Here is a 72,089-nt window from a genome sequence, read left to right as displayed (position 1 = left end):
ATGTCTTTCTTAGATAGTTCTAACATGTTTTGTTGGATAAGATAACCAAGACAGATGTCATGTCCTTTCATGATCCAATACATAGTTCCTAATTCTATTTGGCTTACTTCATCATGATGGTATTGTTTAGGGAGAATGATGCTAGTTAGGATATGATGAATTGCCTTAGTATTTAGTGGTAATAGATGTTCACAACTTTTAGGAACAATCACTAAATTGGAATTGGCGAAAATTGTTCCTAAGGCTTCAACATATGTTGTCCCAACAGTTTCATCATCCCATGATCCTCTAAAGTAAAGTCCTCTATTTTTTATGGGAATGTCTATCATGTCACAAATGAGTTTATCCGTAATGGAGATGTGTTGTCCTAAGAGATAGGTAGACATTCTTTCTTCTTCATCTACTTGTATATTGTTGTAAAACAATCTAACAAGTCTTGGATAGATGGGTTCATTAATTTGTAAAATAGGGAGTAGATCTAGGTTTGCAAACCATTGGATTGTCTCTAAGTCTCTTAGTTCATCTAAATCTACATGTTTTCCCTTATTGACACTTCTAAATTCGAAAGAGGAAAACTTTTCAGCATGATATTTTGAATCGAAAAGGGTAAGATCAAAGTCTTCCACTAATCTCTTCTTCCCTTTGTCCCTTGATGATCTTCTAGACCTCATAACTACTGCTGTTTAGGAGGATAGTAATGAGCAAGAGTAAATGAATCAAAAACAGAATTTAAGGGCTTCTTAGAGAATACCTTAGTGAGATCTTCAAGAGAAGGAGAGATTGTTGATCTTTTGCTTCGAAATGAGGAGTATTTGGGATGCTGTGAGGGGAGAAATGGAGGTGGAGAAGCTTTGGAAGAGTAAAGAGGGGAAGGGAGTGAGTTGGGGTCGGTTCCACCACCGGCCCTAGCTCGGGTTAAAAAGGGGGCAGGATTGCAGGCGGTTGCACCGCTGGTTGGGGCGGTGCAACCGCTTACAATATGTGATAGCCGGAGGTGCTACCTCCAGCTGGGGCGGTGCAACCGCTGCAGGTAGTGAGCATGGTTCTGACTGCTGTGTGGTCTGATTTGAATGTTTTTGACTTTGAGATGAATTTTTATTTGTGGAGCAATCAACTTTACTTACGTAATTACGTAAGAATTTTTATTTTAAGATAAGAACTTTTGCACGATCAAGATAGATCTTTTGACGTACATACTCTCAATGTCGTACACATGTTTGTGACAGATTGTTCAAGTTGGTAATCCTTGCAAGTTCATGACAAACTTAGTCAGTTCATGATATAGTTGGATTCGAAAGTTACGAACGGATGAAATCGATGGGTTCGAAAATCCACAGGATATGTGAAGGGAGAATCATGGGTTTCCAATTCTGAGGGATCAAATGGGATTGTATCTATATCGCATTTGTAATTTTAATTTTCTAATCCTCTTTTTGTTATTTAGGCTAGAGAGCATCACGTGTTCTTTTTGGATCTCGGGTCATGAATATCGAGAATCCAAATAGCAGGATATTATTTCTTGCTCCCAGCTTATGATGTTTTACGTCTTTACAAGAAAGGATGATTTTTAGGTACCCATTTGTTTTTGGGTGCCTCAAAAATAGATCTACATTGTTTATCATATTGCATAGACTTTATCATGGTTCCTTTAGGAATCCAAATTAATTTGTTCGAACTAATTTTCTTGAATGGACAATAATGCGTTTTGTGTCCAAGTTTGCAACAAAAGTCGCATTTGCTTTGGTGTCGAACATGTAAGATAGGGCCTTTTATGAAAGTGGTTGGATTTTGGTGAGGACTTCTCACAAATCCGATTCCACTTCTTTTGGGAACGTGACCCTTGTTTGCAAGTATCATGTTCAAAGACTTGCTACCAACCTCGAATTTCTTCAAGGTGTCTTTAAGTAGCAAGTTTTCCTTTTGGAGAGTTTCTAGATCATGACATTTTATGCATGAACCTAAACTATCATGATATTCAGTTTTTAACTTATCAAAATTACAAGTAAGACTATCATGCTCCTTTTTTAGCAATTTATATTTTCTACTAATAATCTTGCATTCATCAAATAAGTCATGGAAGGCATTTAATAATTCGTCAAATGATAAATCTGCATCTATTAAATTCGTTACCTCCTCCCCGATGGCTATTAAGGCGTGATGAGCAACTTGCTCGGTGTTGGACTCCTCTTCTTCGGACGCGCTCGAGTTATCCCATGTTGTTTTGAGCGCCTTCTTCTTTGATGTTCTCTTTTTGACTTGGGGACAATCACTCTTGTAGTGTCCCGGCTTTTTGCACTCATAGCAAATAACTTGGTCCTTCTTGGGTTCAAAATTATTTTTTGTTTCATTCTTAAACTTGTTTCTTTTAATGAATTTTTTAAATTTTCTTGTTAGAAGTGTCAAGTCATCGACACAGTCCTCATCACTTGAGTTTTCTCTCAAGTGGTCTTCTGAAGTTTTAAGTGCCATATCCTTCCTGTTCTTTGGAAGGATGTCTTCTTGCTTTTCATGAGCTTTGCAAGTCATCTCGTAGATCATTAATGACCCGATTAGTTCTTCAAGAGGGAAGTTGTTTAGATCTTTCGCCTCTTGAATAACAGTGACTTTAGGATCCCAACTCTTAGGAAGGGATCTTAGAATCTTATTTACGAGCTCAAAATCCAAAAAACTTTTTCCGAGTCCTTTTAGACCGTTGACGATATCCATGAAACAGGTAAACATGTCGCCAATAGTCTCACTCGGTCTCATCCGGAAAAGTTCGAAAGAATGTACCAAAAGATTGATTTTTGACTCTTTCACTCTACTTGTGCCTTCATGAGTCACTTCGAGTGTGTGCCAAATATCAAATGCAGTTTCACAAATCGAAACATGATTAAACTCGTTTTTATCAAGTGTGCAAAATAAGGCATTCATAGCCTTTGCATTGAGAGCGAAAGCCTTCTTCTACAAATCATTCCAATCGATCATTGGTAGAGAAGACTTCGAAAAACCATTTTCGACAAGATTCCAAAGTTCAACATCCATAGAGATAAGAAAGATTCTCATTCGGGTCTTCCAATAGGTGTAGTCCGTCCCATTAAACATGGGTGGACGTGTAATAGAATGGCCCTCTTGGTTTCCGGCGTAAGCCATCTCTCTTGGGTTTTAATCCGTTTGAGAGTTAACCGGGCTCTGATACCAATTTTAATCCGGGGGGGTGAATTAGTGCAGCGGAAAACTTTCTGCGATTAAAATCGAAAGCTGCGTTCGAACGATAAAAACAACTTCTGTATGAAAGTTGATACTAAGCAAGGTTAAAGTCAAACTATGCAGGCAGTTTGCAGCTATGATGAAAACCAGAATATCGGCGCAAACTGAAATCCGGCGTTCGTACGAAGAAACTGATTTACGTCTAAATGCTGATTCGTAAATCACTTGATTAGATAAGATGCAGTTTAAGCAGGAGTATCAAGGTAGTGTGCAGTTATAGTAAAGCTCAAAACGTAAACGCAATCTGCAATATGATGATCATACGAAAAAGCCGATTTACGTCTAAACGCAGATTTACGTCTAAACGCAGATTTACGTCTAAACGCAGATTTATGTCTGAACCTTGAAACTCATTTGTAAAATCGTAGAGGGCAGTAAGCTATTGAGAAGTTTGCAGTGAAGGTAAAATGCTCAAAGGAAATGCAAACCAAGATTTAGAGTGGTTCGGTCAATCTTGACCTACTCCACTTTTGGCTTCCTCCACCGACGAGGTCACCGACTTCAACTAGAGGCCTTCCTTCAATAGGCAAAGGCCAACCACCCTTTTACAGATTCACTCCTTTTGACGGGCTTAGGAGACAACCCTTACAGAAGTTTTCAATCCTCTCTTTACAACTCAAACTTTGAAGAACAGAAAGAGGAGAACTAGCAGTTTTGAGCTCTAAGAACCACAGAAAGACAACAAGATTTCGAGTGTGTGTTCTGTGCTTTCAGTGCTGAATGGGTGGGGTATTTATAGGCCCCAACCCAGTTCAAATTTGGAGCTCAAATCTGTCAATTCCCGGAATTCCGGGATCAGGCGGTTGCACCTCCTGACTGGGGCGGTTGCACCGCCTGGTAGAGCTCGAAGACTGAGCCTCTAGGCGGTGCCACCTCTGTCAGGGGCGGTTGCACCTCTGTGCCAGAGCTCGAAGAACGAGCTCAGGCGGTTGCACCGCCTGACTAGGGAGGTTGCACCGCTTGGCAGAACTCGAAACTTGAGCTCTGGCAGTGCTACCTCTTGACAGAAGAGGTTGCACCTCCCAGTCTCACTCGGAGACTGAGCCCGGGGCGGTGCCACCTCTTGGCTGGGGCAGTTGCACCGCCCAATCTCGTTGGGAGACATAGCCTGGGCGGTGCTACCTCCTGGCTTGGGCGGTTGCACCTCCCACAGCAATCAGGGTCCGAATGGGTTAATCCATTCGGCCCAATTTGATTCTTTCAGGGGCCCAATTGCCCCAAGATTAAGCTAATGGGATCACCTCCCATTTCTAACTTAATCAATGTGCTAACTACGATTATTTCCTAATACATATTCTGCAGCTTGCTCCGGTGCGTCAATCGCTTCTTCCGGCGAGTTTCCGGCGAACTTCCGTCGATCATCCGACGAACCCTCGGTGATCCTCCTGCGGACTTCCGGCAAACTCCTGAACTTGCGACGATCCACTTGGCAAGTTACGACGAGCTCCTTTGGCAAGCTTCTGGACTTCTCGGATTTGTTCCCGCAGAACCTCCGACGACTGTCCGAACTTCCATCGAGCTCTTGAACTCCTAACGTGATCATTGTCATGACTCCGACGCAACTCCTACTGCATGTCTTACTTTCATCGTAGTTAATCCTACACACTTATCTCAACACACAGATTAGACAAACAATTGACAATTGACTTCATCATCAAAATCCGAGATTCAACAATCTCCCCCTTTTTGATGATGACAATAAATTGATAATGGAGTTAACCTTAACTCCCCCTGTCTATATGTCATACTTCTTGAATTTAAAAACTTTATAAATTCAAGAGACATATTCCCATCATGATTCCTATCATGATGTATCTCTTTGAAGATGATGTCAAGGCTTGATATTCATTTTCAAATATAACTAGTTTGAATGATGGTTATTGTAGCAATTCATCATATTGTAAGATAACGACATTTAAAGCTGTGAAGCAAGATTTTGATATCATTACATGATGTACACATTTCGAATATTTTAGCAAGTGTAGCATTGCATCACATGGTAAGATATCAGCTCGTATGATGCAAATATTTGTTTGATATCTTGATACAGGGCATATAGCAATGATAGCAATCATATATTTCTTGGTGATGCAAGTATAGCCTAATCATAGCATCAGTGATAGCAACCATATCAACATCAGTGATAGCTAACATATCAGCATCAGTGATAGCAACCATATCAACATCAGTGATAGCAAACATATCAATTCATATATTTCTCCCCCTTTGTCATCAACAAAAAGCATGGTAGATGTGATTCCAGGAGAACAATATAAGCAGGTTATCAAGCACATAAAGGAAGGCATGACACGTATAATGCTTTGAATACCTCTTTTCCTTGTATGTTATAATTCTTTGTGCATGAAAGAGGAAACTCATTTTTCCAAAAAAATTTACATAAGAGTGTACAGGAAAATCCGATTTTTAGCATTCAAATTGTTAAGCAAATCCGAAAATGAAATGAACTTTTCCATGCATTCGGACATGAGTAAGCTACTGATTTTCAAGGACAAAACATAATTTCCAACATGTTATTTGATCAAGTGATACCAAGGCATGTAATACTAATCAAGTGATTTTATCATTCAATAAAGTCCGAAAAATAATTTTAACTAGTTTAAGTATTCGGACACATCAACATTCCTAATTCTCTTCTTATGAAATCAAATTGTTCTTCACTTAGAGGTTTTGTAAAGATATCAGCTAGTTGATGTTTCGTATCGATGAACTCTATGATTACATCATGATTCGTAACATGATCTCGTATAAAGTGATGTCTAATATCAATATGTTTTGTTCTTGAGTGTTGTATAGGGTTCTTTGTTAAGCATATTGCACTTGTGTTATCACATTTAATGGGAATATTTTTAAGATGAACTTTATATAATCTTCTAAGGTGTTTTTCATCCAAACAACTTGTGCACAGCATGCACTTGCTGCAATATATTCAGCTTCGGTTGTTGATAGTGCAACCGAATTTTGTTTCTTAGATGACCAGGAAACAAGGGCATGTCCTAAGAATTGACATGTTCCTGATGTGTTTTTTCTATCTAATCTACAGCCAGCGAAGTCCGCATCAGCATAAGCAATTAATTCAAGATTCTCTGATTTTGGGTACCATAATCCTAGATTTGTGGTACCATTAAGATATCTGAATATTCTTTTAACTGCTTTGAGATGAGATATCTTAGGGTTTGATTGAAATCTAGTACAAAGTCCTACACTGAACATGATGTCTGGGCTAGTTGCAGTGAGGTAAAGTAAACTTCCTATCATACCCCTATAAGTTTTTTGATCGAAGCTTTCTCCACTTTCATCTATTTCTAACTTAGTGGAGGTGCTCATAGGAGTGTTAATAGCTTTTGAGTTATTCATATTAAACTTCTTTAGTAAACTCATAGCATATTTAGTTTGACTAATAAAGATGTCATTGCTTAGTTGTTTGATTTGTAGACCTAAGAAGAATGTTAACTCTCCCATTAGACTCATTTCGAATTCAAGACTCATAGTTTTAGCAAAAGATTCACAAAGAGATTCATTCGTAGAACCAAAGATAATATCATCAACATAAATTTGAACAATGAGAAAATTATTTTCAAGGTTCTTGATAAATAATGTAGTATCAACCTTGCCTTTTATGAAATTATTTTCAATAAGAAAAGAACTAAGTCTCTCATACCAAGCCCTTGGAGCTTGTTTTAAACCATAGAGAGCTTTAGTTAATCTAAACACATGATTAGGGAGACTATTATTTTCAAATCCAGGAGGTTATTCAACATAGACTTCTTCGGAAATAAAGCCGTTAAGAAAAGCGCTTTTAACATCCATTTGAAACAACTTAAAATTATTACTACTAGCGTAGGCAAGGAGCATCCTTATGGCATCTAATCGAGCCACAGGAGCGAAGGTTTCTTCGTAATCGATACCTTCTTCTTGGTTGAAATCTTTGGCCACTAATCTAGCCTTGTTTCTAACCACGATACCATTTTCATCTTGCTTGTTTCTAAAGACCCATTTAGTATCAATAACTAAATGGTCATTTGGCCTAGGAACAAGCGTCCATACCTCATTTCTCTCAAATTGATTCAATTCATCTTGCATTGCGATAATCCATGAATCATCTTTCATGGCTTCATCAACACATTTGGGTTCAATTTGGGAGAGAAAAGCGGCGTTGGCACAAAAATTTTTAAGAGAAGATCGTGTTTGAACCCCCTTTGATGTGTCTCCTAAGATTAGCTCCTTAGGATGAGCATCTACATACTTCCAATCCTTGGGTAAGGAAATCTTGGAAGTGGATGCATCCAAGTTGCTAGTTGGAGATGGGGTTTCATTTAAATTCAAGGAATCAAAATTAACATCATCATCAAAATCATTTTTCCTAATTTCGAAAATCTCATTGAAAACAACATGAATGGATTCTTCAATAATTAAAGTTCTTTTATTGAAGATACGAAAAGCTTTAGAAACCGAAGAATAACCAAGAAAGATTCCTTCATCGGATTTAGCATCAAATTTTCCTAAGTTATCCTTTTCATTCAAGATAAAACACTTACACCCAAAGACTTTAAAATATGAAACATTGGGTTTTTTGTTATTCCATAACTCATAAGGAGTTTTGGTGAGTAAAGGTCTTATTAGAACTCTATTCAAAATATAGCATGTAGTGTTTACGGCTTAGACCCAAAAATATTTGGGTAGGCTATGTTCATTCAACATGGTTCTTGCCATTTCTTGTAGATTTCGATTTTTTCTTTCTACTACCCCATTTTGTTGAGGATTTCTTGGAGTAGAGAAATTATTGTTGTATCCATTGAGTTCACAGAATTCTTGGAAATCATGATTTTGAAATTCTCCACCATGATCACTTCTAATTGACGAAATCATAAAGTCCTTCTCATTTTGAACAAGTTTACAAAACTTGGTAAAGTATCTAAAGCATTCATTTTTCTGTTTTAAGAAGTAAGTCCATGTATATCTGCTATAGTCATGACAAAGGCGTATTTGCTACCTCCTAGACTCGATGTAGAGATTGGTCTGAACAAGTCCATATGGATCAGTTGTAAGGGCCTAGAGGTGCTTATTTGATTCTTAGTTTTGAAGCTACCCTTAATTTGTTTACCTAATTGGCAAGCATCACATACATTATCTTTAATGAACTTGATATGAGGAATTCCTCTTACAAGTTCTTTAGATGATATTTGAGTAATTAGTTTCATGCTAGCATGACCTAATCTTCTATGCCATAGCCAAGCATCCTCATTCAAAACCGAAAAACACATTTCATTACACAAATCATTGATGTTAATGGTGTATACGTTATTTTGTTTTAATGCAATCATAGACATGTTTCTATGTGGTTTTTCAATGATGCAAGCATTAGATTCAAATTTGACAGTGTATCCTTTATCACATAATTGACTAATGCTCAAGAGGTTATGTTTTAAACCATCAACCAACAAAACATCTTCAATAAAGAAGTTGGATTTGTTACCTATGGTTCCTTTGCCAATGATTTTACCCTTGTTGTTGTCTCCGAAGGTGACATAGCCTTCGTCTATGCTAGTGAGCTTAGAGAATTGAGATGGATCTCCGGTCATATGCCTTGAGCATCCACTATCAAGGTACCATCTCTTGCTCCTAGCTTGCGATGGTGTGGGTTTCTACAAGAAAGGATGATTTTTAGGTACCCATTTGCTTTTGGGTGCCTCAAAGATAGATCTACATTGTTTATCATGTTGCATAGAGTTTATCATGGTTCCTTTAGGAACCCAAGTCAGTTTGTTTGGACTTATTTTTTTGAATGGATAATAATGCGTCTTGTGTCCAAATTTGCAACAAAAGTTGCATTTGGTTTGGTGTTGAACATGTAAGATGGGGCCTTTTATGAAGGTGGTTGGATTTAGGTGAGGACTTCTCACAAATCCAATTCCACTCCTTTTTGGAACGTGACCCTTTTTTGTAAGGATCATGTTCAATGACTTGCTACCAACCTCGAATTTCTTCAAGGTGTCCTTAAGTACCAAGTTTTCTTTTTGGAGAGTTTCTAGATCATGGCATTTGATACATGAATTTAAACTATCATGATATTCAGTTTTTAACTTATCAAAATCACAAGTAAGACTATCATGCTCCTTTTTTAGCAGTTTGTATTTTCTATTGATAATCTTGCATTCATCAAATAAGTCATGGAAGGCATTTAATAATTTATCGAAAGATAAATTAGCATCTAATAAATTCGTTACCTCTTCTCCGATGGCCATTAAGGTGTAATGAGCAACTTGCTCGGTGTTGGACTCCTCTTCTTCGGATGTGCTCGAATCATCCCATGTTGATTTGAGCGCCTTCTTCTTTGTTGTTCTCTTTTTGGCTTGGGGACAATCACTCTTGTAGTGTCCCGGCTTTTTGCACTCATAGCAAATAACTTGGTCCTTCTTGGGTTCAAGTTTATTTTTAGTATCATTCTTAAACTTGTTCCTTTTAATGAATTTTTTAAATTTTCTTGTTAGAAGTGCCAAGTCATCGTCACAGTCCTCATCACTTGAGTTTTCTTTCAAGTGGTCTTCCAAAGTTCTAAGTGTCATATCCATCCTGTTCTTTGGAAGGATGTCTTCTTGCTCTTCATGAGCTTTGCAAGTCATCTCGTAGGTCATTAATGACCCAATTAGTTCTTCAAGAGGGAAGTTGTTTAGATCTTTTGCCTCTTGAATAGCAGTGACTTTAGGATCCCAACTCTTAGGAAGGGATCTTAGAATCTTATTTACGAGCTCAAAATCCGAAAAACTTTTTCCTCTTTCACTCTACTTGGTTTCATTCGGAAAAGTTCGAAAGAGTGTAACAAAAGATTGATTTTTGACTCTTTCACTCTACTTGTGCCTTCATGAGTCACTTCGAGTGTGTGCCAAATATCAAATGCAGTTTCACAAATCGAAACACGATTAAACTCGTTTTTATCAAGTGCGCAAAATAAGGCATTCATAGCCTTTGCATTGAGAGCGAAAGCCTTCTTCTCCAAATCATTCCAATCGATCATTGGTAGAGAAGACTTCGAAAAACCATTTTCGACAAGATTCCAAAGTTCAACATCCATAGAGATAAGAAAGATTCTCATTCGGGTCTTCTAATAGGTGTAGTCCGTCCCATTAAACATGGGTGGACGTGTAATAGAATGGCCCTCTTGGTTTCCGGCGTAAGCCATCTCTCTTGGGTTTTAATCCATTTGAGAGTTAACCGGGCTCTGATACCAATTGTTAGGATCGAGAGCACTAAGAGGGGGGGGGTGAATTAGTGCAGCGGAAAACTTTCTGCGATTAAAATCGAAAGCTGCGTTCGAACGATAAAAACAACTTCTGTATGAAAGTTGATACTAAGCAAGGTTAAAGTCAAACTATGCAGGCAGTTTGCAGCTATGATGAAAACCAGAATATCGGCGTAAACTGAAATCCGGCGTTCGTACGAAGAAACTGATTTACGTCTAAATGTTGATTTGTAAATCACTTGATTAGATAAGACGCAGTTTAAGCAGGAGTATAAAGGCAGTGTGCAGTTATGGTAAAGCTCAAAACGTAAATGTAATCTGCAATATGATGATCATACGAAAAAGCAGATTTACGTCTAAACGCAGATTTACGTCTAAACGCAGATTTACGTCTAAACGCATATTTACGTCTGAACCTTGAAACTCGTTCATAAAATCGCAGAGGGCAGTAAGCTATTGAGAAGTTTGCAGTGAAGGTAAAATGCTCAAAGGAAATGCAAACCGAGATTTAGAGTGGTTCGGTCAATCTTGACCTACTCCACTTTTGGCTTCCTCCACCGACGAGGTCACCGATGTCAACTAGAGGCCTTCTTTCAATAGGCGAAGGCCAACCACCCTCTTACAGATTCACTCCTTTTGACGGGCTTAGGAGACAACCCTTACAGAAGTTTTCAATCCTCTCTTTACAACTCAAACTTTGAAGAACAGAAAGAGGAGAACTAGCAGTTTTGACCTCTAAGAACCACAGAAAGACAGCAAGACTTCGAGTGTGTGTTCTGTGCTTTCAGTGCTGAATGGGTGGGGTATTTATAGGCCCCAACCCAGTTCAAATTTGGAGCTCAAATCTGTCAATTCCCGGAATTCCGGGATTAGGCGGTTGCACCTCCTGACTGGGGCGGTTGCACAGCTTGGCAGAGCTCGAAGACTGAGCCTCTAGGCGGTGCCACCTCTGTCAGGGGCGGTTGCAGCTCTCTGCCAGAGCTCGAAGACCGAGCTCAGGCGGTTGCACCGCCTGACTAGGGAGGTTGCACCGCCTGGCAGAGCTCGAAACTTGAGCTCTGGCGGTGCTACCTCTTGACAGAAGAGGTTGCACCTCCCAGTCTCGCTCGAAGACTGAGCCCGGGGCGGTGCCACCTTTGGCTGGGGCGGTTGCACCACCCAGTCTCGCTGGGAGACATAGCCTGGGCAGTGCTACCTCCTGGCTTGGGCGGTTACACCTCCCACAGCAATCAGGGTCCGAATGGGTTAATCCATTCGGCCCAATTTGATTCTTTCAGGGGCCCAATTGCCCCAAGATTAAGCTAATGGGATCACCTCCCATTTCTAACTTAATCAATGTGCTAACTATGATTATTTCCTAAGACATATTCTGCAGCTTGCTCCGGTGTGTCAATCGCTTCTTCCGGCGAGTTTCCGGCGAACTTCCGTCGATCATCCGACGAACCCTCGGTGATCCTCCTGCGGACTTCCGACAAACTCCTGGACTTGCGACGATCCACTTGGCAAGTTCCGATGAGCTCCTTTGGCAAGCTTCTGGACTTCTCGGATTTGTTCCCGCAGAACCTCCGACGACTGTCCGAACTTCCGTCGAGCTCTTGAAATCCCAACGTGATCATTGTCATGACTCCGGCACAACTCCTGCTGCATGTCTTACTTTCATCGTAGTTAATCCTGCACACTTATCTCAACACACAGATTAGACAAACAATTGACAATTGACTTCATCATCAAAATCCGAGATTCAACAGAAATTATGATGATGATCATGCATGGAATGATGTATTGAAATTTAGATTATGCATGATTTTATGATGACATGTTGCTTAGACTCATAATGATTTTATGATGACATGTTGGTTGGACTCATAATTCTATGAATTCAAAAGTTCTATCAATATGGCATATTGATAGGGGGAGTTAAGGTTAACTCCGTCATCAATTAGTTGCTATCATCAAAAAGGGGGAAATTATTGAATCTCGGATTTTGATGATGAAACCAATTGATCATGTTATGATCTAATTTGTATTTTAAGTGACATAAGACTAGCTTCGATCAGGATAGGCAAATTGATTAAAACAAGAGAAATTAGATGTTGAGCCGGAGTTGAATATATAAGGAGATTGGACGTTGGGCCGGAGGATTGGTCGACGTGCCGGCAAAAGGCTTCGCGCCATGAGTTCGGGTATTGGGCCGAAGGATCGGACATTGCACTAAGGAGATCGAAAGTTACGGGTGTCAACTTGCTGATTGGGCAATACGCCGAGGGAGAGGACGATCTGCCGAAGGATCGGATGAAGCACCGAAAGAACCAATAGCATGTCAGACAATAGATGATTCGTTCTTTGTAATAATTTATCTAGATCAAGTTAGTTTAGGTCATAATTGAGTTAGTTTCGAGTGTAACTATTCAAACTCAATTAGGAGCCCATTGGGCCTAAGTTGGGATTGTTTTGTGTCGAGTGGAAGGCTCATTTGGTCACCCAAAGTTAGGAGGAACCACCTATAAGCTGGAAAAGTCAAGAGCACACTTTTTTATATTTTCAAGCGGTGGTATCACCTAGTGTTAGTGCTACAAGCGATAGTACCGCCCAATACAAGTGGTGGTATCGCTAGGACTTGAAAAACCCGAGATGAGATATTTTTTAGCTCTAATTTTAAAGTCATTTGGAGCCTATAAAAACCTCACTCATCCCTGATTAAGACACATAAACTGAGAACAAAAACTTGAAAAAATACTATTGTAATCTTGTGAGAAATCCTTTCATCTTCTCTAAGTTTGATTTTAGTTTAAGGGAGGGCTAAGTGGGTTATAAAGGTTATCTCCTAAACCTATGAAAATAAGAAAAGGATTGTAAGCGTTAGGATCAAGAGCACTAAGAGGGGGGGGGGGTGTGAATTAGTGTAGCGGAAACTTTCGACGATTTAAAACAACATTCATATGATAAAAATGATTTCGGTAAGAAAGCCGATTCAGAAATCACTTTAACTCGTGATCAAGCGAGATGCAGTTAAAGTAAAGATATAGGGGCAGTTTGCAGTTAAGATAGAGAACATAATGTAATTGCAAACCGAAATACAACATTCGTATGATAAAAGCGATTTCGGTATGAAAGCCGATTCAGAAATTGCTTTAACTTAGATTAGGTGAAGTGCACTTAAAGTAAAGCTATGGAGGCAGTTTGTAGTTAAGATAGAGAACAGAAAGTAAATGCAAACCGAGATTTAGAGTGGTTTGGTCAATCTTGACCTACATCCACTTTTGGCTTCCTCCTCCGATGAGGTCACCGACGTCCACTAGAGGCCTTCCTTCAATAAGTGAAGGCCAACCACCCTTTTACAATTTCACTCCCTTTGATGGGCTTAGGAGACAACCCGTACAGAATTTTTCTCTCCTCTCTTGAAAGATCAAAACTTGGAAGAAAAGAGGGAGGAGAACTTCTAGCCTTTACAACACTTTTGAACTCTAAAAATCACAGAGTAAGATTAGTTTTTTAGTGTTCTTTCATGCAAGAAAGGGTGGGGTATATATAGACCCTAAACTAGTTTGAATTTAGAGCTCAAAAATGTCTTTTTCTGGATTTTCGGGGTCTTGGCGGTACAACCTCTTGACTAGGGCGGTACAACAACCTGGCAGCTCGGAGACTGAGCCTTTGGGCAGTACCATCGCTTGACAGGGGCGGTTGCACCACCTAGTCTCGCTCGGAGACTGAGCCCAGGTGGTGCCACCGCTTAACTGGGGCGGTTGCACCGCCTAGTCTCGCTCGGAGACTGAGCCCAAGCGGTGCCACTGCTTGACCTGGGCAGTTGCACCGCCCAACTTTCCTGGGAGACCATCTCCTGGGCGGTGCCACCGCCGACCCTGTTGAATCTCGTATTTTGATGATGAAACTAATTGATAATTATGTTTATGTTTAACTGCATTTTGAGTGATGCAGGTCTACTCGATCAGGATTAGACAGTTAACGTAGGAGGAATTGACGTTGTGCCGGAGGAGATCACGTCAGGGTATTGGACGGCAGAAGGCTTCGGACGTCGGGTGTCGGGCCAAGGAGAGTGGAATTGCGCCAAGGATATTGGGGTTACGGAGGTCAACCGCCGATTGGGCAACAAGCCACAAGAGAGGACGATGCACCGAAGAATCGGACGAAGCGCCAACCAATAACGTGCCGGGCAACAGAATGTCAATTCGCGTTGTAATAATTGTCTAGATCGGAGTAGAGTTTTGGCTTGTGTGTGCAGGATTAACTACGATAACGATGAAGACATAAAGCGAAACAAAGTGCCGGAGTCAAGCACGAAGGATTCGTTGGGAGTTCGAGAGTTCGACGGAAGTCCGAAGGTTCGTCGGGAATGCTGCCGGAACTAGCCGAGAATGAGTAGGGAGCTTACCAAAGGGTTTTTCGGAAGCTCGCCAAAAGGTTCGTCGGAAGTTCACGGAGCTCACCGAGAAAGATCGGAGCTTGCCAAAGAAGCTCATTGGAACTCGCCGAGATCAAATCGTGAAGTCTACGAGCTTGTCGGGAGTCCGCAGAATGGTTTCCGAGAGTTTGTCGGAAGACCGCCGGAAGTTCGCCGGAAGCTCGTCGAAAGAAGTCTTGACTTGCAGACTTTGTAATAGCTTAGAAAATGTCTTTAAATTCGTAGTTAGCACGTTACTTAGGGTTAGGATTAGGTATTAATCCTATAACCCAAGTAGGGGCCAATTGGGCCCGAGTTTGGACTGGTTTGGGCCAAGTTTGGAGCCCAAACTAGTAAGCTGTAAGGGTCTGGCGGTGGCACCGCCAGACTGGGCGGTGGCACCGCCCAGCACCCGAGAGCTGGGCGGTGGCACCGCCCAGCACCCGAGAAGTCGGGCGGTGGCACCGCTAGTGCAACGGTCGACTGGCGGTGGCACCGCCAGCCTCGGGAACTCAAGGGAATTCAAATTTTGGAGATCAAATTTGAATCCTCTTGGGGTCTCTAAATACCCTCCAATTCTCAGCAGAGAACACAACCTTTTGAGAAGCAATTATTTGAGAGAAAAGTCTTAGAAAGTATTAGCAAGTCTTGTTTTTCAATTTGCTAGAGAGTTCACCTCCTTCTTTCTTACTAAAAATTTGTAAGAGGTTAAACTGCTTGTAAAAGGTTGTAAGAGGGGTATTTGCCCTTCCATTTCAAGAGATTTGCTAGTGGAAGGTGGGAGCCTCATCGAAGAGGGGCCTCGCAAGTGGATGTAGGTCATTTGACCGAACCACTGTAAAATCGGCGTGATCTCTGGTTTGCATTTTCTTATCGCTATTTACATTACTGCAAACCTTCTTACGAGCTTTATTTCCTCATTACCTTTGCTACACACGTTTACGAACACAAGTTCAAGTTAAGCTTTTCAAGTTCCATTTTTATCGTACGAAAGATTTTCTAAAACCGAAGTTTTAATCCGCTGCACTAATTCACCCCCCCCTCTTAGTGCCGCTCCGATCCTAACAATTGGTATCAGAGCCCGGTATTTCTCATTTCGGATTTACACCCGAGAGAAATGGCTCTTCATGGCTTTCAAGAGGGCTTATCGGTTGTTCGTCCACCGTTGTTTAACGGGACGGACTATACTTATTGGAAAACTCGAATGAGAGTTTTCTTACTTTCGTTGGATTTAAATTTATGGCACATAGTCAAAAATGGATTTGAAATGTCTTCTCTTCCAATGAACCATTGGAATGATTTGGAGAAGAAGATGTTTTCTCTAAATGCAAAGGCTATGAATGCCCTATATTGTGCACTTGACAAAAATGAATTTAATCGCATTTTGATGTGTGACTCGGCTTTTGATATTTGGAGAACTCTAGAGGTCACTCATGACGGCACTAGCCAAGTGAAAGAGTCCAAAATCAATATTCTTGTGCATTCTTATGAACTTTTCGGGACGAAACCAAGTGAGTCCATCGGAGACATGTACACCCGTTTCACGGATGTCATCAATGGACTCAAAGCTCTTGGTAAAAGTTTTTCTAATTTTGAACTAGTCACTAAAATCTTAAGATCCCTTCCAAAAAGTTGGGATTCTAAAATAACCGCAATACAAGAAATAAAAGATTTAAATATTTTTCCACTTGAAGAACTAATCGGTTCGTTGATAACATATGAAATGGTGCACAATACACATGATGAACATGATGAACAAAATCACCTTCTAAAGAATAGGAAGGATTTGGAACTCCGGACAAATGAATACCACTTGAGCGATGACTCAAGTGATGAGGACAATGATGAACTTGAACTTCGAACACTAAATCTTAATAAGTTTATTAAACAAAAATCTAAAATAAACAATGAACTTGAACGGAGGAAGAGGCCAAAGAAGAGGAAGGCAACCAAGGATGAATCAAGAACTTCTAAAGGTGAAACGGCGAATTGGGCTTTGACGGGCTTCGACTACAAGGTAAGTAACTCAACTCTCTTGAATTATTTTGAAATTACATAATACTTTTCATGAGTTATTTTTTATTTAGTTTAGGATTAATTTTCTTAAAAATTACATGAAAATAAAAAAATTAGAAATCATGCTTATCATTCTAGTAATTTTGAAAATAATTATGAAAATTGTATGATTTTGATTAAAAATGCCTTATGAAATATGATATCATGCTTAATGAATTTATTTTTTGAAACTATGCATGATGATGATGAGTTTTGGGTAATTTATAGTTTATTAATTATTGATGACTTCCATAATGATCTTTTATGATTCATGGATTATCGATTTTTATCATGATGAAAGTTGTTTTTAAAACGATGATGCATGGATTTGAAAGAAAAGGACATGCATGCATGGAATCAATCAATAAGTTGAAACAAAAGGAGGCAAGATTTTTTATTGAAATTTTTCTTTTTCTCTATCTTATTGATTTATACCTAAGAGATCAATAAAATTATTTATGCCATTTTGAATCTATTGAAAGAAATGTTGAGATTTTGATGATTTAGACGATTTGAATTTGAATGAGTTTTATCTAAAATCATGATCTTGATTCCGTGATATTTACAAATTAAGATTTATTATGAATCAAGATTTTTCATTAATCGATCTTCTAAGATTTTCTTTTGATTATTTATGAGTAGGTTTTTCAAAAAGAAATCATGTCTTTTGGTATTCACATGTTCTAATCCTTCATGATAAATTTTTTATGTAATTCCTTATATTCATGAAATGTTTATCACCCAATTATTTTCTTCTTGATATTCCTTATGTGGTGATATAAAATTATGCATGAAATACTCTTGAGATTATTTTGATGCATACAAATGAAAAGTTATGATCATGCTTGGTAGGATGCAATTTGACAAATTAATACCATCATGAGTTGAAATATTTATGATTTGGAATGATATATGCAATACTTAAGCCTTTTATTTTGATGATGTATGTGATGTATTACATATGATGTGAATCATAAGATTTTATATGCATGAATTGAGATTTTGTTCTCCTATGATTCTTTTCGCTATTAACTAACAAGAAACTTGTTCTTGTAAACCATGATACACTACTTGATATCTTGATAATTTATAACTTGAGTTTTCCTTTTGAATCAAGATTGTTTCATATCATGTTTTCTATTTACAATTGAAGAAATTTGTCAAAAATGATATATGTCTTTTGACAATCAATTTTATCTTTGTTATTTACCCTTGTCATGATTTGAAGATTATAGTAAAGGGAAATGAATTACATGATTGTATTGTTCTTCCCTTCTTTTTGACAATGACAAAGGGGGAGATAGCTAGCTTGCACAAGTCAAGAAGAAGCAAAACATGCTAACGTGAACATCTAGCACACTTGTATATTTCAAGAAGCAAGGGTTGCTTTCTTGTACATCTCAAAACTACTATCTTGCATTTGCTTTCGAAATTTTTACTAGCTTGTATGTTGCAAAACTTGCTCACTTTTTCAAAAACTTTGCTAGCTTGCACTTTGTAAAGGAAGCAAAAATAGCACTTCTCTAAAGAGAAGAAAGAACTTACTATTTTGAACATCACAAAAATTTGCTACCTTGCATGATGTAAAATTTGCTAAGATCACTATCTCAAAAGAGTTGCTATCTCAAAAAAAGCAAATGTGCTATCTTGTCTATCTCAAAATACAAAGCATGCTAACTTGTTACGGAAGCAAAATTGCTAGCTCAAACATTGCAAAGGAAGCAAAAATTTGCTAGCTTGAAACTTGCTAGCATGTAGTCTAAAGAGAAGCAATTAGTTGTTATATCAAGAAATGCAAACATGCTAAACTTAAACATCTTTAATTGCTAGATTGCATGATGATAAAATTTGATACTATGTTTTTCATGCAATGTATGAAACTTTTTTTCTCTAAACACATAAGAGTAGGAACTTCTCCTTTTTGTTGATGACAAAGGGGGAGAAGTATATTGATGACTTCATGCATTAAATTGAATATTTTATATATTTGCATGATGGTTTAAATGTTTATCAGAACTAGCGATTAATGTTACTTGGATTTGGGATAATCCAAGTGTTCTATCAATGGCATATTGATAGGGGGAGTTTGGTTAAACTTCGGGGAGTTAAAGTTAACTCCGTTAGTCATCAATTAGTTGTCATCATCAAAAAGGGGGAGATTGTTGAATCTCGTATTTTGATGATGAAACTAATTGATAATTATGTTTATGTTTAACTGCATTTTAAGTGATGCAGGTCTACTCGATCAGGATTAGACAATTAACGCAGGAGGAATTGACGTTGTGCCGGAGGAGATCACGTCAGGGTATTGGACGGCAGAAGGCTTCGAACGTCGGGTGTCGGGCCAAGGAGAGTGGAATTGCGCCAAGGATATTGGGGTTGTGGAGGTCAACCGCCGATTGGGCAACAAGCCACAAGAGAGGACGATGCACCGAAGAATCGGACGAAGCGCCAACCAATGACGTACCGGGCAACAGAATGTCAATTCGCGTTGTAATAATTGTCTAGATCGGAGTAGAGTTTTGGCTTGTGTGTGCAGGATTAACTACGATAACGATGAAGACATAAAGCGAAACAAAGTGCCGGAGTCAAGCACGAAGGATTCGTTGGGAGTTCGAGAGTTCGATGGAAGTCCGAAGGTTCATCGGGAATGCTGCCGGAACTAGCCGAGAATGAGTAGGGAGCTTACCGAAGGGTTTTTCGGAAGCTCGCCAAAAGGTTCGTCGGAAGTTCACGGAGCTCACCGAGAAAGATCGGAGCTTGCCAAAGAAGCTCATTGGAACTCACCGAGATCAAATCGTGAAGTCTACGAGCTTGTCGGGAGTCCGCAGAATGGTTTCCGAGAGTTTGTCGGAAGACCGCCGGAAGTTCGCCGGAAGCTCATCGAAAGAAGTCTTGACTTACAGACTTTGTAATAGCTTAGAAAATGTCTTTAAATTCGTAGTTAGCACATTACTTAGGGTTAGGATTAGGTGTTAATCCTATAACCCAAGTAGGGGCCAATTGGGCCCGAGTTTGGACTGGTTTGGGCCAAGTTTGGAGCCCAAACTAGTAAGCTGTAAGGGTCTAGCGGTGGCACCGCCAGACTGGGCGGTGGCACCGCCCAGCACCCGAGAGCTGGGCGGTGGCACCGCTTGAATGGGCGGTGGCACCGCCCAGCACCCGAGAAGTCGGGCGGTGGCACCGCCAGTGCAACGGTCGACAGGCGGTGGCACCGCCAGCCTCGGGAACTCAAGGGAATTCAAATTTTGGAGATCAAATTTGAATCCTCTTGGAGTCTATAAATACCCCCCAATTCTCAGCAGAGAACACAACCTTTTGAGAAGCAATTATTTGAGAGAAAAGTCTTAGAAAGTATTAGCAAGTCTTGTTTTTCAATTTGCTAGAGAGTTCACCTCCTTCTTTCTTACTAAAAATTTGTAAGAGGTTGAACTGCTTGTAAAAGGTTGTAAGAGGGGTATTTGCCCTTCCATTTCAAGAGATTTGCTAGTGGAAGGTGGGAGCCTCATCGAAGAGGGGCCTCGCAAGTGGATGTAGGTCATTTGACCGAACCATTGTAAAATCGGCGTGATCTCTGGTTTGCATTTTCTTATCGCTATTTACATTACTACAAACCTTCTTACGAGCTTTATTTCCTCATTACCTTTGCTACACACGTTTACGAACACAAGTTCACGTTAAGCTTTTCAAGTTCCATTTTTATCGTACGAAAGATTTTCTAAAACCGAAGTTTTAATCCGCTGCACTAATTCACCCCCCCCTCTTAGTGTCGCTCCGATCCTAACAGACCCTGGTGGTGCCACTGCCTAGCAGGAATTCTGGTCTGAATGGGTTGATCCGTTCAGCCCAATTTGGGTCTATCAAGGGCCCAATTACCCCCAGATTAAGTTAATGGGATCACCTCCCATTCCTAACTTAATCTACATGCTAATTATGATATTTCTTAAGACATTTACTGCAACTTGCTCCAGTGCGTCAATCACTTCTTCCGGCGAGCTTCCGGCGAACATGCGACGAACCTTCGGCGATGCTTCGGCGAACTTTCGGCAAACTCCTGGACTTGTGACGATCCTCTTGGCGAGTTCCAATGAGCTTCTTTGGCAAGCTCCTGGACTTTTCGGATTTATTCCCGCAGAACCTCTGACGACCGTCCGGACTTCCGTCGAACTCTCGAACCCCTAACGTGATCATGGTCTTGACTCCGATGTAACTCCTACTGCATGTCATACTTCCATCGTAGTTAATCCTTCACACTTATCTCAACATATGGATTAGATAACAAATGACAATTGACTTCATCATCAAAATCTGAGATTCAACAATCTCCCCATTTTTTATGATGACAATCAATTGATAACGGAGTTAACCTTAACTTCCCCTATCTATATGCCATACTTGAGATAAGTCATTCTTGAATTCAAAGCCTTTGAATTCAAGAGATATATTGATAAGTTAAGATCATTTATCCTTATCAATACTCCCATCATGATTCCTATCATGATGTATTTCTCTGAAAATGATGTCAAAGCTTGACATCCATTTTCAGGTTTTACATTACAAATGTAAAAGATAGCAATCGTAGCAATTCATTATATGGTAAGATATCAACATGTAAAACTGCGATGTAAGTTCTTGATATCTTATCATAATGCAAACATGGCAATAACATAGTGTAAATATGGCAATAACATAGTGCAAATATGGCAATCATAGCAATTCTATCACCAATTTATCATATATTTCGATGCAAGCTTTTGATACCTTAACATAATTCAAATTGAAATATGGCACTCATAGCATCAATTTATATAGCATTAAATTCAAATATGACACTCATAGCATCAATTCATATATTTCTCATTCAAATATGGCACTCATAGTATCAATTCATATATGTCTCCCCCTTTGTCATCAATAAAAAGGAGAACGATATTAGCAAATTTTAACTAGGTTTATGTTATTTTTCAAGGAAAACATGACATGGAGTTGACTTTCATTACTTCTTCCTCTTTATTTGTTATTATCTTTTTGCATGAAGGAGGAAAGCCATTCGTGAGCTTACTCGAATGAAGTTAAAATTGATAAGATATTAAAGCATGTTTTATTTTTACAAGAATCAAGATATGTATGTGAATCAAATCCTTGCACATAAAATTATTTCTCAAAAGATATAAGAAGGAATCGTCAAATCCATTTCTCAAAAGATATTTTTCACATGATAAGTCTATGAGAGATGCATTTGCTAGTTGATTCTATATGTCAAAAATCAATGATGTGAATCCAAAAACTCGATATGACATATGTTTATTAAGTCCGAAAGAGAATAATGTATCAAGAAAATCCGATTGTTAGGATCAAGAAGATCTGAAAATGAAATTTAACACTTTCATGCATTCGGACGAGGTTTTGCTATAGATTTTCAAATTCAATTATGAAGATAAAACATGCTTATTTTCATGGAAATTTTTGTATTCAAAACACATAATTTCTAACATGTAATTAAGGCATGTAATTGTGTAAAATCATCTTGGAAATTAAGTGATTTGATCATTAAATAAAAAAAATCTAAAAAATAATCTTAACAAGTTTATGCATTCGGACATATTAACATTCCTAATTCTCTTCTAATGAAATCAAATTGTTCTTCACTTAGAGGTTTTGTAAAAATATCAACTAGTTGATGCTTAGTATCAATGAACTCTATGATTACATCATGATTAGTGACATGATCTCGTATAAAGTGATGTCTAATATCAATATGTTTTGTTCTTGAGTATTGAATGAGATTCTTTGTTAAACATATTGCACTTGTGTTATCACATTTAATGGGAATATTTTTAAGATGGACTTTATAATCTTCTAAGGTGTTTTTCATCCACACAACTTGTGCACAGCATGCACTAGCTACAATATACTCAGCTTCGGTTATTGATAGTGCAACCGAGTTTTATTTCTTAGATGACCAGGAAACAAGGGAATCTCCCAAAAATTATCATGATCCTGATATGCTTTTTCTATCTAATCTACACCCAGCAAAATCCACATCAGCATATGCAATTAACTCAAAATTCTCGGATTTTGGATATCATAATCCTAGATTTGTGGTACCTTTAAGATATCTAAGTATTCTTTTAACCGCTTTGAGATGAGATATCTTAGGGTTCGATTGAAACCTAGCACAAAGTCCTACACTGAACATGATATCTGGTCTAGTTGTAGTGAGGTAAAGTAAACTTTCTATCATACCCCTATAAGTTTTTTTATCGAAGCTTTCTCCACTTTCAACAACTTCTAACTTAGTGGAGCTGCTCATAGGAGTGTTAATAGCTTTTGAGCTATCCATATTAAATCTTTTTAGCAGATTTAAGGCATATTTAGTTTGACTAATAAAGATGTCATTGCTTAGTTGCTTAATTTGTAAGCCTAAGAAAAAGGTTATGTTATGACCCTTTTTCTGAGCTTTTGAATAATGTTTATTGAGTCTGTTTAGTCCAGTTATTTATTGAGTCGGTTTGGTTCAGTTAGAATCAAGTAGAGGTTTATTTAATATTTATTTATTATTAGAGTTCAAGTTTTGATAGACTTTGGGTGGAACTCTATAAATAGGGATGTAACTGTTTCTTTTCAGTAATCTATGAAAAATACTATTATGTCTTTTGACAAACCCTAGGAGGCCGATCCCCTCGAAGCGATAAGGAGGGCCGATCCCCTCGAAGCGATCAAGGAGGCCGATCCCCTCGAAGTGATCATCCTTTTTCTCATCTTTCTTCGATGATAAGACTTTAGGGTCTGATCCCCTCGAAGTGACCATCCTTTTTCTCATCTTTCTTCGATGATAAGACTTTAGGGTCTTATCAATTGGTATCAGAGCGGCGATCCTTAACGTTCTCACTGCCGTAGCTATCAAAAAAACAAAAACAAAAAAAAAGGAAAGAAAGAAGAAAGAAAGAAGAAGCAGCAGCAACCGTAGCCACGCACCCCTGCTTCTTGCTCGGCGACCACCATCGCCGCTGCTCCCCGGCTAGCGCCCACCGCTGTCGCTGTGCCACGGCCAGCAACCTTCTCACCTCGCCTCCTCGCTGCCCGCATCTCGCTCGAGCGAGAAGGGCCGCGGTCGCCGTTTCCCAGCCAGCGGACCACCCATCACCGCTTCTACCATAGGCGACGCTGCCCTAGCCACACTGCCATCGCTGCGTTCCCTTGGTTGCAGCTTCGGCCGTTCAATCTGTCGGCGTCGCTATTTCTGTGGTGCGATAGAAACAGAGCAGCCGCCGATCCCTCTGCTGCCACAAGCGTCGGTTGCCTCTACCGCCGGCGCTGTTTCTCGGCCACTTCAACACCACCCCTCTCCTTCATTGCCGAGCCACCACCACTGCCAGGCACCGTGCGATGACCACCGCATGCCTCCCAGCAGTCGATCCCCCTTGCTCTGCATCTTTTGTAATCGAAACAGGGCAATCACAGCAACTCACTTATGTTGCCCTAGTTTCCAACTGCCGCCGTCGCCTCGAGCGTCGTCGCCGTCGCCTTCCAGCCGCTGCTCCCCCATGCGACGACCGTCGCTCGCCTCCCAACCGCTGCTCCCGCTCGCTTCCCAGCCGCTGCTTCCCCTTGCTCTACATCGTTGGTGACCGAAACAGGGCAGTTACCACCATCGCAGTCGCGGGTCCCTTGCTGCCGCAGTCGCGGATCCCCTTGCTGCTGCGAACGCCGGTTGCCACCACCGTCGCCACTGTTGCCCAACCAGCGACAACGCCGCTCGCCGCCCAGCCTGCCATGACCCTCGCTGCCTCCTTCTCCACCGTCGCCTCTGCGCTCCGACCAGCAACGACCTGCTGGCCACCGCAGCTTTCACCACAACCCCCTCGAAGTGATCAAGGAGGGCCGATCCCCTCGAATCAATCAAGGAGGGCTGATCCCCTCGAAGCGATCATTATCATCCTTATTTCTCCCCTTTCTTCGACGATAAGACTTTAGGGTCTTATCAATTGGTATCAGAGCCTACGATAAGACTTTAGGGTCTTATCATTTGGTATCAGAGCCATGATAAGACTTTAGCATCTTATCAGGTTAATTCTCTCATCAAACTCATTTCAAATTCGAGACTCATGGTTTCAGCAAAAGATTCACAAAGAGATTCATTCGTAGAACCGAAAATAATATCATCAACATAAATCTGAACAATGAGAAAATTATTTTTAAAATTCTTGATAAACAATGTAGTATCGACCTTGCCTTTTGTGAAATTATTTTCAATAATAAAAGTACTAAGTCTATCATACCAAGCCCTTGGGGCTTGTTTTACTAAGTCTATCATACCAAGCCCTTGGGGCTTGTTTTAAACCATAGAGAGCTTTAGTTAATTTAAATACATGATTAGGTAGGCTATTATTTTCAAATCCGGGAGGTTATTCAACATAAACTTTTTCAAAAATAAAGCCATTAAGAAAAATGCTTTTAACATCCATTTGAAACAACTTAAAATTATTATTACTAGCATAGGTAAGGAGCATCCTTATGGCTTCTAATCTAGCCACAGGAGCGAAGGTTTCTTCGTGATCGATACTTTCTTCTTGGTTGAAACCTTTGGCCACTGATCTAGCCTTGTTTCTAACCATGATACCAGATTCATCTTGCTTATTTCTAAAGACTCATTTAGTACCAATAACTAAATGGTCATTTGGCCTAGGAATAAGTTTCCATACCTCATTTCTCTCAAATTGATTTAACTCATCGTGTATTGCGATAATCCATGAATCATCTTTCATGGCTTCGTCAATACATTTAGGTTTAATTTGGGAGAGAAAAGCGACGTTGGCACAAAAGTTTTAAGAAAAGAACGTGTTTGAACCCCCTTAGATGTGTCTCCTAGGATTAGCTCCTTAGGATGAGCATCTATATACTTCCAATCCTTGGGTAAGGATGTTTTAGAAGTGGATGCATCCAAGTTGCTAGTTGGAGAATGGATTTCAATTAAATTCAAAGAATCGAAATTAACATCATCATCAAAATTATTTTTCTTGATTTCAAAAATCTCATTGAAAACAATATGAATGGATTCTTCTATAATTAAAGTTCTTTTATTGAAGATACGAAAAGCTTTAGAAACCGAAGAATAACCAAGAAAAATTCCTTTATCGGATTTAGCATCAAATTTTCCGAAGGCATCTTTTTCATTCAAGATAAAACACTTACACCCAAAAACTTTAAAATATGAAACATTGAGTTTTTTATTATTCTACAACTCATAGGGAGTTTTGGTGAGTAAGCGTCTTACTAGAACTCTATTCAAAATATAGCATATAGTGTTTACAGCTTCGGCCCAAAAATATTTGGGTAGGCTATGTTCTTTCAACATGGTTCTTGCCATTTCTTGTAAATTTTTATTTTTTCTTTCTACTACTCCATTTTATTAAGGATTTCTTGGAGTAGAGAAGTTGTGGTTGTATCCATTAGATTCACAAAATTCTTAGAAATCACGGTTTTGAAATTCACAACCGTAATCACTTCAAATTGATGAAATCATAAAACCTTTTTCATTTTGAACAAGTTTACAAAACTTGGTGAAATATCTAAAGCATTCATTTTTGTGTTTCAAGAAATAAGTCCATGTGTATCTACTATAGTCATCTATAATGACGAAGGCATATTTGCTACCTCCTAGGCTTGATGTAGAGATTGGTCCGAACAAGTCCATATGGATCAATTGTAAAGGCCTAGATGTGCTTATTTGATTCTTAGATTTGAAACTACCCTTAATTTGTTTTCCTAATTGATAAGTGTCACACACATTATCTTTGATGAACTTTATATGAGGAATTCCTCGTACAAGTTTTTTGGATGATATTTGAGTGATTAGTTTCATGCTAGCATGACCTAATCTCCTAAGCCAAAGCCAAACATCCTAATTCAAAACCGAGAAACACATTTCATTGCAAAGATCATTGATGTCAATGGTATATACGTGATTCTGTTTTAATACAATCATAGATGTGTTTTTGTGTGGTTTTTTAATGATGCAAGCATTAGATTCGAATTTGACGATATATCCTTTATCACATAATTGACTAATACTCAAGAGGTTATGTTTTAAATCATCAACTAACAAAACATCTTCAATAAAGAAGTTGGATTTATTACCTATGGTTCCTTTGCCAATGATTTTACCCTTGTTGTTGTCTCCAAAGATGACATAGCCTTCGTTTATGCTAGTGAGCTTAGAGAATTAAGATGGATCTCCGGTTATATGTCTTGAGCATCCACTATCAAGGTACCATCTCTTGCTCCTAGCTTGTGATGGTGTATGTCTCTACAAGAAAGGATAATTTTTAGGTACCCATTTACTTTTGGGTGCCTCAAAAACTGATATACATTGTTTATTATGTTGCATAGAGTTTATCATGGTTCCTTTAGGAACCCAAATCAGTTTGTTCGGGCTAATTTTCTTGAATGGACAATGATACGTTTTATGTCCATGTTTGCAACAAAAGTTGCATTTACTTTGGTGCCGAACATGTAAGATAGGGCCTTTTATGAAGGTGGTTGGATTTTGATGAGGACTTCTCACAAATCCGATTCCATTTCTTTTAGGAACGTGACCCTTATTTGTAAGGATCATGTTCAAAGACTTGCTACCAACCTCGAATTTCTTCAAGGCATCCTTAAGTAGCAAATTATCCTTTTGGATAGTTTCTAGATTATGGCATTTTTCACATTGAGCTAAACTATCATGATATTTAGTTTTTAATTTATCAAAATTGCTAACAAGACTATCATGCTTATTTTTTAGAAATTTATATTTTCTACTAATTGTTTTACATTCATCAAATAAGTCATGGAAGGCATTTAATAATTCATCAAATGATAAATCTACATCAATTAAATTTGTTACCTCCTCTCCGATGGCCATTAAGGCGTAATGAGCAACTTGCTCGGTGTTGGACTCCTCTTCTTTGGACGCGCTCGAGTCATCCCACGTTGCTTTGAGCACCTTCTTCTTTGATGTTCTCTTCTTGGCTTGGGGACAATCACTTTTGTAGTGTTCCGGCTTTTTGCACCCGTAGCAAATAACTTAGTCCTTTTTAGGTTCAAATTTATTTTTTTTGTCATTTTCAAACTTGTTTTTCTTAATGAATTATTTGAATTTCCTTGTTAGAAGTGCCAAGTCATCGTCACAGTCCTTATCACTTGAGTTTTCTCTCAAGTGGTCATCTAAAGTTCTAAGTGCCATATCCTTCCTGTTCTTTGGAAAGATGTCTTCTTGCTCTTCATGAGCCTTGTAAGTCATTTCATATGTCATTAATGACCCGATTAGTTCTTCAAGATGGAAGTTGTTTAAATCTTTAGCCTCTTGAATAGTAGTGACTTTCGGGTCCTAACTCTTAGGAAGGGATCTTAGAATCTTATTTACGAGCTCAAAATCTGAAAAACTTTTGCCGAGTCCTTTTAGACCATTGACGACATCCGTGAAATGGGTGTATATGTTGCCAATAGTCTCGCTCGGTTTCATTCGGAAAAGTTCAAAAGAATATATCAAAAGATTGATTTTTGACTCTTTCACTCTACTTGTGCCTTCGTGAGTCACTTCGAGTGTATGCCAAATATCAAACGCGGTTTCACAAACCGAAACACGATTCAACTCATTTTTATCAAGCGCACAAAATAAGGCATTCATAGCTTTTGCATTAAGAGCGAAAGTCTTCTTCTCCAATTCATTCCAATCGATCATTGGAAGAGAAGACTTCAAAAATCCATTTTCGACAAGATTCCAAAGTTCAAAATCCATTAAAATAAGGAAGATCCTCATTCGGGTCTTTCAATAGGTGTAGTCTGTCCTATTGAACATGGGTGGACGTGTAATAAAGTGGCCCTCTTGGTTTCCAACGTATGCCATCTCTCTTGGGTTTTAATCCGTTTGAGAGTGAACCCTGCTCTGATACCAATTGTTAGGATCAAGAGCACTAAGACGAGGGTGGGGGGGGGGTGAATTAGTGCAGTGGAAAACTTTCGACGATTTAAAATGACGTTCATATGATAAAAATGATTTTGATAAGAAAGCCGATTCAAAAATCACTTTAACTTGTGATCAAATGAGATGCAGTTAAAGTAAAGATATAGAGGCAGTTTGTAGTTAAGATAGAGAACAGAATGTAATTGCAAACCGAAATACGACGTTCGTACGATAAAAGCGATTCGGTATGAAAGCCGATTCAGAAGTTGCTTTAACTTAGATTAGGCAAAGTGCAGTTAAAGTAAAGCTATGGAGGCAGTTTGCAGTTAAGATAGAGAATATAAAGTAAATGCAAACCGAGATTTAGAGTGGTTCGGTCAATCTTAACCTACATCCACGTTTGGCTTCCTCCTCCGATGAGGTCACCGACGTCCACTAGAGGCTTTCCTTCAATAGGCGAAGGCCAACCACCCTTTTATAGTTTCACTCCTTTTGACGGGATTAGGAGATAACCCTAACAGAATTTTTCTCTCCTCTCTTGAAAGATCAAAACTTGAAAGAAAAGAGGGAGGAGAATTTCTAGCCTTTACAACACTTTTGAACTCTAAAAATCACATAGTAAGATTGGTTTTTCGGTGTCCTTTCATGCAAGAAAGGGTGGGGTATATATAGGCCCCAAACTAGTTTGAATTTGGAGCTCAAAAATGTCTTTTCCCGGATTTCCAAGGTCCTAGCGGTACTACCTCCTGACTAGGGTGGTACAACCGCTTGGTAGCTCGGAGACTGAGCCTTTGGGCGGTGCCACCGCCTGACAAGGGCGGTTGCACCGCCTAGTCTCGCTCGGAGACTGAGCCCAGGTGGTGCCACCGCCTGACTAGGGCAGTTGCACCGCCTAGTCTCGCTCGGAGACTAAGCCCGGGCGGTGCCACCACTTGACCTGGGCGGTTGCACCGCTTAGCATTCCTGGGAGACCATTGCTAGTCATAGGTGCCCAGCAAGCCAATCACGTGAGTGATGGCATATGTGACTTGATACAGAATCTTTTTGCTTATTATATTTTGGCATATATCACTTTATAACTATTGCATAAATGTATATATATATTGTGATGTCTTTGGATTTGTGCAATGGGAATCGGATCGTGATGAGATCACGATAATAAAATCAATTCACCTTTAAACACATATCCTAAATAATCCCGGTCATAGGTTACTCGAGAGGGACATCGTGATAACCGGACAGACTGGTGTGCTGTATACCCGTCTATATGATAGATGCAGCTGGTCTCATAGTTGCTCGTGTAGGGACACTAGGGATACAGTACAGGTGCTTATTGGAGAATGAGTTCACTGATTGATCCGCTTACGGAATGCTGGATGGTTGATGATGCCTTATTGTCAGACAGCGATTCCGTAGTCCTAGTGGTGTATTTGGTCCTTAGACTTGAGATACCAAGGATGTCCTGTATGAGTGCTCCATTCTTTGATACCAGACTTATATGTTTGGTTATCCCAGATCTAGTACAGTTGGTCATTGGGAGTGGTAGTCGACCTTACGAGGGCTATTGAGTGTCGATAGAGGATCATCCACTCTCGGCGTCATGAGAGAAATATCCCATGTGTTCTTGCTCAGACAAATCCCTGGCTAGGGTCATTCGGGTTGAGAGAGAAAGAGTTCTCCGGGAGAATCCGATTAGAGCGAGACTCGAGTAGAAACCGTATGGGTCTGATAGCACCATGCTCGATATACGGTCTATGGGATATTAGAGGGATGAGGGACTATAGGTACACGGTAACTGAGGATAGACAGGTCCAATGGATTGGATTCCCCTGTATCGTTTGGAGACTACGGCGTAGTGGCCTAGTACGTCCGTAGTCGATGAGTCGAGTGAATTATTACAGAGATAATAATTCACTGAGTTAGAAGGAGTTCTAACAGGTATGACTCATGGCCAGCTCGATATTGGGCCTAGAGGATCATACACATATGGTAGGCATTGCGATGAGTAGATGTTCAGATATGAGATATCCGACGGAGCCCTTGTCTTATTGGATGCAGATCCAATATCCACTATAGGGGACCCATTAGGGTTTGACAGGTGACCTCTATAAATAGGAGGGATTCAGAGCCTCATAGGCTAGAGCCTTTGCTTGCCTTTCCTATTCTCCTCTCCCTTTCCACCTCAGAACAGGCCTGGAGTTTTGAGGAGCGTCGTCGCAACCCTGCTATGTGGATCACCGCTAGAGAGGAGGACGCTTGACCTCCTTCACCCTCTCCTAAGGATCTGCAAGGAAACAGGGATATACGATCTTCCTAGGTAACACAATCTACTCTATACGCAGTTTTAAGTTTCACGGATTTTGCGTACCAATCTTCGCATGACGACGAACATCTCTTTGGGAATCGGGGATTTTGTTTTCTTGTTCTTCCACTGCGCATATGATGTCGCCCCCAAGATTTCCCAACAACCATCTCCTGGGCGGTGCCACCGCCTAGCAGGAATTCTGGTCCGAATGGGTTGATCCGTTCAGCCCAATTTGGGTTTATCAAGGGCCCAATTGCCCCCAGATTAAGTTAATGGGATCACCTCCCATTCCTAATTTAATCTACATGCTAACTATGATATTTCTTAAGACATTTACTACAACTTACCCCGGTACGTCAATCGCTTCTTCCGGCGAGCTTCCGACGAATTTCCAGTGAACATCCAACGAACCTTCAGCGATGCTCCGGCGGACTTCCGGCAAACTCCTGGACTTGCGACGATCCACTTGGCAAGTTCCGATGAGCTTCTTTGGCAAGCTCCTGGACTTTTCAGATTTGTTCCCGTAGAACCTCCGACAACCGTCCGGACTTCCGTCGAACTCTCGAACCCCCAACGTGATCATGGTCTTGACTCCGGCGTAACTCCTGCTGCATGTCTTACTTCCATCGTAGTTAATCCTGCACACTTATCTCAACATATGGATTAGATAATAAATGACAATTGACTTCATCATCAAAATCCGAGATTCAATAGTAAGATGGTAGTTGGTCTTCACCCATTGAAGAAAGATCGTTAGTGAATACTGGTGGTCTCGACGAAAGAGGAATCGGGAGTAGACATAGGTTATAACGACCGAACCACTATAAAACTCGGTTTCCATTTACTTTAAGATTTTTATTTTAATTGTAAACTATTTTACTTACTTATTTACTATGCTTACGTACACTTTCAAGTTAAACTTTTTTTGGATATCGTTTTTAATCGTACTAAGATTTTAAAATCGATGTAAGGTTTACGATAGCACTAATTTACCCCCCCCCCCTCTTAGTGCCGACTTGATCCTAACTGCAACATACAACATAAAGTGAGAAAATACTAATAATAAGAAAAAAAGATTATGTAACGTGTCACATATGTCATTACTTACGTGATTAACTTGCAAGATACCTATGGCTAACACTCGTACCAATGCACATAGTACTGTCAATAACACTAAGATAGCGATGTAGTACATCAACTAGGATAGGGTAGCAACTCTCATTTGCAACTCCACTTGTGTGGATGAGTAAACCTACATCACCCGCAAGTAGGCATGGAGAACACGAAACAAATAGATTGAATAGTGCATGCATCATGTGATTTAAACATGGAACAAAAATCACCCTTTCACAAGTAAAGGTTAAATACAAAATAAATCTATATACTTTTATGATTTAAGGTATTTGATTTCAAAACAATAGGTTTTAATATCAATTATAAGCATAAAATCATAATCATATTATTATGTGAAATAAATTTAATGTTATAATTTAAGATCAAATAATAATAAATCAAGATTAGGATGTGTACCTTTCGATACCATTCAGAATACATTTATTTGATTTATAGAATACATTCCGTAGTTCAATAAGTAGAATGTAATAACATCGATTTGCAAAAAGAACTAACTCACTTTCTTCTTTCTTTTTATCCTTCACAGGATCACTATGAGAGATGGAATAAGAACTAAAGGGATATAATAATAAATGTACAATCTTGATCATGTTGTATCGTATCATATCATATCATGTGTGATAGAGAGAGTAGAGCATTTAGAATAACTGATTAGGAGAGTCCCTCTAATCAATATCATCTCTTCAGAAATCCTATCATACATGGAATTTGGGTTAATTATATATTATCCTTATAATTAGTTATCTTTAATACCTTAGTTCTTAAACTTTCAAAAGTTATATTAGGATCCATATAATTATGAAAGTGAAACATTGAGATCTATATACAAGATTAAAATGATAATTTCATAAGATTAAAAATCAAGAGAGAGAGGGATTTTGTTGGAGCAACACGGTTAAATATTTCACTTTCACAAGTGATCTCAATGTAACTTTTGAAAGCATAAGCACTAGGATACTAAAGATAGCTAATTACAGGATAATCTGTAATTAGCTATATAATTTCTTTTTATTGATTGATAATTATAATCAGAATATAATAAAAATTATAATATATCTTTTCTAATTATATAAGACTACATAATCTAAGTCACATAATCTAATTAGAATTATAATATATCTTATCTAATTATATAAGACTACATATTCTAAACCACAAAGTTTAACAAGCATTGTCTCTCAATATTATGGTAGAGAGACTTGTGTGATTCTACTAGGAGATGAAAGGGGAGTAACCACGTGACAGTCGCGGAAGATACACTTCTACAATAACAGGACGCACAGAAGGACCTCCAAAGACCTGAGGTTGAGCTCAGCGCCAGCAAGGTCACCATCGAGTCTCGACCTCGACCTCGACCTCTAGCTCAACCTTACAAGCTCTCTCCTCCTCGTCATGGGTGCCCCTCGACCATGTCGATGACCCGAAAGATATGGTGGCCGCTGTCGGCATGGATGCTGGTGATGAGGCTGCCTTGTCGTGCCCCAACTGCAAGTTTGTGCATCCACCGGATCGTAGCTCCTCCACGTTCAGGATTCCAGATTCTGGGTTGCAGGGATTAGTGTTCAGCCCTACTGGTCCTTCTCATAGTCTATACCATGACGTCTTAAAGTTAAGATGAAGGATGAGAGAGAAGAGACATGAAGATTGAAGAGTGATGAAAATATCACGATCTGATACGTGTCTAAAGAAGATAGGTTTGGGCATTTGATGCTGACTAGATTCACCTTCCTTTTACTTGTGCTTGTAACTTCTATTTGCAGTAAGATGTCTGCCCATAAGAGTTACTTATGGCTTCTGCGTCTTAAACAAATACAGTGATTGGTTCTACATTGATAACTCGTTGGTGCTTGATACGGTTCAGGAGACTCGGTTGATGTAAATTTTTTGTCAAAAAAATCGATTATCTTGTTTTCAGTATAAAATTTACGTAAGGGTACGCCCAACAAGACTTGCAATAATCAAATTAATGTTTCTTTGTAGACATTTTCATATTAGCAGTGATTCTTCTGTAATCATTTAGAAGATAAAAGGGTTGATAAGAAAATCAATTTTAGATGCCATGTTAATTAAAAATAATGATCATATCATATATTTTATAATAAATGAGATTTGAAACTTGAGATTTGATTGCCAAAAACCAAGCTAATAGAACATTTTGATGAAATGGTGATCAAGAATAGTACTTCTTTGCACCTTATCAGTACACTATAGGGTGCATTCGAAATTGATGGCCTGACATGCGTGACTAACCCTTCTAACCACCATTGAACTTCACGTGGAATAAGATCAGGTCTGTGTGTTATTGCCTAATCAATTAATGCACCATAGTGAAGAGTTAATTGTGGAAAAGTGTTTCAAGTGATTTGGCATCACCATTTCTATTACGGATTCGTAACTTTTTTAGTCGTGACCTCGGGGTCGACGCGGCTGGTTCCGGGCTCCGAATGGCTGGGATCAGATGTGGCTTCCCTCGGGGTGTTATGGTGGCTGACACAGGGGACCTGGCTGGAAAGTTCTGCGGCGCCAAGTGGATTCAGCAGCGATCGAGTACCTGCACACAGGTCGGGTCGGTTGCTCGGCCCGACCCCTCCGACGATCAAGTTAGTGATGGGGGAGAGGAGTTTTTTTGAGTTCCCCCCCTGCCCGTGGGGAGCCAGGGCGTATTTATAAATAGGTTTGATGTTACCTGATGTGCCATCCTGTCGGGGTAGGGTCGTACCTCTGACGGCGTCTGTCGTCGTTATGGACGTTGCGTGGGAGGCCGAGCCGCCGCAGGGCATGGGGGTGTCAGTCAGCGCCTTCGCCTGCCTCGGCCGGTCCCGAGGGGTCAGCCGAGGAGGTTGTTCGGGTACGGTGGGTGTGGGTGCGTGTCGTGTCGTTATTAATGCTCGTTCTAGGGCAGTGTGCCGCCCAGGGTGTCTGACGTGGGGGTGTATTACGTCAAATCCGGGGTGTTACGTCAAATCAATTTTTCTTACCCCTATCATATGCCCCACCCGAAAGGAGCCATGCGTCGGCTTTGCGTGTGGGGAGTCCGAGGCGTGGCTTCCTAGAGCAGTACAAGGACGAGGCGCGCGATTTAGTCGGGGGGCCGAGTAGGATTGGCCTCGGGGGCAAAGGAACCGATGAGGACCGAGGAGCACACCGCGGGCGGGGTGACCGCGCGGGTGTGGTCCTGGGATGGCGCGGGGCTGAGGGCCGCGGGGCACGACGCAGGCGGGGTGACCGCGCAGGTGTGATCTCGGGAGGCGTAAAGCCGAGGGCCGAGGAGCACAACAGGCGGGGTGACCACGCAGGTGGGATCTCGGGAGGCGTAGAGCCGAGGGCCGAGGAGCACAACAGGCGGGGTGACCGCGCAGGTGTGATCTCGGGAGGCCTAAAGCCGAGGGCCAAGGAGCACAACAGGCGGGGTGACCGCGCAGGTGTGATCTCGGGAGGCGTAAAGCCGAGGGCCGAGGAGCACAATAGGCGGGGTGACCGCGCAGGTGTGATCTCGGGAGGCGTAAAGCCGAGGGCCGAGGAGCACAACAGGCGGGGTGACCGCGCAGGTGTGATCTCGGGAGGCGTAAAGCCGAGGGCTGAGGAGCACAACAGGCGGGGTGACCACGCAGGTGTGATCTCGGGAGGCGTAAAGCCAAGGGCCGAGGAGCACAACAGGCGGGGTGACCGCGCAGGTGTGATCTCGGGAGGCGTAAAGCCGAGGGCCGAGGAGCACAACAGGCGGGGTGACCGCGCAGGTGTGATCTCCGGAGGCATAAAGCCGAGGGCCGAGGAGCACAACAGGCGGGGTGACCGCGCAAGTGTGATCTCGGGAGGCGTAGAGCCGAGGGTCGAGGAGCACAATAGGCGGGGTGACCGCGCAGGTGTGATCTCAGGAGGCGTAAAGCCGAGGGCCGAGGAGCACAACAGGTGGGGTGACCGCGCAGGTGTGATCTCGGGAGGCGTAAAGCCGAGGGCCGAGGAGCACAACAGGCGGGGTGACCACGCAGGTGTGATCTCGGGAGGCGTAAAGCCAAGGGCCGAGGAGCACAACAGGCGGGGTGACCGCGCAGGTGTGATCTCAGGAGCCATGCGACCGAGTAGCACGATCAGGCGGGCAGGACGCGAGGACGCGGCCTCGGGCACCACTCGGCCAAGGAACACGGCAGGCGGTCGAGCCGCGCCGAGGGGGGTCTCGGCAGAGATCGGCCGAGGTGCTCGGTGTAGGAAGGCTACGCCAAGGTGGGGGCCTCGGGTGCAATACGACCGAGGTAGTACTTTGGTTCTTGATCAGCGTTTGGTCGTTTGACCGTCGCGCGGGTGCGGGCGGCCAGGTTGCTTTTTCCCTGGGGAAGATCAAAGGGCCACCCCTCCTAGGTGTCGCCGGTTTTCGAGGTTTACATGATCAGGGACCCCGTACTTTGCACCGTGCTGTGATTTAAACGCCGCGCCCGTCGTAGTTATGGCGATGCGACGTTTGCGTCTTCGCAGCGCACTTTAGGAGGGGAAAGGTCGCCGTTTCGGCGGGAAACCGGCTACAAGTAGCGCTCCGTTGGTCTCTTCCACTTCTTGGTACCTGCATCTGCTTCGACCCCCTCTTTGGGTGATTTAGCCTAGCACTCTTCAGCCGCCCCACCTCCCAAGAGCTCGGTAAGGATGGCTTCCCCTCCTTCGTTCTCTCCTTCGCCTCCTCTTTCTAGGGCCGTCGGCGAGGAGGTGGCGTTGGCGAGCTCCCGCTCGTCGTCCGAGGAAAGGGCCACCAAAGCCCTTGAATCGCTGATGTGGCCGCACGATCTCGACTCCACCGTGAGCGAGTCGTCGCTTGGCCTCCTTCGGGATCGTTACGGTATCCCGGCGGAGTTCACGCTTATTGCCCCTGAGCCGGGGCAGCGGGCGTATGATCCCATACCAAGGGCTTTGCCCTAACCGTGGATGCCTTCGAGGCCAGGCTACGCCTTCCGTTCCACCCCATCATAAATCTCCTGTTTTCGTCTGTCCAGGGGGTCGGGGGGCTATTACTTGTCCGCCCGACTGGGTTTCCGGGTCAGCGGGGCTCCTTCCAGCAACAAGGGGTGGAAGGAGCGCTTCTTCTATGTTTGTCATCCGGAGAGTTGGAACTTCGGGCTCCGGTGGGCGGCGCGCGCAGTCGATAATACTGCCCCGGCCTTGGATGAGGGGGAGCTCCGAGCCCTTCGAAGATTGAAGGAGATCCTACCGTCCTCCAGAGTCATCCGAAAGATGACCGAGGCGTGGTTGGTCGAGGCGGGCTTGAGCCCGGTACCTCGAGGTATGCCTTGAGAAGGTGGCGGTGGGCCTTCCAGTTTTATTTTTCTCCTTTGGGATACTAATCGGGGTCGATATGCTTGTGCAGAGACGGCGAACCTCGCTGTGGTGCATGGAGGATGCGTCCCGCGTGCCGCATCTCCGCGGCGCCAGGTCGGCCTGGGTGTCGGCACCAGAGAGCGCCGGTGGAGCTCGAGGTCGTCCGTCCTCGAAAGAAGGCCAAGGTCGCTGCTTCGAAGAAACCGACTCCCCCAAGGGCTCAGGAGAGCGTGGGGGCGGCGGAGTCGGGCTCGCGCGACAGGCGAGGACGAGGTCGGGGCGAGGCCGGCCCGAGCAATGAAGTGGCGGGGAAGGCGCCTAGGGAGCCTTCGATCCGGGATTTGTGTCGTCTGCCCGCGGGGCCGCCGAACGACTCCTATCAGGCGCGCCTGATGGGCGAGCTTACAGAGGGCCAGCCTTCCGACCAGCTGGTAGCCCGCTGGGGTGGACTGACCCGCGCGACCCGGGTGTGGGCCGACGGGGAGACCGCGGCCGCGTTCATCCGAGGAGGGCTGCATCCCGACATGGCTCGGGAGATGTATACCATGCCCTCTGACGTACTGCTCGGTAAATCCGTGAAGTCATTACTGTGGGTAAGCGTCCAATCGTTGATTTCCGGCCTGTGGTTTGTCCGAGGATTGTTCTGACTTTCCTTTCGCAGGGCCAGCACTACGCCATGGCGTTGGCGGATCGCGTACGCGATGCAGGTCGGGCGCTGGGCATCCTGTGCGACCGGAATACCGAGCTGCGCAGGCAGCTCGAGGAGGTTCACGCAGGGGCGGCACCGGAGGCGATCGCGGCAGCCGAACAGCGCTCCTTGGAGCTCGAGGTGGAGGTGACGCGCCTCCGGGTTGAAGCGGGGGCGGCCGACCAACGCACGTCGGCGCTGGAGGCCGAAGTCCTTCGCTTGAAGTCCGAGGCAAAGGCGGCTGAGGAGGAGAGAGACAACCTCCGAGGGCTCCTGGGGGGGGCGCAGTCCGAGGCTTGCCTAGCCCGAGGCGAGGTGGCCGTCCTGACCCGGCGGTTGGAGGGAGCCCTAGCCGACGCGAAGGGGGCCTCGGAAGCTCTGGCGGCCGAGCGGGAGCGGCGGCCAGAGAAGGAGAAGGAAATAATTGAAGCTTATAAGCGGTCCTTAGGCTTCCAGCTCGGGCTGGTTCGGTCGGGGCAGGTCACCTACGAGTACGGGTACCAGATTGCCCTGGGCCAGTTTCAGACGCGCCATCCCGGGCTGGAGGTCGAGGCGGATCCGTTTGTCTCGCACCCCGAGGACTTGGATGTGGATATGCTGGAGGAAGTTCCTTTCGATGATGGCATCGGGGGTTCCGACGATTAGGACTATGTCGAGGTCGGCTTGGCTGAGCTGTTATCGAGTTCTGTAACCTTCTTTTGTAATCTTCGAGTTCTGTCGCAGTTGAGTCTTGTAATTCCATGCTTCAGAAATAGAGAGGTCTTGTCCCAGCATGTCTTTAAGCTTCAAAAATTGCAAAGCTTCGACTTGGAAGAGAAACCATAGGTATCGACCTCAAACAAAGAATTTTTTGAGGTTCTGGACGTTCCATGTTCTCGGTAAGGGGGAACCGTCCATCGCGGTGAGCCGATAGGTGCCCGGTCGGACCACCCTAGTGACCCGATAAGGTCCCTCCCACTTGGGGGCCAGCTTCCCCCTCGTTCGGGTCGGGTCACTGACCTCGGCCCTTCGTAGGGCTAGATCGCCTAACCTGATCGGTCGGGGTTGCACCTTTCTGTTGTAGATCCTTACGACGGCTCTCTGGTGAGAGAGGGCCTTTAGGTGTGCGTCAGCGCGTCGCTCCTCGAGCACGTCGAGGCTGGCGCGAAGTCCCTGGTTCGAGGCTTCCTCATCGTAGCTCCTTGTCCGAAGCGTGGCGATAGCCATTTCGGGTGGTAGGACGGCCTCGGTTCCGAACGTCAGGCTGTACGGGGATTCTCCGGTCGCCGTCTTGGGAGTGGTGCGCAGTGATCACAGCACACTAGGGAGCTCGTCCGTCCAGGTCGATCGGGCCGCAGACACTCTTCGTTTGAGGCCATCCAAGATGGTTCGGTTGGTTACCTCGGCCAACCCGTTTGTCTGAGGGTGGGCCACCAAACTGAACCTCAGTTGAATGCCATGACCGGCGCAGAATTCCCGGAACCTTGTGCCGGCGAACTGAGGTCCGTTGTCAGTGATGATGGCCTTGGGCAACCCGAACCGAGTTACCAGGTTCTTCCACACGAATTTCTCTATTTGCTGTTCCGTGATCGTCGCCAGTGGCTCGGCCTCGACCCACTTTGTGAAGTAGTCTACTCCTACAATTATGTACTTCCGCTGTCCAGAAGCCGGCGGGAAGGGGCCGAGGAGGTCCAGCCCCCACTGCGCGAATGGCCATGCGCAGTCGATGGGGCTGAGCGGGACCGTGGGCTGTCGAGGTGCGCGGGCGTGTTGCTGGCATGACCGGCACCGCTGTACGTAAGCTTTCGCGTCCCGGCACATGGTCGGCCAGTAGTAGCCTTGGCGGAGTATTTTGTGCGCCAAGGTTCGCCCGCCGATGTGCTCGCCGCAGACCCCCTCGTGGGTTTCGGCTAGGACCATCCGGGCTTCGTCAGGCTCCAAGCATCGTAGGAGGGGATAGGTGAAGGACCGTTTGTAGAGGCGGCTACACTCTTCGGTGTACCACGCGTGCGTGCGACGCAGGCACCGAGCCGCGCCTTCGTCGAGGGGAAGGGTTCCATCCCTTTTGAAGCGTAGTAGCTCTTGCACCCATGTGATCGGCGTGCTGCTTGGGGCCGTCGTTGCTATTTCGATGGTGCGGGCAGGGAGTTCCTCAATCTCCGTCCCTGCTTCAGGGGTTGGTCTCGACGCCAGCTTGGCCAGCGCGTCGGCTCGCTCGTTTTCTTCCCTCGGAACATTAGACAGCGTAAAGTAATGGAACTTGGCAGTTAGGTCCCTTACCCGGGCTAGGTATTTCGCCATGGTTGTGTCCCTAGCTTCGTATCCGCCGTTGAGCTGCTCGGCCACAAGTTGCGAGTCGGTGTGGACGTGTATCGCGACCACCTGCATCTCGAGGGCCAGCCTCAGTCCTGCTAAGAGCGCCTCATACTCCGCCTCGTTGTTGGTAGCTTTAAACCCGAAGCGGAGGGAGCGCTCAAACGAGCGTCCGTCGGGGGCGAGGAGTACCAGCCCTGCGTCGGCACCCTTTGAGTTGGCCGAGCCGTCGACGTGTAGGGTCCAAGCCTCGGGAGCCTGCTCGAGATTTATATCTTCCATTCGAGTCAGCTCCGCGATGAAGTCGGCTACCGCCTAGGCCTTAATGGCGGTCCTGGGCAGGTATCTTATGTCGTGTTCGTCGAGCTCCACCGCCCATTTGAGGAGCCGTCCTGCCACATCAAATTTTGTTAAGACCTGTCGGAGAGGTTGGTCGGTGACGACTTCCACCGGGTGTGCCTGGAAGTAGGGGCGCAACTTCCGAACCGAGAGCACCAGGGCAAGCGTGAGTTTCTCTATCGGCGGGTAACGTTCCTCAGGTCCACTCAGGACGTGGCTGACGTAGTAGATCGGGAGCTGTTGGCCGGAGCTTTCCTTGACCAGGACAGAACTGACTGCATGTGGGGAGGCCGCCAAGTAGAGGCCTAGCCTCTCGCCGGGGGAGACGGAGGCGAGCCAGGGAAGGCTGGCCAGGTGCTGCTTCATTTGTTTGAAAGCCTCCTCGCATTCCGATGTCCACTGGAAGTTCTTCGGGCTTTTAAGCGCCTTGAAGAATGAGAGGCAACGATCGCCCGATCGGGCGAGAAAGCGAGACAGAGCGACCAGTCGGCCGTTAAGTCGTTGCAGGTCTTTAACCGTCCGGGGGGACTACATATTGATTATTGCCTAAACCTTCTCCGGGTTGGCGTCGATTCCTCTCTGGTGTATAACGAACCCGAGGAACTTCCCGGAGGTGACGCCGAAAGCGCACTTTGTGGGGTTGAGCCGCATGCCGAACTTGCGCAGCGTGGCGAAGGCCTCGGCCAGGTTTGCAAGGTGCGTTCCGGCCTCTCGGCTTTTCACAATCATGTCGTCCACGTAGACTTCCATGTTCCTCCCGATCTGATGGGCGAACATCTTGTTTACTGTCCTCTGGTATGTGGCTCCAGCATTCTTTAGCCCGAACGGCATGACCTTGTAGAAGTACACCCCTTGACCGGTGAGAAAGGTCGTGTGCTCTCTGTCTTTGGGCGCCATCCTGATCTGGTTATACCCTGAGTAGGCATCCATAAAAGAGAGTCGCGCGTGGCCGGCCGTTGCATCGACCAGCTGGTCGATCTTTGGGAGGGGGTAGCAGTCTTTAGGGCATGCATTGTTGAGGCTGGTATAATCAACGCACATCCTCCAGCTTCCATTGTGTTTTTTCACGAGGACTACATTGGACAACCATCGAGGATATTTGGCTTCTTCTATGAAGCCCGCGGCTAAGAGCCTGTCCACCTCCTCTTGTATTGCACGTTGTCGGTCAGGGGCCTGGCGCCGAGGCTTTTGTTTCACTAGGCGAGCGTCGGGCGGGATGTTGAGGTGATGCTCCGCGACCTCTGGATCAACACCCGTCATGTCTGACGGGGACCAGGCGAAGACGTCGGCATTTTCCCGTAGGAGACCGATGAGCTGCTCCCGTTCCCGTTCGGGTAGCTCAGATCCGACCTTGACTGTCTGGTCCGGGCGAGCTTCTCGCAGAGGAATGTCAACAGTGGATCCCCTCGGCTCGGGGTGGGGAGTCAGTTTTTTTGTTTCCTGCGGGTCTTCCAGGGACGCCTCGGTCCTGGCTCTCTTGCCCAATGTAACGGAGGTGAGGTAGCACCGTTTGGACTCTCGGGGGCTTCCTGTGACTTCCCCAACTCCCGCATGGGTTGGGAACTTGATGGTCTGGTAGTAGGTCGAGACGACGGCTCTGACCTTATTGAGGGTCGGCCGACCAAGTATGGCATTGTAAGCAGTGGGGAGGTCGACCACCAGGAAAGTGGTCATCACCGTCTTCGACCTTGGTGGGGTCCCCAGGGTCAAGGGCAAAGTAATAGCCCCCAGGGGCGATATTGAATCTCCCGTGAAACTGGTGAGCGCCGAGCACATCGGGCTTAGATTTTCCCTGGCCAGGCCCAGCTTCTGGAAGGCATCGAAGTAGAGTATGTCGGCCGAGCTCCCCGTGTCGACCATGATCCTCCTTATTTGCGCGTTGGCTACCCTGGCCGATATCACCAAGGCGTCATCGTGGTCAGGTCGCTCGGCAGCTCCGGTGGGGAAGGTGATCTCGGGCTCATGTTCCGAGGCTTCGTCTGGAGCGGCTCGGGCATACGCCTTTCGGCCCGACATGGAACCTCCCCCGGATGCGGGGCCCCCAGCTATCACATCAATATGTCACTCGACGGGGCCCTCTGGGCGAGGCGACTGCTCTTTGTTCGGCCGGAGGTACTGGCCGAGATGACCCCTAAGGATGAGCTCCTCGATTTGTCTCTTCAACTTGTAGCACTGTTCAGTGTCGTGCCCGTGCTGTCGATGGAATCGGCAATACTTCGAACGGTCTGCGAGTTCCCGCGGGTTCTTCATCGGGTGAGGGTCCCTGAGGAGCCCCTTTCCCCTCTCGTGCAGGAATATTTCAGTCCGGGAGGAATTCAAGGCGGGAAGAGGGGGCCTCAGGTCAGGTCTGTCCAACTTTCGCCGGGAGGTGGCGGGTTGTTGCTGTCGGGGCGGCTCTGACTTGACCTTTTTGTGCTCCTCCCGCTTTCCAGCCATCCAGGTTTCCGCGGCGATAAACTGACTGGCGCGTTGGAGCATCTCGGGAACCGCGACCGGGGGCCGCTCTACGAACGACCAGAAGAACCTGGAGGGGCGCAGGCCAGTCATGAAGGCCTGCATCAAGAGAGAGGGGTGAGCATCCGACAATCCACGGATTTGCGTCGTAAATCGGTTCATAAAATGGGAGAGGGGCTCATCCTCCTTCTGGTTGAGCCCTAGGAGCAACGCCATGGACGGCTTTGGTCGGGCGTATGCTAGGAAGTTAAGCTCGAAATCCTTGGCGAGCTGATCGAAGGAGGCGATGGTCCCCGGCTTCAGGCCGCTGTACCACGTGCGGGCCGGTCCCCGCAGAGTCGTTGGGAACGCCCTGCACATCAGGGTGTCTGAAGTCCCGAACAGCACCATCTGGGCGCGAAAAGCGGCTACGTGGTCCGCTGGGTCGATGGTGCCGTCATACGCGTCCAGCGAGGGGAGGCGGAAGTGCGGCGGGATCGCCTGATCTTGTATCTCGGGGGTGAACGGAGATCCTTGGTGCCTGTCCGTCCCGAGCTCTCCCCTTGACTTGCGAACCTCCTGTTGTACCTCGTCAAGCCTTTGACTGACGAGGCGTAGTTGAGTCCGTAGGGCATTTGTCGAATCGGCGGTTGGAGCCTCGGGCTCGGGACGGCTCTCCGTTTCTTCTGCTTTTCGGCTCCCGGGCCGAGCTACGGGGTTTTGAAGTGAGATGGGGGGCTCAGTAAGTGGTGTGCGAGTCTGGACAGGGGTCTCCCGTTATGGTGAGAGCCGGGTCGCGTGCGGAGGGGTCCGCTGGGAGACGATCGGGATGATGGTCTGGACCATGCTTGTCAGGGTCCGGACCTGGTGGGCGAGGTCATGAAAGGCCTTGGGTGACACTTGCGACGGGCCGGCGGGTGCACCGCCGGGGGGCGACAAGCCTGGGTCATTGAACAATTGCCAGTAGCGTTCTGATACCGCCGCGGGGCGTTCGTCGTGGGTTTCATCATGTGGGGGATGCTCCCCCAAGGCGGGGAGCGCAGCAGCTGAGGATCCGCTGAGGTGGATTCGCTGATCGCCTGACATTTGGAAAGCCCTCCTTCTAGCGCCAATCTGTTACAGATTCGTAACTTTTTTAGTCGTGACCTCGGGGTCGACGCGGTTGGTTCCGGGCTCCGAATGGCTGGGATTAGACGTGGCTTCCCTCGGGGTGTTGTGGTGGCTGACACAGGGGACCTGGCTGGAAAGTTCTGCGGCGCCAAGTGGATTCAGCAGCGATCGAGTACCTGCACATAGGTCGGGTCGGTTGCTCGGCCCAACCCCTCCGACGATCAAGTTAGTGATGGGGGAGAGGAGTTTTTTTGAGTTCCCCCCTGCCCGTGGGGAGCCAGGGGGTATTTATAAATGGGTTTGATGTTACCTGATGTGCCATCCTGTCGGGGCAGGGTCGTACCTCTGACGGCGTCTGTTGTCGTTATGGACGTTGTGTGGTAGGCCGAGTCGCCGCAGGGCATGAGGGTGTCAGTCAGCACCTTCGCCTGCCTCGGTCGGTCCCGAGGGGTCAGCCGAGGAGGTTGTTCGGGTACGGTGGGTGTGGGTGCGTGTCGTGTCGTTGTTAATGCTCGTTCTAGGGCAGTGTGCCGCCCAGGGTGTCCGACGTGGAGGTGTATTACGTCAAATCCGGGGTGTTACGTTAAATCAAATTTTCTTACCCCTATCAATTTCCACTTTTAGTTGTCCTCGATGGAACAACAAGAAGATAAGATAGATGGATCATGCCAAAGCTGGAGCTTATTGGTTCGGAGTGCTTAGCTGACGGATGTGCTTCAAGTACGAAAAATGACGAATGCTTTGTTTTTGCGTTCATCAGATGGTTGAACAATATGCACTACTCCCAGTGTTTCTTTATTTGTTTTTTTCCTTATTCTTCTTTGGTAAAGGCAAAGGGTGAATACAAGATTTCTTTCGAGACCTTACTTTTGTAAAGACAAAGGGTGAAGACAAGATTTCATCTAAGTTCTTATTGATGATAATCGAAGTCGTTCTTCACTGTATCAACTGAATGGTAGATCTTTGAAAAATATTTTGATGAAATTTCAAAGCCACAACTTTGGTAAGTGAATCTTGTACAGCTAGAGTAATTAATATTTTAGTCATAAAAAAAAATTAAATGATATCTTCAACCCTCGACCCTTCGATTTATTACTTTTTATACCATCAACGAACCACATTATACTCAACTTCAATGAGCTATTGTGTGGGTAGGAGGTGATAAAAGAAAATCTTGAAACCAAAGCAACAACTTAGAGAATCAATAATAATAAACACAAATCTAGAAAAAAATGAAAGATATAAGATCTATGTAGTTCGATGTTCATTATCTATGACCACTATGAAAAAATAAATTTAATTCTCTATAACATTTGAATATTAAAATATAAAATATTAAATTATCTCTTAATTAACTTACAAATTAAACTCAAATCTCGTTGTATATTATTTCACACAAATCATTAAAAAAAATTTACTCTCGGATATTCTAAATTTACCTGAGAAAACCTTAGGAGTAATCAGAGTATTTTTTCATCCACGCGTCATCCCTTACCAAAAATTAAAGTTACGTGAATCATTTCTATAATAACTGAATTCTAATTTTTCAGAGTCTTCTTTTTCCCTTCACATCAGGTCTTTAATAGGCCAGCTACATTTGAATTCTTAAACATGATTGTGATGTCGGAAGATGCACAAAAATTGAATGCTGACTACCAATCACCTTCTAAATTATTCACTCTCGCCCCATTTTTGATTTGGTTGTGCAGTCTCCATCACATTAATAGATTTGGACGTTGAACGTTCGCATGCTCGTGCATGGAAAATGTTTGGTATTTTAAGTCTTGTGTCAGCCTCACTACTTCACCCAATTTTTGCAGCATTTGACCCAACATTTGGAGGGCAACTACTAAATCAACACCCAATCAATTATCCATGAAGCTAAATCATCAAATCATGGAGGTGAAGTGTGAGATGAAAGCATCCAAATCAAATTTGTTCGTGAGCCCAATCTATGAGCTGGATCCCGGTGAGTGTCCAATGATGAGCATATGTAACGGACAAGGACAGATGAACTCCTTCGATTAGACACCTATCGACAATTATAATTACTCCAATGTTCTGCTTAGGTTTGGTCTCGACTAACTCCTAAATTGTCCAACTCCAACTCAATTAGGGTACCGATCGATAAACTGACGATGCTGAACGGACGGATGATCTTTGACGACAGAAAATATGGACAGCCGAGATGGGCAGTTGAAATGTTGCAGTCCTCCACGTAAATTGGAGCGGATCTCAACATCGCCGGGAAGCTGCTACTTGCAACGTGGTTGACTACCGTAACGGAAAACCGTCTCTAACGTAATTGCCACCACCTCCTCCCCCCCTACGCGTACATTTATACACGTACGTTCGAGCAATAGACTGTCCGCCCATCGCCATCGCTCTTTGGCCTATCGACACGTGTACCGATTCGTGCGGGGCTCATCTATGGGGACACTGTTTTACCCAACCATGAAGCAGTTAGTGGCGGGTTGCACAACTTTTTTTTTTTTTATCCCGTAACGACGCGTCCGGTATGGCTGCATCCACGGGGAGGGGCATTTCCGTGAAATCGATGCCGTAATAAACATAGGCGCCTCCTTGTTCCGATCTACCGTCGTTAATGGTCGTCTCCTTCTAATATTTTCATCCTCGTCCCATTTCCAACTCGGCGGCTCGACTCGCCCCATCTCTTCTCTCCCTCTTCTTCCTCGAACGTTCGCTCTTTTGTCTCTACCAATCTCCTCTTTCCCCTTAAACAATCATATATTTCGATTGATTACGAACCCTAGCCCGAGATCTTCCAGGAAGATTCCTTCGATCGGTTCCCGCTATTTAGGTTGGAAATCGGACTGGAATCGTTCGTGCTTTGGTACTTCCGTTTTTGGAACTTGTCGATCGGTTCTGATGAGGATCTAGGGTTTTGAAGAACGAGTCCGGCTTCAGTGAAGTGAATTGTTGCGTTGGGGGTGATCGATGGCGGGCGCCGGGCGGAGTGGATCGATTCCTCCGTTAGGTATGTAGTTATCTGCTCCTTCTTTATTCTTTTGTTTCTCTTTCCATTTCTCGGAGTATGATGAATGAAATTTAGCTTATTGATTGCCTTGATGCTTGGTTGTGATTTCTTGATTTTGGTATTTTGGCTCTAGTAAGGTTTACTGGTGCCTTCGCTATCTCGTTTGAGTGCATGTTGATTGGTTTCTGTGGTTAGATATACGTTTCTTTTGTTTATCAACCACAACTGTTTGACATGCTTTTGATGTTGTTTCGTTCAATACATCGTGAGATGTGATTGATGTGGATGAACCAAATCACATCCAGATTCATGAAACAGGTTGTTAAAGTGAATACTTTGATTTCTTTTATATTTGCAATTTCTCTATTTGGGTATATTAGTGCTTATGAAACAAATATGAGAATGCAATGACTTAATAATAGCTAGTTCTGTGTTGTATTAAACTTTGGAGACTGTTCAGATAGTTACGGTGCACAATTAGGTATTTGCAAAAGGAGGAAATGAGTGATTGATGAAACATATAACAATATGTGAATTCTTTTTTCTGTGTTTATCAAACATCATGAACATTATCTTCTAGTATAATGGGAAATTTCTTATTGACAATGTATTTTTTATATTAATTCAAAGCCTGGCCTGTTATAACAGTGGTAAGCTGGAAGAGTTGAAAGTGCTTAATATATGATGGGGTGGTAACTATAAGGAACAGCACATATACTTCACATTTACTTACTATATTGAAAATCAAGAAGGGACAACTCAAATTAAATCATTGAGTTTTTGGTGGCTGATATAGCTATAAATAGAATGGATGACAGGATTGAACATATTATGAAATTAATAAAGAGTTCCAATGTTGTCAAAATATGGATGCTTTTTTTCTCCTTAGAATTTTTGCCAAGTTTTAAATTTCTTGATAGGGCCAGGTTCTGTGTTAAACTAAAACTGGAAGTTGCTCTGGCAGTCTATTACTTGTATCGAAAGGTACTTATGAACCATCTGCCTTTTGGAGACTGGGAAGGGCTAATCATGCTCAATATATCCATATACAATGGAGAAACTCTTTTCTTGATTTCAACCAATAAAGATTACATCATTAGGTACTACATTTATTGAAATACCCATATACATTGGGGAATAATGGGAAAACTCTTTTCTTGATTTGAACCAATATCAGGTTATGTTGGACTAAATTTACTGTAATACCAAGGCATGCTATTCATTTATGTTAAGGTTTTCAAGTTTGTTTAGGTTACTACTAGCTAACATTTATAGACCATGTTGCACTCTCTTCTATCTTTCTTCTTGGTGGGCGAGAAATTTTTGTATTTGTAGGAAATATCAAAGCATATTTATTATTGTTTCTGAACAGTGTCATGTTGCATGTAAATAATCTTGTTAAAGAAGTCCGTAAATAGAATTAGAAGTTTGGACATATGATCTTTCTTTGGTTCATTTTTGAAGCACAGATTTTTTATCTGGATGTAGTTCTAGAAGAATTTGATATATCCCTCATGGATTACTTTTGGATATATCCCACTTTATATTGGGTTGTTATGCAAAATACCTCCTGGATTATAGCTGTGCACAATTTTTTAGGCTCTAATGCATAGAGGAATATCATAACACATATCAAATGTCCATTTTTTAGTCATTGTTACTGTATGGTCATTACTTCTAACAGCATTAATTGCTTATCCCAAAAGATTGGACAACCATCTTATATACTTGCTCACCTTGTTGCTTTGGAATTATCTGTGGGCAGCTTTTAGGTTATCATGCTTGCTCAACTAGTGTTGCTTTTATTTGTTATAGTCATGATACCATCATGAGGATTTCATTTTTTGAGGATGACATTCAAAGTAATAGAATATCCATTTTGTTTACATTCCTTACTTCTGGAAGAATTGTGACTTGGTCTATCCTTTCACATATATATAAGAGAGTTTCTATGGGCTAAAATGGCCATTCATTAGATGACGCAATCTTATGATTTAGATGATTATTTATTTGTACAAGTTCTCAAACTTCCTTATGATATCTTATCCATTTTTCATCTTCTTTCTTCTGTGGGCATGCTATGCTTGGTCATGTTTACTTTTATTACTGTGCAATGATTTATTTTGAGTACCAATCACTTGATTTTGTCCCAAAGATTTCTTTAGCTCTTTCTACTCTGCATCAAATTCTAATATGCTTAAAAAGTCAATAACTTAAGAAACATTTCATAGCATGGATTCAAGCATCATAGGATACTGACGCTACCAGCCTATGCTATAGACTCTACCAAACTATTTGACTGATTCAATTTTTATTTTTCCAGTGATATACTGTACAATAGTGTATTGTATTGACATATTGTATTGGTTTGAGAGTAGACCTGTAAGGTATTGGTACTTAAGATTTAATTCTTCACGCATACTATGGATCAATATATTCTATTGGCTTGTGTTTGGGTGACCAAATGAATTACTTCCATCCCCTTGAGGATTATTGAATTCCGTTTCTTTTCTTTAATCTGCTGATAATATGTTCTTATTATGAAAATACAGATATTGAGCAGATACTTGTGGAAGCACAAGATCGATGGTTACGTCCTGCCGAAATTTGTGAAATACTTCAAAACCACAGAAAATTTCATATTGCACCAGAGCCACCAAATAGACCTCCCAGTATGATCTCATGCAACTTTTGTTAGTGACACACTTATTTATTGTTTACTTTAGTCTATAACCTTTTACATCTAATGACAGTTTATGAACTGTATCATTAATTGAATTTTGAGATTGCTTGGACGTTACTTGAATTTTGAGATTGCTTGAACAATAGGTTTTGAACTTGTTAATCATGTTTAAGAAATGCGTCTATTGATTTTGTATGGATAAAAATCTATAACATGAATGCGTTTTTGTTCTTCCCTACTTGTATGTAACTAGATAGATACCAAAATAACTAAATGATTTGTGCCAAGATATGTACAAATATTATTGTCATACCAAAACTGAATACAGAAAATGTAGAGTCTTTTCTTTATCTTTTGCCTCTCTATTTCAAGTATTCAGTTGTTAGATTGGACAAACTTGATTCTAAGTTATTTATATGCTTATTCATCATAAAACTTATTGGTAGGTTTTAAATGAGCTGTATGTTAATGCTGGAGATGGATATTACCATTACTGTTTAACTCGAAAGGCTAAGCACAGGTCTACTGTGTTTTCTGTAACATTTCTGTATTGGATAATTTTGTCATGTTTTTTCTTTGCTTCAGGTGGTTCTTTGTTTCTCTTCGATCGAAAGGTGTTAAGGTACTTTAGGAAGGATGGTCATAACTGGAGAAAGAAAAAGGATGGGAAGACTGTGAAAGAAGCTCATGAAAGGCTAAAAGTAAGTGAAACTGGTGATGGCACATCTTTCCATGCTTTGTTTACAGAGTAGTTGATAAACTTATTCTTTTGATTTTAACTAAAACACTATTAGGTAAATTTCCTGAAATTATGTTTTCAAAAACATGTAGTCCCTTAGAAAAGCATGCTCTTTAGTGAATGAATGGATATACATTAGGTGATGACGTTGCCTATCACATCATGATTTTTGGGGTCCACACATGAAGCGCGTGAGTAGGTTAAATTGGTCCATCTAAATAGCTTTTTCGTATATATAAAGGCTAAACTTTAACATGGTAGATAATATCAAGGTAGGCAATACCAAATGATACTGCCCGGTATGGGCGGTACGTACCGGTCCGACGGCATACCGGTATGCGGATCGCCCGCTACCGGGCGGAACGAAAAAAAGTAATAAAATAATATATATATATATTAGAAAAAGGCGACATTCGGCGATGTTGCCGAGGCGATGTGACATCGCCTTTGTCGGATTATATATATATATTTATTTAAATAAACGAGGCGACGTCGCCTCGCTTGGGAGAAGAGAGAACGATATATATTATATATATATAATATATATATTATATAATATATATATATACCGAGCGGTATACCGAACAGTATACTGCTCTGTATACAGTTTCGTACTGTACTGAGCGAACGTCGAAACTTCGGTACGGTACGAAATTGCAGACCTTGGTAGATATGATTCATACACTATATAATCTGTTGCATGAGGTTTCCATCAATAAAGGGTATAGGAAGAAGGATCAATATATGCAACTTTATCCTAAAGAGAGGTTATTTTTATGACTCACAACTTGATCACTCAAGTTACAAAGAAGCAAATGTGATCAATATATGCAACTTTTCCCTAAAGAGGGGTTGTTTTCATGACTCAAAACTCAAATCACCCAAGATACAAAGAAGCAACCTTACTATTGTATCAATGTTCATCCTCATATTATTATTATATGAAACAAAAGATACTATTAATTTGTTCAGAACATTTAGGAGGAATTGAAGAAAGTTGCATAAACATAGTTTAGTTTCAACAAATTCTTGATAGATATCTAGCGATGGAAGTGCTTATATCTCTTCAAGTTACTTCTTTTTGGAATAGACAATTCTGCACATCATGAATTACTAGAAAAGAAAGTCCCGATAGAAAGATGGAAAAGGGTGAGAGCATGCTCCATCGCCTCCATTTCCTCATTAAGATATTATGAGAGAATTTGATCTGCTTCTCGGGTTGGGTCCGTTGACTACTATGATTGTTTCCAGACGTTGAAGCAACACAACCGAGTTATTCTTTTCTATCTGGGAAGCAAATTAGGTCACTTTTCTTCTGGTATTCTTTCATTTTACAAAGTGACTGTTCATGTTGATGACAATTTGGTGTAGTTGCCACTAGGGAATTGGGAAGCCTTACTTGGTAGCTATTGTAAGGAAAAGAAAACATTTTATTTTTATTGTAATGTAGTTCATTTGATACATGTATCTGCATATATTACTGCATCTTTGGTGTGACTAAATTTGGATGCATGTACATGTTGTTGCCTGACAGTGCCTTTGTGTTAAGTTCAAATACTTCACTAGAAGGTGTCAAATCAGTTGGATGGTTTATATAGTTGCCACCTTAAATTTTTATTTGCTATTTTCTAAGTCAATATTTCAAAATCTAACCGAACTGAAGTTCATGATTTCAGGTTGGAAGTGTGGATATGCTCCATTGTTACTATGCTCATGGTGAGGAGAACGAAAAATTTCAAAGACGGAGTTATTGGATGTTGGATGAGTAGGTTCTGAATATTCTCTCATATTTATAGGTTACAAAACAGAAATCATGATTCATATTCTATACCTCCTTCCACAATGCAACAACTTCTGTTGGTTGAGTTTTATCATACTCATGCTTTGTTGATTCTGGAAGTATTTCTAAAATGTAACTGTCACTCTATTTTTTGTGACTACTTATAACATGGTTTATATGTTGTTAATAGGACAACTGCTAGGTCTGTTGGACCCAAGATGGATATTATTAATGCCATCATGTCTAAAATATATCATGACGTTTTCTTTTTCATATTATTTTGCCAATTCATTTACATGTTGATGCTATGCACCTTAGATTGAGCTTGGAGGATATGATGATGCATACTTTACTATAACAAGTTCATTTTGTTTTAAGAATGGAGGCGTATGAATAACAATGAAGTCGTTATTATAAACTGAACAATTGTTTGTGAAAGATTCAGTTAATGAACTTCATTGTTGTGAACTTTATATGTACTTTCTTTATTTGTATTTATACAAGGTTACATTTGCCATTTAAGTACCTAATATAAACATAGAAACTTTACCAGTGTTTTGTGGTTTTCTAAATGCTGTAAGTGACCAATGCTAGTCTTTTCTTGGACATGTATCTATATTCTACTGTGTAAATGGTTCGGGACTCTTAGTTTTAGACTTCCAAACAAATTATAATGATGTTAATTTATTTGTATGCTGAGTACCCACTGTTAACATTATTGAGGCCAATAGTTTCCTCCTGCATTTATGGAAACCCTTTAAAATAGCATGTCTAGCTGTCATATTTTACATTCCATTGGATGAATATGCTCTTCACTTGCTTCTTGTTGTTTAGTCTTGGAAAAATGGAAATGCCTAATTATCCTAAATGCTAGTTGAAGGGAACCAAGTTTGTTTTCTATGCATTTTTATTATTTACCTAGGCTACTACATTATTTCTTTTATCAATTACTCTTCTCCCATGAAAGCTTAGTTGTTGATAACAGGAGAAGAAAAAATTCTGGAAACAAAATAGACAACATAAGCATCAATGTTCATAATTATTAAATGGTTCAGTTTCCAAAAGAACACAGGTTTTGACTCGTGCTTATCTGCAAAAAGTTGTTAATTTTATAATTGTGGCTTTTTGCATTACTTTCATTTCTTATTTTTGTAACCTTAATGGAGAGTCATTTAATGCAGATGAGCTTATATATTTTGAAATTATTATACTTTGATATTAGACTATGCTAAATATTTATTGATTTGTCTTTTGTTGCAGGGAGCTCATGCACATTGTTCTTGTACATTATCGTGAAGTCAAGGTTGTAATTAATCTTGCTTTTTAACTAATTGCATTGACCTCTTTTATCTTTAGTATCATGTTTATTCAATGTTGCAGTTAGTATATATGATGCCTCTTGTGGTTATTATTTTTCCTGTGTCAGAATGTCATGAAAGTTACTCGTGATCACTGTTTTTTTCTATTGTTTACTTATGTTAGTTAATAATGACATATATTAATTTTCTGCATTATTGTCTTGATTAGCTTCATATTCACTTTTGTAATATGTTATGGAGGATCTTTGTTTTGCCATAAGATTTTTGCACAGATGAATGCTTCTCGTATATTTCTATGTTAACTGATGGACTGTTATGAGCATGCCTGAAGAATTTAGGAACACCAAGGCAAGTCTAAGAAAAGTTCAAAGTTAAATAAGTAGAATACTTGAACAATTCTTGAGACCATATCTCTCCTACTACATCCTCCATTTGACCTCAGTCTGGTGGGGTTGCAGTGGTTTGACATCTGCAACCATGGAGGCAGAAGGATGAAAATGCTGCTAGAAAGAGGAGAGAGGAAGGACTAGTGAGAGAAAAAGGGGTGTATTGCATGAGGTCAAAGGTGCAAGGTCACTCAACTAGAATCATGATGGAGCTATGGGTTAGGAATTACATCGTGAAACCCTAAGAAGAGATGAGACAAGCCCTTTTCTTGAAAAAAAATGGATGGAACCAGTATGATTATGTTTGATTATAATCCGAATAATCTTAACTGGGTTAACACATAAGCTGGGACAGTCATTTCCCTATATTGATATTGATATCTGTATACCGAATATCGGTATGTTGTCAGCTTGATATGTTTCACCTGATATGGACATACTTGAAAGTAGATTTGTGAGAGAAATATATTGATTTTAGATTATCGGATTAATATTATTCTGTATTTGTTCATACTAGGATGAGTTTGAGATTGGACAGGATCAGTTAATTGATTAGGATCTATTAGACTATATTGAGTCAGTCAACATTGGCTAAACTGCATCAGTATTGACCAGAAGACCCTAGGATTGGCCATAAATCAGAATCATCTAGGAATCAGCCAAAATTCTTGGTTGAGGTTTCTCAGAATTGGTCATAATATTCTGCTATTGACCATGATCAACAATATGATTGACATGGAAAGAAACGGATCATTTAATTCTGACCATACTGGCATCAATTAGTTTGAGTTGTCCTACCTATACAATTAGGAATTATCAGCCAAAGTGGATTGATTTTTTTTTTCATCTTAACTAACTTTAGAAACCTTGAATTTATTATCTTATCGGTATGTTGATGTTGTAATGAAATTTTATGCATAAATGATTGGTCTTGACTTTTCTTGTTTTGCCTTCATGAGATGTGACTTCTGTTCCAAAGTTCTAGGCCGCCGTGGAATTGTAAGTAACTTATGTTGAGCATGTTCCTCTACTAATTCTTTTGGTTCTTTGCTTTAATTTTATATTATCCTTGTGATGTCCTTATCATATTACAGCTATTATTTGGCTTGTGTAAAAAAAAAAAGAATATCTTGTTTTGATATGCAACATACTTTTTGTACATAACTGTATTTGACTGCTTCTTAGTGGCCCAAAGTTACCTGGAAAATTTTTGTTGATTATACTCAGAGATACTTGTTAAAAGATCATCTTATTATTTTATACCTTCATTTGATGCTTGCTTTTTTTTAAATTGTAAATTTGTAATGAACCTGAAACTATTGATTGCCATATCTTCAGGATAAACCAAGTCTCAGCTATACTAAAGATGTTGAAGAAGTTGTGCAAGTCACCCAAATGGATAATCTTTTCACTTCTAATTCTGCCACTAGTCAGGGTCAACCACCTTCACAAACCATGGATACTGATAGCCCCAGTAGTGCACACACTTCAGAGTATGAAGATGCTGAATCAGGTACAAGCTTTTGCTACATTATTATCTACTGTGCATCATATTAACAGTATAATTCTCTAATTATATACAATCATGCAACTTGTATTTCAGCATACATGAAGCGAAATTTGATGCAGCAGATATTTATCAAACAAGTTCCCGATACCACCCTGTCGCTGAGATGTGGCAGCATGATGATTGATGACTGATGGCTGTTCAACTCTTTGGCCCTTATGTAACCATTCCTTCTGTAGATAGCCTATGTGAGATGTTTTTTCCATGTTTACAATTGGTTTTGGAACTTAAACTGAAATATGTTTTATTGATTCAAATACTCCATGCTTAAAATTTTCCAGTTGATTTCCCTGGAATTCAAGCTGCTGAAAATAATTCGAGTGCTCAAGAGGATACAACTTAATTTCTAGATGTAGCAGACCTTGGATTTAGCAGGTCCAGAAATTTGTTTGATCTAACATCCTGGGATGAAATCCTGAAACAATGTGCAAAAGGCTTCCAGATGATCTTTAATACTTGGGGATCACAGGTTGCCACCATGGACGACAATCTAAGACTTCAATCTTTGATACTTGGGTCCTATATGCAGATGATCTCAGCACCATGGATAACGTCACCCGTTCACAGGAAAAGTACTTTGCAGGTACTGTATATATTTATATGTGGCTACATTTTACTTCATTGTAGGCCAGAACTAAAATGCTAAATAGAGCAGGTTGATCTTGCCGAGAGATAAGACAAATGTTGAATGACTATATTTTCACTTGAGCTTAATAATGTAGGTGATTGACTTTTATACTTTCCTGTGCCTTGATTTTCTCAAATACATCATCTTAGCTAATATTTGGGATGTCGACAGCTTTGTTAACTATGGCTAAAGATTCCTGGAATTCTTGGCATTTTAACCTTATTCTCCCATCTTTGCCATCCATAAATCTCTTACCAACCATCAGAGTTAAATAACATATTGTGCTTTTGATTTCATGCTTAGAACTGTATGATGTTTTCATTTGCTGTTTTTCTACATTATATGCTGTATTAAAGCATAGCTTCTTAAAATGAGCTTTTTATTGTTTGCATTGCTTATTTTTTCTGCTTAGTGAAACATTTGTGTTAAAAAAGAATCATTGGTCCAGAGTTCTGTTGATATTGCATCTCCTTTTTCTCTTTGAATTCTGTCTTCTTTTTTCTTTGAATATTGTCTTTTTGCTTTTATTGCACAAAATTGAGTGTTAACTTGTAGGACACAACTAATTAGTAAACAGGATATTTCTGACTAGTTAACATGCTGAAAATTGTTTAATTTGGGATTTACATTCTAAGCCTGTACCAGTCTAAACCACCACAAATTTGTCATTGCTGCACTAATTTAGTTTGTTTCTTCTGGAAGCACATCATGAATGGCTACCATGTTTTTGGCTCTTATTCATGAGAGTGGCCTTCTTGTGCTAATCCCTCGCCTTGCTTTCGTAGTGATAGAATATGCTAGAATGCTTTAATACTTTATACACCAACTTTGTTGGACATCCAGTCAAACACATGTTTTGATTTGGTTAACTTCCCTTTTCAATACCAATCAGCCCCTCTAATGTGCCAAATTAATATTCTAACATCTAGCCACCATTGCTAAAAGAAAATAAATCATCATTATTTAATATTTCGTTGAACTTGTGGGTGTTTGACAAAGTGTGTGTAGGAAACATTGCTGAATATGGAAATCTTGTAGATGTCTTCATGGTATATCAGCATTTCCCTTTGCGTTTGTTTGGAGAAGTTTTCTTTGCTGTTGTAGCTCTCATTAATAGACTGTAGCTGAAGAAATGATTATATCATTCAGAAAAGTTCTGCATTGAAGATTTCTAATGCTGACATTAATTCACTTGATATGTCAAATATTGAATTTGAAAATATCACATTTATGGAGGATAGTATCGATTGCACTGCTCTTGTGAAACATCCATCATTCAACTATTCTAACACAGAATAAAGAAATATGATGGCTTCTTAAGGTGGATGAGCAAAGACTTTGGTGAAGTTGATCACTTGCATATGAGATACAATTCTGGAATCGTCTGGAATGTCATTGGAAGTGAAAATGTCATTGAAGATCCAATCATGTCAAACTACAGTCATGTAGATCCATATGCAAGGAGTCCCACACTTTCCTAAGACCTGTTGTACAGCCTACTGGTTTCTCTCCAAATTATGTGTATGCTGGCTTGGAGACTATGGTGTGCGGTATTAATATTCTTTTTGTGTATTTCTGAAGCAGATTAGTCTTCTTGATGGAATCAGATTAACATAGTTGTTCTTTTCTAATTTTGAACCATCATTTCAGCACTATCGCGTCTATGTGGCAGGTTTCAATTGCTGGGATATTTTATATTAGCAGAGCTTCTAGCTGATGGAACTTTTCAGTGTCAATCTCCTCCACATAAATCTGGAAGGGTTCCATTATCTGACACCTGTTCCAATAGGTTTTCTTGTAGTGAATTGTGAGAATTTAAATTCGGACAAGTGACTCTCACTCTGATGAAGATTTCCAAATTCTATAGTTGCAGTGCAAATGTAATGCTTCTTTCTGTGTGGATAGACAAGTTACTATTTTGGGAACCACTTGACTACCAAAATCTAGGAACCAAAACCTTAACAGAGAAAACTTATTAGGCAGTAAAATTTATTATTATCACCATGGAAGCTGATTGTGAAACTTCTACTCTGCTCAAGGAAATCAATGAGGACTTTTCCCCTCATACAGAAAACAGTCATTTGAATTATTTCATGAGTTGGCTTCTTTAGAAACTAGCCATTGGTATCCTCGGCATCTTATTAGATGAGAATGAACAGGATGTGTTCATCTAGTGGTAGCTCTGGATTATGCTTGGACTATAAAACTAATTGTAGCCACAAGTGTCGATGTTAATTTCACAGATATGCATGGATGGACAGTCCATCACTTGGCAGTATTTTGTTGCCGGTAAATATCTAAATGTCATTTTCTTTCCTTATCTTTAGTTCCTGTCTATGTTTAATCTTGTTTTCTCAATAAATAAATGTCAGTAGGAATGTGGAGAAAACTATATTGTTGTGGAGGCAAAAGCTGCATACATTGCATGGTTTTCGAGCAGAGGCACCATCAGAGAGACAGACCATGCAAAGGCCCATAAGGATGACTATGGAAGAAAACAATCTTAAGCTGGCTGCAGACAGCCCTTGCAAGGGTCAAGTCCATGGATCAATACCCAGAAGCTAGAGATAAGCAGCAAGTACTTGTACCTGTTGTCAGAGAACTTGAGGTGCCTAAGGTAATCATATCTGTTCACTTGGGAACTCTTCCATTCTCATTAGTGCCATACAATCATGAAGTAGTCATTCTGGTAAGTTTTGTAGAATTTGTTATCTATTATGAATTGAAATGTAATGTTGATTTTCCATTTGCAACTTAGGCTAAATACTGTGCTGTAATTCATATTGTATTCTTAAATTTTCTTTATGTAATTAATACCAAGGTAGCAACTCAGGGAATTGGCGCAGATATTCTTCTGTGATCAATGGTTGTCTGTTACTGGGTGTAACGGACACTCAGAATTTCCCTATTGTATAAATATACTCCAGTGAATTCTTCTACTTGGTAATGATTTGGCTTCTATTGAATATCACTTTTGTGATGACCCCTCTTAGCTTCCTGTAGAAGCATCAAACAGATAGCCTTAGATTCTGGTAGAGCTTGAGTACCTGGAAGTTCTGAGTAAATATTTAGTTTATCTTGTTATTGGCTATTAGATTCAATCTTTCAGAATTGTTCAACACTTCCATCTTAGTTGTGTTCACTTTTATTTTTATAGGCAATGCAGGAAAGCATCATGAATGTGTTGTTGGAGGCTAGAGATGGTGATTTTATGGTTGAACAAGAAGTCTTCTGTGAAACAACTTACACCTAGTCCTGGAGAAGGTTGATTTTCTTGTTTTAAAGCATCACCTTCACTGATTTTCGATTGCACCTTTCCATCTAGTGTGACACCTATGGGCATTTTGCTTATATGATGCATGTGCATTCCAATCCAATCTTGAGAGGAGGTAATACCAGATTATCCTCTTGGCTGTAGCTGGTAGCCTGCCATTCACTAACCAGGACTTGTTTGAATTGAAACCATTTCTATTCCATTATTAGTGCCTTATGTTAGCTGATTCAGTTGCCAGTACAAATAATTGATGCCCTGGTAATGTTGTCTTGTAACAATTTTGCTATGTTCCGAATGTAGGATTGCTAAAAGAAGTTGAGAAGTGCATTCACTTCTTATTTTTCTTTCTTTCATTATTTCTTTCTAACTTTTTTTTTAAACCGTGAACAATTTTAATGAGAATCATGTGTTTTCGTGATATGCTGTTACGAGACATAAGGTTGTTAGATCGTTTCGATACTGGGGGTGAATTAGTATTTTTGTAAAAATGTTGGTTTGAAATTTTTGTTCGATGAAATTGTATCGAAAATATGTTTAATTTAAAAGCGTTCGTAAGCATAGTGAACAAGTAGTGTTGTAGATAATTAAATCACCAAGTAATATTAATGAAAAAATAAAAAGTAAATGTAAATCGATTTTATAGTGGTTCAGTCATCGCTATCTATGTCTGCTCCCGATTTTTCTTCCGTTGAGGTCATAGACATTCATTAATGATCTTCTTTCAATAAGCAAAGATTAATTATCTTCTTACAATTCTTTTTTTTCATAGGTTTAGGAGACAATCTTTATAAGTTTCACACCTCTTTTATAATAAGCCAAAAACTTAAAGAGGAGGGGGACACTAAGCACTTTTCAAAACTTTACAATATAGAATCACTAAGCTTTTTGTTCTCTTTTTATGTTTTCTCAACCAAGAAAGAGTAGGGTATTTATAGGTTCTAAATGACTTAAAAAATAGAGCAAAAAAAGATCTCATCCTAGGTTTTCAGGGTACTAGCAGTATCACTATCAGTATTGGGCGGTACTATTGCCTACTAGATTAACAACTAGTAGTACTACCGCCTAGTCCAGGCGGTACTACCACTTGACACATGGGAGACTATGTGTACTGACGGTACTATTGCCAATCTGAGTGGTACCATCGCTTGATAGTCTAGGAGATTGTGTTTGGGCAGTATCATCGTCGAGTCTTTTGAAAGAAGTACATTTCATATTTTTCCAACATATAGGCAGTGCCACCGCCTGACCTAAACTTGGGTCATTGAATGTGCCTCCCAATGGGCCCAACTCAGCCCTAAATCAAGCCCAATGAGCCCCTAATTGACTTAGTAGGGTTACAAGATAAGAATCTAAGTTGTCTGGTATATCATTGGTTCATCCGAACTCCTAACGAACTTCCGACGTGTCGTCCAAACCTTGGCGTATCACTTGATCCATCGGCATGTTGACTCCCACAACGTTGTCCGATCTTGGCGCAACGTTCGATTCTTCCGGTCCAATTTTACTGCTTTAATTGTTTTGCCTTTTCATGATCAAATTTAATCTTGCATTACATTTCTAAAAGCACATATTAGATTGTAAAGTCATCAATTGATTTCATCATTAAAATTTGGGATTCAATAATCTCTTTTTTTATGATGATAATCAATTGATGATGAAGTTTAAACTAAACTTCCCTTATCTATATATCATATCGAAATAAACTTTGAATTCAAAATAACGATGACATTCTAATCATAATATCTTTAAATTCAAGTTAAAACAATCATGAATCATAGTGATCATATATAACACATCATATCATATGTATATCATTGTGAAGTATTGCATGCATAATTTCAAGATATAAAATCATTACTTAGGCATATCATGCATGATACCAAAACATTAATATTTTTAAACAATCATCATACATAATATAAAATCATCAAGTATGATGCCAAAACTTAGGTAGATCATGAATGATACCAAAACATTAACATTTTCAATGCATAATATAAAATCAATGATACCAAAACTTTTAACATTTTAAAAATATCATTACATCATTACTTCTTCCCCTTTGTAATCAACAAAAAGGATAAAAGTGCAACTAGCAAGTTTTTGAAAAAGAATATAAGTTAGTAAATTAGCAAGTTTTTACATCATTTTAGAACGTGCAAGTTAGTAAGTTTTACATTACTTTAGAACATATAAGCTAGTAAGTTTTTTTAGATGTGCAAGCTAGCACTTTTGCTTCTCTTGAGATGTGCCAACTAGCACTTCTTTTTCCCCCATTTGTTATTATAAAAAAAGAAGAAAAAGAGGGAAAGAATTCAATGGTGCAAAAATTTCAATTATCATATGAACGAATGAAAGATCAAGTCATAAATCCAAAATATTATGAATCATTTTGACAAGTCTTCTTTTGTAAATAGTGAAAAGAGATATTCATAAGAAATGATCTTGATTAAAAAAAAGACTCATGTCAAGAATATCAAAAGATCATGAGTCATTTATTGATTAAAAAAGAAAACTCAAGTCATAAAAGCCGAGAAATCAAGATAATGATTCAAAAAATATATAAGAATAATTCATGCATTTAGAAGATTTAACATGCATAATTCTCTTCTAATAAAATCAAATTATTCCTCATTCAATAGTTTTATAAAAATATATACTAATTGATATTTTGTATCAATAAAATCTAAAGATATATCATGATTATCAACATGATCTCTAATAAAATAATGTATAGTATCAATATATTTAGTTATAAAGTATTGAATGAGATTCTTTGTTAAACATATTACACTAGTATTATCGTATTTTATAGGGATATTTTTCATGTAAAGTCTATAATCTTCTAAAGTATTTTTCATCCAAATAACTTGTGCACAATATACACCTGATGTTACATATTCAGCCTCAGATATAGATAATGCTACAGAATTTTATTTCCTTGAGGACCAAAAACAAGTAAATGGCCTAAGAGTTGACATGTTCCAGATGTGGATTTTCTATCTATTCGGCATCTAGCAAAGTTAGCATTGACATAAGTAATTAATTTAAAAAATTTAAATTTTAGATACCATAATCCTAGATTAGGAGTTCCTTTTAGATATCTAAAAAATATTTTAATAGCTTTAAAGTGAGATTGCTTTGGATTAGATTGAAATCTAGCATAAAGTCTAATATTAAACATAATATCAGGTCTAGTTGCTGTGAGGTATAGTAAACTACCTATCATACCCCTATAAGGTTTTTTTATCAAAACATTCTCCATCAATATTCATATCTAATTTTGTAGAAGTGCTCATTGGTATATTAATAGCCTTAGCACTATCCATATTAAATCGTTTTAATAGATCTAAAGTGTTGAATCTCGGATTTTGATGATGAAACCAATTGATAATATTTATGATTTGATTTGCGTTTTGAGTGACGTAGGATGCTTCGATCAGGGAGAGACAATTAAAGTAGGAAGTGTTAGGAACGGAGCAGCACTAAGAGGGGGGGGGGGGGGGGGGGGGGTGAATTAGTGCAGCGGATTAAAACAACGGTTTTGACAAATCTTTCGTACGATAAAAATCGAACTCGGAAGTGCTTAACTTGAAAGCGTATTCGTAAAGTTGTGCAGCAAAGGTAATGAGGAATTAAAGCACGTAAGAAGGTTTGCAGTAATGTAAATAGCAATAATGAAATGCAAACCAGAGATCACGCCGATTTTAAAGTGGTTCGGTCAAATGATCTACATCCACTTGTGAGGCCCTCTTCGATGAGGCTCCCACCTTCCACTAGTAAATCTCTTGAAGGGGAAGGGCAAATACCCCTCTTACAACTCTTTACAAGCGGTTCACACTCTTACAAATTTTTAGTAAGAAAGAAGGAGGTTAACACTCTAGCAAATTGAAAACAAGACTTGCTACGACTTTTTTAAGACCTTTCTCTCAATCAATTGCTTCTCAAAAAGTTGTAATATCAGCTGAGATTTGAGGGGTATTTATAGGCCTTAAGAGGATTCAAATTTGGGCTCCAAAATTTGAATTCTCTTTGGTTCCCGATGCTAGCGGTGCCACCGCCTGTTAGTGTCTGACACTGACAGTGGACTGGCGGTGCCACCGCCAGACCCTTCGGTTCATAAGTTGGGCTTTAATTTCAGCCCAAACCAAGTCTAATTTTGGGCCCAGTTGGCCCCTAACCAGGATATAGGATTACCTTTTAATCCTAATCCTAATTACATGTGAACTACATAACTAAAAACATCCTAAGCAAGTTTTCAACGTCGAGTCTTGTTCCGGCGAGCTTTCCGACGAACTTCCGGTGGACTTCCGATATGCTCTCGGGTTTCTTCCGATGGACTCCCAGTAGCTCCCGATCTTGTGATGACTTTAACGAGTAGCCGAGCCTTCTCGGTGATCTCTACGAACCTCCAACGATCTCTTCGGCGAACTTCCGAAAATTCCGACAGGTTCCCGATTTCTTCTCGGTTGGTTCCGATAGCATCTCCGACGATTCTTCGGTCTCTTAAACGTCCATCGAACTTGACTCCGGTATTCTTGCTTTATGTTTTCTGATTATCGTAGTTAATCCTGCACACTTAACTCAATAATATAGATTAGATCAATTAACCCATCAATTGATTTTATCATCAAAATCCGAGATTCAACAAAAGGCATGTATTGGTTGAGAGAGGTGATGGTCGAAAGGGTTGGTAGATCGATGGATGTAGGCTATAATTTAGGCTTATTTTGTGGCTATTTTGGGTGCAGTTTGAGGGTGTGATTTGGTGGAGTTTTAGGGTTGTAGATGAAAGTTTTGGATCTGTGGTAGATGGTAGCAAAGGTTTGATAGAAATAAGTGGAAGTTGCAGTAAGTATGTGTTGTCTTGTAAGAGTAGAATTATCATCGAAAAAACAACGGTTTCTCGACGTAATTTCCACCAAAAATTTGAGAGAATTGAAGAGGGAATTGATAGCAAAATCACATTTTATATGACAGCAAGGATATCTAATTTAATCAAGAAAACTTCGGCAGTATAATAGCAAGGAAATTGGTGCAAGTTGTGATTGCAGAATTCTAGTCGAGAAATTTCAACGGGTTATGACGAAAATTTGCAGCAACACAAAATCAATTTTAGAGATGAATTTCTTAATAGATCAATCGTAGATGGAAGCCAAGATGATCTATAAAGTGTATAAGAAATTTCATTCAAAAAAGATTGCAAATAGATAGGTTAAGGCAATAATATGCGGCTGAAATTTTCTGCAGCACAGATTTATAAGTATAGCAGATTGGACATCAACGATCAGTGGTTTATATTGAGAATTTTTTTATGAAACCAAAGGGAATTCCACTGTTAGGAAGTGTCAAAGCTATCATAAAAATTTCGTAGAGATTTGGATAGAAACAACGTAGTATCAAGATAAAAAAAACAGTGCTATGCGGCTGAAATTTTACAGTGCAGATTTTCAAGTATAGCAGATTAAACGTAAAATATTAATGGTTTATATTGAGAATTTTTTAACAAAACCAAAGGAAATCTGCTGTTAGGAAATGTCAAAGATGTCATAAAAATTTCGTAGAGATTTGGATAGAAAACACACAGTAGCAAGATCAAACAAACGGTGCTATACGGTTGGAATTCTGCAATGTATCTTTCGTTGTAGAGATGAAAACTTTATGACGAAAAGTTTATGCAGCAATATAGGAATAATTTTTTTGGGATTTTCAAATAAGGATAACTAAATTGCAGCAGCAGTAAGGTAGAAAACCAGAACCTGTTGCAATTCACGGGGTGATCAAAGGATGATCCGTGGTGGTGGGGATGACGACAGAATTTGGCAACGATCTCTTAAGCAATTGTGGGAATTGCTTTGGGCGGTTGTGGAGGGTTGATGGATGGCTGTGGAAGGGCAGCGAGACGCCAAGAACGCTGCTCTGATACTAGGTGTTAGAACCCTTGCATATTCTAAACTTGGGGTTGATCTCTTTAGGGGATCGGCCTCCTTGGAACTCTAAAGGGGTTCCTCCCTCCAAGTTGCTGCTCAAAGGCTACAGAAAAGATTCATCTATTGCTTATCAAAGGAGGAGGAATACATGGCTATTTATAGGGTTTCTAAACCCTAACTCCTAATAGGACTCCTACTCAAGACTCCTACTTCTAACCAACTCCTAATAGGACTTATACTCAAGACTCCTATTCCTTTATAACTCCTAATTCATCTCTAAGAAACAACCTCCTAACCCTAGCCAGCCTCTTCACCTCTTTAATAGGGGTCGGCTTAGGTAGGTTTTACATGAATGTCCCTCTCAATTAGGACTCTCCTAGCTAGAGTCCTAACATCATTTCCATTCTACTTTTCAATACTGCTATTACTTTTTAAGTTAATTGCTAGTTCATTTACTCTAAAGTCAAGCACTTTCCGAGATTGGTTTTCAACGAATGAATATTTTACAAAACCGATAAGTTTTTTCACTACATTAATTCACCCCCCCCTCTTAGTGTCGTTCTTGATCTTAACAATTGGTATCAGAGTGAGGTCACTCTCATTTTGGTTTAAAACCCAAGAGAGATGATGTTTGTCGGTAACTAAGAGGGTCACTCAATCACACTTCCACTCATGTTTAATGTGATAGATTACACCTATTGGAAAACTAGAATGAGGATTTTTCTAATTTCTATAGATTTTGAGGTATGGAACATTATGGAAAATGACTTTCAAAAGTCTTCTCTTCCAATAAATGATTGGAATGAGTTGGAGAAGAAGACTTTCTCTTTAAATGCCAAGGCTATGAATGCCTTATTTTGCTCTTTAGATAAAAATGAGTTCAATCGAGTATCTATTTGTGAAAAGCCTTTTGATATTTAGCACATACTCGAAATCACTCATGAATGCACTAATAGAGTAAAGGAGTTCAAAATTAATCTTTTAGTCCATACTTATGAGTTGTTTCGGATGAGACCAAGTGAAACCATTGGAGACATGTACACCCGGATGTCGTCGATGGTCTAAAAGGACTTGGTAAAAGATTTTCTAATTTCAAACTTATTAATAAAATATTGAGATCCCTTCCAAAGAGTTGGGACCCTAAAGTAACGACCGTTTAAGAGGCCAAGGACTTGAATAATTTTCCTCTCGAAAAACTTATCGGGTCATTAATGACTTATGAGATGACTTGCAATGCTCATGAAGAGCTTGAGAATAATCTTCTAAAGAACAGGAAGGATATGGTACTAAGAACTCATGAAGACCACTTGAAAGAAAATTCAAGTGATGAGTACTATGATGATGACTTGGCACTCTTGACAAGAAAGTTCAAAAAATTCATAAAAAGAAATAAATCTAAAAACAACACTAAAACCAAAATTAAACCCAAGAAAGAACAAGTTATATGCTATGAATGCAAGAAGCCAAGACATTTCAAAAGTGAATATCCCCAAGTAAAGAAGAAGCAACCAAAGAAGAAGAAAGCGCTCAAAGCGACGTGGGATGACTCGAGCGACTCCGAAGGTGAAAGAACAAAGTAACAAGGAGATCGCCAACTACGTACTAATGGCTATTAGAGATAAGGTAAGTAGTTCATTAGATGCAAATTTAGTTTTCAATGAGTTTTTAAGTGCTTTTCATGAATTATTTGATAAATATAAATTAGTCAATAAAAAGTATAAACTATTAAAAAAAGAAAATGCTTCTCTTGTTGATGATTTTTATAGATTAAAAATTGAACATGATGATAGTTTAGCTCCTTACACAAAATGTGATGAATTAGAAATACTTAAAAAGTAGAATTTGCAACTACATAAAACCTTAGAAAAATTTGAAATATGTAGCAAATCCTTAAACATGATCCTTGTAAGTAAGAATCATATTTATAGAAGAGATGAAATCGACTTTGTGAGTAACACTCATAAAAATCTAACTATCTTTGTTAAAGGCCTTTCCTTATATGTATCACTCACACCAAATGCAACTTTTGTTGCAAACATGGACATGTTGCCTATAAATGTCCATTTAAGGGATATAGTCCACACAAATTGATTTGGGTTCCTAAAGGAACCATAAAGAAATCTATGTAAAATAATAAGTTAAGTAGATCGATTTTTGAGGTACCCAAGGTCAAATATTTACCTAAAAATCACCCTTTTTATAGAAATATTTACCATCACAAGCTAGGAGCAAGAGATGGTACCTTGATAGTGGATGCTCAAGGCATATTGTTAGGATCGGAGCGGCACTAAGAGGGGGGGGGGGGTGAATTAGTGCAGCGGTGAAGTGCGATAAACTTTTCACGATTTAAACACTTTTCGGAAACTTCGTACGATAAAAGCAATGTTTTCGTTTAAAACTGTTTCGATTGCGTTTTAACTTGAAGAGATAAGTAAGACGGAGACAAAGCAGTATAGCATTAAAGTGAAAATGGTTTGCAGTAATATAAATGACAATAAGTAAATGCAAACCAGAGATTACGCCAATTTTACAGTGGTTCGGTCAAATGACCTACATCCACTTGCGAGGCCCCTCTTCGATGAGGCTCCCACCTTCCACTAGCAAATCTCTTGAAAGGGAAGGGTAAATACCCCTCTTACAACTTTTACAAGCGGTTCACTCTCTTACAGATTTTCAGCAAGAAAGAAGGAGGTGAACACTAGCAAATTGAAAACAAGACTAGCAAAGACTCTTCTAAGACTTTTCTCTCAATCACTTGCTGCTTAAAAAGTTGTAATCTCAGCTGAGATTTGAGGGGTATTTATAGGCCTCAAGAGGATTCAAATTTGGGCTCGAAAATTTGAATTCTCTTTGGGTTCCCGATGCTGGCGGTGCCACCGCCTGTCAGTGGTGGTACCACCGCCTGTCACTGTCAGACATTGACAGTGCTGGGCGGTGCCACCGCCCAGCTCTCGGGTGCTGGGCGGTCTCTCGGGTGCTGGGTGGTGCCACCTCCAGACCCTTCGGTTCACTTGTTGGGCTTCAAATTTAGCCCAAACCAAGTCTAATTTTGGGCCCAGTTGGCCCCTAACCAAGATATAGGATTATCTCTTAATCCTAATCCTAATTACAAGTGAACTACATAACAAAACACATCCTAAGCAAGTTTTCAACCACGAACGTCGAGTCTTGTTCCGACGAGCTTTCCGACGAACTTCTTCTGACGGACTCCCAGCAAGCTCCCAAACTTGTGATGACTTTACCGAGTAGCTGAGCCTTCTCGGTGATCTCCGTGAACCTCCGACGATCTCTTCGGTGAACTTCCAAAAATTCCGACAGGTTCCCAATTTCTTCTCGGTTAGTTCCGGTAGCATCTCTGACGATTCTTCGGACTCTTAAATGTCCATCGAACTTGACTCCGGTATTCTTGCTTTGTATTTTCTGGTTATCGTAGTTACTCCTGCACACTTAACTCAATAATATGGATTAGATCAATTAACTCATCAATTGATTTTATCATCAAAATCCGAGATTCAACAATCTCCCCATTTTTGATGATGACAATCAATTGATGACGGGGTTAAACATAACTCCCCCTATCTATATGCCATATTATGAGAAGATGAAAGCACTTGAATTTCATCCATTGAATTCAAGCATAAACCGATAAGTTCTAACCGTAGAACTTATCGTTATTCTCATTAAGCAATAGTAAATACAAAACTTCGATGAAAATCATTTTCAAGTCGAATGATAAGAGACAATTTTTACTACGGCAGGAGATAAAGATTTTCAATATGAATTTCATGATATAAATGTAAGGCATGCTTTCAATATAATCAATCGAACTTGCGATATTCTCAAAGATTTTGCAAGGCATATAAGACATTCATATCACACAAGCTTTTTGTAATTTATATAAGTCATGCTATTAAAAATGACTTATTAAAATGATATAAGTCATGCTATTAAAATGATACAAGTCATCACTTTTCTCCCCCTTTGTCATCAACAAAAAGGGAATGAGACTTGAAGCACATAATTTGTGATACAAAGATTTTATCATTGATCATACATCATTCATCTATATTATCATTGATCATACAAAGATTTTATCATTCAAAATTAAGAATGCTAAAATATTTACATAGAGTTCATTTTAAAGGAAAATTCAGCATTCATCCATATTATCAAATCTCTTCTTTCTATAAATAACAAAAATTATAGATGTACAAAGAAGAGATTGGGATAAGAAAAAAAATTTCAAGTAGTAACTCCAATAAGTCAATATCATAATTCGAATACAAATCCATTTAAATTCAATTCGTCAACTTGAAACTCAAAATCAAGTCATCAAAATCAATTTCGAGATTCAAAATATCATAAAATCATTAATCTTGATCAGATGGGAGTGGTGTTTGACTCAAGATAGGATAAAATAATTTAACAAGTCATTTAGAATCGAAAGAGAAGGATCAGATTCACCGAGGAATGGAGAGAAAATGAAAACCTTTACGAAAAATCCATTTAAATAAGTTTATTCTTAGGGATAATTTAACATACCTAATTCCCTTCTAATGAATTCAAATTGGTCTTCATTCAAGGCTTTTGTAAATATATATGCTAATTGATGCTTTGTGTCAATGAATTCTAGAACAACATCATTGTTAAGGATATGATCGCGTATGAAATGATGCCTAACGTCGATGTGCTTAGTTCTAGAGTGCTGAATTAGATTTTTAGTAAGACATATGGCACTAGTATTATCACATTTTATGGGAATGTTTTTAAAGTGAATTCCATAGTCTTCTAATGTATTTTTCATCCAAACAACTTGTGCATAGCATGCACTTGCAGCAATGTATTCGGCTTCCGCCGTAGATAGTGCAACTGAATTTTGTTTCTTGGAAGTCCAAGAAACAAGTGCATGTCCTAAAAATTGGCATGTTCCAGATGTACTTTTTCTATCTATCCTGCATCCGCCAAAATCGGCATCTGCATAAGCTATTAAATCAAATTTTTCAGATTTTGGATACCATAGTCCTAGATTTGGAGTTCCTTTAAGATACCTAAATATTCTTTTAACACTTTTAAGATGAGATAATTTAGGATTTGATTGAAACCTAGCACAAAGTCCTACACTAAACATAATATCCGGTCTAGTCATGGTGAGGTAGAGTAGACTACCTATCATTCCCCTATATGTTTTTTGATCGAAATTTTCACTATTTTCATCCATATCTAACTTAGTCGCAGTACTCATAGGGGTGTTTATTGTTTTTGAATTATCCATGTTAAATCATTTTAACAATTCTAATGTATATTTAGATTGGTTAAGAAATATACCATCACTAAGTTGTTTGATTTGTAATCCCAAAAAGAAAGTTAATTCACCCATTAAACTCATTTCAAATTCATGACTCATACATTTGGCAAATGATTCACATAGTGATTCATCCGAAGAGCCAAAAATAATATCGTCAACATAAATTTGCACAATAAGAAAATTATTTTTAAAATATTTAATAAACAATGTAGTATCAACCTTGCCTTTAGTAAAATTATTTAAAATAAGAAAGGAACTAAGCCTTTCATACCAAGCTCTAGGAGCTTGTTTCAAGCCATAGAGGGCCTTAGTCAATTTGAATACATGGTTAGGAAGAAGAGAATTTTCAAATCCGGGAGGTTGTTCAACATATACTTCTTCGGAAATAAAACCATTCAAGAAAGCACTTTTGACATCCATTTGAAATAGTTTAAAATTATTACTACTAGCATAGGCAAGGAGCATCCTTATGGCTTCTAATCGAGCCACGGGAGCGAAGGTTTCTTCGTAATCGATACCTTCTTCTTGGTTGAAACCTTTGGCTACTAATCTAGTCTTGTTTCTAACCACAATACCATTTTCGTCTTGCTTGTTTCTAAAGACCCATTTAGTACCAATGACTAAATGGTCACTAGGTCTAGGAACAAGCTTCCATACCTTATTCCTCTCAAATTGATTCAATTCCTCTTGCATTGCAATAACCCAAAAATAATCTTTTATGGCCTCGTCAATGCATTTAGGTTCGATTTGAGAAAGGAAGGCGGCATTAGCACAAAAATTCTTGAAAGAGGAACGAGTTTGAACCCCTTTTGATGTATCTCCTATAATTAGCTCCTTTGGATGAGCATCTATATACTTCCATTCCTTGGGTAAGAAAATTTCGGAAGAAGGTGCATCCAAGTTGCTATTTTGAGGAGGAGGTTCATTTAAATTCAAATTATAAAAACCAAGATCATCATCAAAATTA

General features: G+C 40.7%; 2 protein-coding genes across 10 annotated transcripts; one reads left to right on the top strand and one right to left on the bottom strand.

Moving 5' to 3' along the window:
* Positions 1-43,031: 43,031 nt before the first annotated feature.
* Positions 43,032-43,640, bottom strand: LOC135611543 (uncharacterized). Its single transcript, XM_065107182.1, has one exon. The coding sequence runs from the start codon at positions 43,638-43,640 to the stop codon at positions 43,032-43,034; it is 609 nt and encodes a 202-aa protein (XP_064963254.1).
* Positions 43,641-47,124: 3,484 nt separating this feature from the next.
* LOC135581625 (calmodulin-binding transcription activator 2-like) lies at positions 47,125-60,240 on the top strand. Of its 9 annotated transcripts, XM_065109029.1 has the most exons (12): positions 47,125-47,511; positions 50,064-50,183; positions 50,780-50,895; positions 52,610-52,698; positions 53,974-54,016; positions 55,757-55,931; positions 56,022-56,173; positions 56,267-56,568; positions 57,935-58,163; positions 58,286-58,902; positions 58,986-59,230; positions 59,771-60,240. In XM_065109029.1, exons 1-7 carry the CDS (start codon positions 47,472-47,474, stop codon positions 56,117-56,119), a joined length of 681 nt encoding a protein of 226 aa, XP_064965101.1. In that variant the 5' UTR covers positions 47,125-47,471; the 3' UTR covers positions 56,120-56,173; positions 56,267-56,568; positions 57,935-58,163; positions 58,286-58,902; positions 58,986-59,230; positions 59,771-60,240. The 9 variants fall into 9 exon arrangements, with proteins under 9 accessions (XP_064965101.1, XP_009385635.1, XP_064965099.1 ...); XM_009387360.3 differs by lacking the exon at positions 57,935-58,163 and having other exon boundaries at positions 58,989-59,230; XM_065109027.1 differs by lacking the exon at positions 57,935-58,163.
* Positions 60,241-72,089: the final 11,849 nt, after the last annotated feature.

The sequence above is a fragment of the Musa acuminata genome, chromosome BXJ2-5 (assembly GCF_036884655.1).
Source record: "Musa acuminata AAA Group cultivar baxijiao chromosome BXJ2-5, Cavendish_Baxijiao_AAA, whole genome shotgun sequence".
NCBI classification, from domain to species: domain Eukaryota; kingdom Viridiplantae; phylum Streptophyta; class Magnoliopsida; order Zingiberales; family Musaceae; genus Musa; species Musa acuminata.
Note: the sequence above shows the minus strand (reverse complement) of the source record. Positions and strands in the feature narration are given on the sequence as shown.

Bases quoted from the DNA above. Each gene is read 5' to 3' on its own strand.
- LOC135581625 (XM_065109030.1), top strand. From the start codon at position 47,472: ATGGCGGGCGCCGGGCGGAGTGGATCGATTCCTCCGTTAG. The intron at 52,699-53,973 runs GTAGGTTCTGAA...CTTTTGTTGCAG, and splicing joins AGTTATTGGATGTTGGATGA to GGAGCTCATGCACATTGTTC. The intron at 55,932-56,021 runs GTACAAGCTTTT...CTTGTATTTCAG, and splicing joins GTATGAAGATGCTGAATCAG to CATACATGAAGCGAAATTTG.
- LOC135611543 (XM_065107182.1), bottom strand. From the start codon at position 43,640: ATGGCGTTGCTCCTAGGGCTCAACCAGAAGGAGGATGAGCCCCTCTCC.